The 72,089-nt window shown below is 46.3% G+C and overlaps 1 protein-coding gene across 4 annotated transcripts; it reads left to right on the forward strand.

Annotated features, from left to right (window-relative positions):
• Positions 1-11,163: 11,163 nt before the first annotated feature.
• Positions 11,164-45,883, forward strand: DHPS (deoxyhypusine synthase). Of its 4 annotated transcripts, XM_084844730.1 has the most exons (11): positions 13,734-13,870; positions 15,542-15,772; positions 16,598-16,762; positions 17,155-17,276; positions 17,525-17,621; positions 18,016-18,102; positions 18,507-18,612; positions 18,811-18,914; positions 19,558-19,683; positions 21,082-21,181; positions 45,685-45,883. In XM_084844730.1, exons 1-10 carry the CDS (start codon positions 13,868-13,870, stop codon positions 21,157-21,159), a joined length of 1,119 nt encoding a protein of 372 aa, XP_084700856.1. In that variant the 5' UTR covers positions 13,734-13,867; the 3' UTR covers positions 21,160-21,181; positions 45,685-45,883. The 4 variants fall into 4 exon arrangements, with proteins under 4 accessions (XP_084700859.1, XP_084700856.1, XP_084700857.1 ...); XM_084844733.1 differs by lacking the exons at positions 13,734-13,870; positions 21,082-21,181; positions 45,685-45,883 and adding exons at positions 11,164-11,206; positions 19,858-20,524; XM_084844731.1 differs by lacking the exon at positions 45,685-45,883 and having other exon boundaries at positions 21,082-21,210.
• The last annotated feature ends 26,206 nt before the right edge of the window (positions 45,884-72,089 follow it).

The raw sequence follows: 72,089 nt of genomic DNA on the forward strand, positions 1-72,089 counted from the left end.
AACTGTCAAGTCACCCAAGGGATTAGAGATACAAATCAGAAGGTGTTTAAGGTGACCATTAGGAGGTCACTATCCCTAATCTTCTCAGGTGTAGGGTTTTGTGGGTTGTTGTTTGTTTGGTTTTTGAGGTGCAAAAAAACTTCTCTCCCCCTACTTTTCCTTTCTGCTCTTACATGCCCACTGTTGTAAGCTTGCATACAATTAGGGGTGCACGAAAGTCACTTACCTGGTCTCGCAGCTTTTCGCGGTGGGGGGAAGGCGCTTCGCTGCTCTCCCCGTGAAGTTCAGGCCGGGGGGGGGGAGGCTTCCCGCCTCGCCCGGCCGAAATTCAGGTCGGGGGGGAGGCTTCCCACCTCGCCCGGCCGAAATTCAGGCCGGGGAGGAGGCGCCTCGCCCGGCCGCGAAATTAAAAGTTAAAAAAAAAAAAAAACGCCCCCGTGATAGGCTATGTGACAATTAACTTAGCCTATCACGGCTATATCTGCAAAGTCAGCCGTGATAGGCTATGTAAATCGTCACGTAGCCTATCACGGGTGACTTAAAAAAAAAAAAAAAGCGCGTATGGATAATGGCGGCCCCCATAGTGAGCCGCCATTCGCGTTCCTTATTTGGTCGCTGTAGTCTATGTAATCTTTACGTAGACTACAGCGACCAAATAAGGAACGTGAATGGCGGCTCCCTATGGTGGCCGCCATTATCCGTATGCGCTTTTTTTTTAAGTCACCCGTGATAGGCTACGTGACGATTTACGTAGCCTATCACGGCTGACTTTGCAAATCTAGCCGTGATAGGCTACGTTAATCGTCACGTAGCCTATCACAGGGGCGTTGTTTTTTTTCTTTGATTGCAATGGCGGCAGCGGCAGCCGGTCGAAAGACCGGCTGCCGCTCCCACCCCGGACGAAGACCCGACGAACCACCGGCCGGACCCGCCGTCGGGAGGGACATTCGCCAAAGGTAAGTCCCGTCCCGGGGGGGGGGCGGGGGGCGGGGGGGTGCGGAGAATTTCTCCCCGAAACTTGTTCGGGGGACCGAACATGTTGGCGCTCGGCCCCCCGAAGTTTCGGGGAGAAATTCTCCGCCATCCCTACATACAATGAAATTTTGAAGAGGGGAAGAAAGAGCTCCATGTGAAATAGTGGTATTTCACACAGCATCTGATTTTACGGCCCCAAACTGGAAACTTTGGATTCTGCAGAAGCTTAGTAGCTTCAGTACACCAAAGGATCCAATCAGCCTCCACAAACTTCTTTCTCCTCCTCCACTTCAATTTCTCCTAAATAGCTGTAGGACTCAAATAATCCCAAAGGGAAGGTTAGGACTATGGGGCATCATGATTGAGAAACTGCTGGTGCTTTTAAATAGGTTCTACAGTTTAAAAAAAAAGCTAGAAAAAGCCCTCAGCCACCTCACCTCATAAAGTTAATTTAAGTACATGCAGTCATTACAAACCCTGCACAGCCTTCTAAATTCCTCTGAAGTACTACCTCTCTGAAAGGAGCCACTTGGCTTAGGGAATTCTCTCTACCCCCCACCCCCACGCACATTTCCAATCACCATTCTTCTTTTCTTCTTCCCTGTCCTTCCTTCCTTCCTTCCTTCCTTCCTTCCTTTTTTTCTTTCTTTCTTTCTCTTCTTTATTCCACCCAGAGCATATCTTGGGGAATTCTTAAAAAGAATTCTCTCTGGTGGGCAAGGGAAGTTCTGAACTGTATTTGACTTTATACAAACAGACAATAGGGTAGGGGTGTACGAAACCCCACTTATCTGGCTCCGCTGGGGTCCGCACGTGGGGGGGAGGCGATCTGTTCCCCCCCCCTGGAATCCTGCCCAGCTGGCTCTGCTCTGCGGCTAGTCCACAGAGCCACTGGCCAGGCCAATCCACAGTGGGGCCTCCATCCGCTGCCAGGTTGCTGCAGACGCAAATGGCATCCTGCATAGGGGGATGCCATTTGCATCCCTATGCTAGCCCGTGATAGGCTACGTAAATATTTATGTAGCGTATCATGTGCTAGCATAGGGACACAAATGGCGGCTGCTACGATGGCTGCCATTTGCGGCCAGAGCCGCCGCCAATTTTGCCGCCGTTTCATCCACCTCTGCCGCCGCATCCGCCACCAGGTAGGTCCGTCCCGGGGGGATTCTGTGGGGTGGCAGGGGGGAGGCCGTTCCGCCACGGACTTCGGGGGGCTGGATTCTAAAGAATCCGGCCTCACTGGAGTCTGTGGCGGAATTCTCTGACATCCCTACAAGAGGGTTAGTTTTTCACCTTCTCGCTCAACCCTTTGAGAAAAGTGGGTTCGCATGGTTGCAGAGAAACAAAACTGGGGCTGTTTTGTCAGTTGCCATTATCCAGCAATTGGAAGGGCTGCAGCTCAGTTGTGGAGCACATGCTTGGCATGCAGAAGGTCCCAGGTTCAATCCCCGGCATCTCCAGGTAGGGCTAGGAAAGAATCCTGATGACACCCTGGAGAGCCGCTGCTGCCAGTCAGTGTCAACAGTACTGGGCTAGATGGACTCAGGGTCTGAGTCAGCATAAGGCAGCTTCCTGTGTTCCTATGAACAGAAAGCTTTAATAAAAATAGGAGTTTGGGGTTTATTTTTTAAGTGGAGGGGAGATAAATATTGCTAATTTATGCAATCCTATGTATGCCTACTGAGAAGTAGGGATGGCGGAGAATTCCGCTACGGATTTCAGTGAGGCTGAATGCACTGGCATTCGGCCCCCCAGAACCTGTGGCAGAGCGGCCTGCCCCCCCGCCCCCCTGCAGAATCCCCCCCAGGACAAAAGCTTACCTGGGGCAGATGTTCCGGCGGCAGCAGCGGCGGCGGCGATGGCAGCAGCGGAAGCTGGTCTCTCGGCCGGCTGCTGCAGACTCAAATGACGGCCACCATGTCATTTGCGTAGCTGCCTTTGCTGTGATAGGCTACGTAAATACTTATGTAGCCTATCACGGCAAGCAAAAAGCCAAAAAAACCAAACAGTGTACGCAAATCGCCGGGAATACGGTGGCCGCCATTTGCGATCCCTTTGTTTCGCTGTTTTAGCCTACGTAAATATTTACGTAAGCTATTATGGCAAAAAAAGGGGAACGCAAATAGTGTAGTGGGCGCTATTTGTGTTCCTTTTTTTCCCACCGTAACAGCGAAAAAAAGGGAACGTAAATGGCGGCCGCTGTAGCCACCGCCATTTGCGTACGCAGTTTTTTTTTTCCCGGAAGGCTGCCTAGCGGCTGGAAGTCCGGCTGAGGGTGGCCCCGGCCGGCGGCTGTGCGGAATTTCCACAGAGTGGAGCCAGCCAGATCAGGATTTCGGGGGAGGTGCGGAGCGCCTTCCGCCCATCGCGAATCACCCTGTCAAAAAGGTAAGTGACTTTCGTACATCCCTAATCTTATCCATTTATGTGTGCTACTAAAATTCTCTTCTATGCATTGCTTCTTGTGAGGATATCCAATAGGGATGTTAGAGAATTCCACCACAGATCCCAGGGGGGCCGAATTCCCCCCACCCCTCCACCTTGCGAAAGCCCCGCGAAACGGAGCCTACCTGGCTGTGGCTCCGGTTACGGCTTCAGCTCCGGCGGTGGCGGCGGCTCTGGCGGCTGCCTGGCTGGTGCAGATGCAAATGGCATCCTGAGTAGGGGATGCCATTTGCATCCCTATGGTAGCCTGTGATAGGCTATGCAAATATTTACGTAGCCTATCACGGATAAAACGGGAACGCAAATGGCGTAGGGGACGCTATTTGCGTCCCTGCTTTAGCCGTGATAGGCTACATAAATATTTGCGTAGCCTATCACAGGCTACCATAGGGACACAAATGGCATCCCCTACTCAGGACGCCATTTGCATCCACACCAGCCCGGCAGCAGCTGGAGGCCCAGCTGCGGGTTGGCCCGGCTGGCAGCTCCGCGGCCTGGCCATGGAGTGGAGCCGGCCGGGCAGGATTCCGGGGGAGAGGAACAGATCGCCTCCCCCCCCGTCGAGGATTCTGGGGGGAGGAACGGATTGCCTCCCCCCACCTATGGAAACCGGCGGAGCCAGATAAGCAGGGTTTCGTACACCCCTACTGAGAAGTCCCATTATGTTTAATGAGGATTACCCTCAGGAAAGTGTGCAAAGGATTCCAGCACAAGTTACTTTTGCAGGGAGGTTTCGACATGTTCTTCATGTTTACTGAGGGGTGGCGGAACGGCCTGCCCCCCTGCCCCCCCGTGGATTCCCCCCGGGACGAGGCTTACTTGGGGCAGATGTTCCGGACAGCGGCAGATGTTTCGACCGGCTGCCACGACCGCCATTTGCATCCTGGTCTTTGCTGTAATAGGCTACGTAAGTATTTATGTAGCCTGTCACAGCAAGCCAATAAAACAAAAAACAAAACAAAAAATGGCAGCAGTTACAGCGGCCGCCATATGCGTTCCCTATTTTTTGCCGTTTTAGTCTACGTAAATATTTACATAGGCTATTACGGTGAAACAAAAGTGGAACGCAAGTAGCATAGTGGGCGTGAAATATTTACGTAAGCTATATTAAATATAGATTAAATATAGATTATATATATATATATATATATATATAAAATATATATTAAGTATTTACGTAAGCTATTACATAAGCACTCTCTATTTACGTAAGCACTCTCTATTTAACAACATAAGAAGAGCCGTGCTGCATCAGACCAAGGACCATCTAGTCCAGCATTCTGTTCACACAGTGAACAGCTGCCCATTGGAAACCCACAAGCAGGACATGAGTGCAATAGCACCTTCCCATCCATGTTCCCCTGCTGCTAACATTGGTGAAATGTAAATAAGTTCTAGTAATTCTAAATTAGAATGCATGTATATCCTTCAGAAACTTTGCACGTTTCTTGCCTGGGAGACATCTTTAATGACCTGTGCATTTTCATACAAATTTACCCAAAAATTATTGGGGAAGGGGTGAATGGAAGGGAAAACAAATCACTCCCTCCCCCAAACTGGAGAATTACCCTTCCACATGAACTGCTGCACCTATGCTTCTGAAACTTTGCTGGTAGGGATGTCAGAGAATTTCGCCACGAATCTCGGGGAGGCCGAATGCCAGCGCATTCGGCCCTCCGAAATTGGTGGCGAAATGGTCTGCCCCCCCACCCCGGGAGGGGACTTACCTTGGGCGAATCCTCCTGGCGGCGGCGGCGGCTCTGGTGGCAGTGCGGTGGCGGCAGCTGCGGCGGCCGGTCTTCCGACCAGCTGCTGCCACAGCGATTTCCAGTAAAAAAAACAAAAACAAAACAAAAACGTGATAGGCTACGTACGGATGTACCAAAGTCCCTTACCTTTGACGAAAGTTGATTCACGGTGGGGGGGAGGCGCTCTGTCCCTCCCCCCAAAATTCTGGCCGGGGAGGGAGGCATCCCGTCCCTCCCCCCCAAAATTCTGGCCGGGGGGGAGGCACCCTGTCCCTCCCCTGCGAAATTCTGGCTCGCGGGGAGGTGCCCGTGCCTCCCACCATGAATCCTGTTCTGCTGGGACTGCAAATGGCGGCGACCATAGCCGCTGCCGTTTGCGTCCCTGCTAGGGGTGGACGAAAGTCACTTACCTGTCCTCGAAGATTTCCCGCGGTGGGGGGGAGGCGCTTCGTTGCTCCCCCCGCGAAGTTCAGGCTGGGGGGGGAGGCTTCCCGCCTCGCCCGGCCGAAATTCAGGCCGGGGGGAGGCTTCCCGCCTCGCCCGGCCGAAATTCAGGCCAGGGAGGAGGCGCCTCGCCTCGCCCGGCCGCAAACTAAACAGTTAAAAAAAAAAAAACACGCCCCCGTGATAGGCTGCGTGACGATTAACGTAGCCTATCACAGCTAGATCTGCAAAGTCAGCTGTGATAGGCTACGTAAATCGCCACGTAGCCTATCACGGGTGACTTAAAAAAAAAAAAAGCGCGTACACAAATGGCGGCCCCCATAGGGAGCCGCCATTCGCGTTCCTTATTTGGTCGCTGTAGTCTACGTAAATCTTTACGTAGACTACGGCGACGAAATAAGGAACGGGAATGGCGGCTCCCTATGGGGGCCGCCATTATCCGTACGCGCTTTTTTTTTTTTAAAGTCACCCGTGATAGGCTAAGTGACGATTTACGTAGCCTATCATGGCTGACTTTGCAAATCTAGCCGTGATAGGCTACGTTAATCGCCACGTAGCCTATCACGGGGGCGTTTTTTTTTTCTTTGATTGCAATGGCGGCGGCGGCAGCCGGTCGAAAGATCGGCTGCCGCCCCCGCCCCTGACGAAGACCCGCCGAACCGCCGGCCGGACCCGCCGCCAGGAGGGACATTCGCCAAAGGTAAGTCCCGTCCCGGGGAGGGTGCGGGGGGGCGGAGAATTTCTCCCCGAAACTTGTTCGGGGGGCCAAACACGTTGGCGCTCGGCCCCCCGAAGTTTCGGGGAGAAATTCTCCGCCATCCATAGTCCCTGCAGTCAGCTGTGATAGGCTACGTAAATGTTTACGTGGCCTATCACAGCTGAGTGAAAAAAACAACAACGCGTGTACGCAAATGTGTTCCTTTTGTGTTCCTTATTTTGGCATGTCTAGTCTACGTAAACATTTACGTAGACTACGGCAAAAATAAGGGGAATGCAAATAGCGTAGCATACCGCCAGGGACATTCGCACAAGGTAAGTCCCGTCCCGGGGAGGGCGGGGGGGCAGACCGTTTCGCCACCAATTTTAGGGGGCCGAATGCCAGCGCATTCGTGGCGAAATTCTCTGACATCCCTAAGGCTACGTAAAGATTTACGTAGCCTATCACAGCTAGATTTTAAAAAAATACCGTGATAGGCTACGTAAGTGTTTACGCAGCCTATCACGGCTGAGTAAAAAACAAAAAACAAAAAACTGTGCGTATTATTTTGGCATGTCTAGTCTACGTAAACATTTACGTAGACTACGGCGAAAATAAGGGGAACGCAAATAGCGTAGCGTCTACGTTATTTGCGTTCCCCTTATTTTCGCCATAGTCTATGTAAATGTTTACATAGACTAGACGTGCCAAAATAAGGAACGCAAATGGCAGCACCCATGGGCGCCGCCATTTGCGTACGTGCGGTTTTTTTTGTTTTACTCAGCCGTGATAGGCTACATAAACATTTACATAGCCTATCACAGCTGACTGCAGGGGCGCAAACGGCAGCGGCTACGGCCGCCGCCATTTGCAGCCCGGCTGGCCAGGATTCGAGGGTGGAGGGATGGAGCGCCTCCCCCCCGGCCAGAATTTCGGGGGGGAGGGATGGAGCGCCTCCCCCCCGGCCAGAATTTCGGATTCTGGAAATCAAAATTTCGTTCAAAAACCGCAAATCAAATTACGTTCAAGGTAAGTGACTTTCGTACATCCCTATAACTGGTTTCTTACTTAGGGACAACTGTAGGCTGTCTGTAACTTTCATAACAATGTCAAGGCCACCCTCGCACAAAAACCCTTTTGGCTATAGGGATGTACGAAAGTCACTTACCTTTTCGACGGGGTGATTTGCGGTGGGGGGGAGGTGCTCCGCACCTCCCCCTGAAATCCTAATCCGGCTGGCTCTGCTCTGCAGAGATTCTGTGGAGCCGCCGGCCGGGGGACAGCCTGCAGGAAAAAAAAAAACAGCGTACGCAAATGGCGGCTACAGCAGCTGCCATTTGCGTTCCCTTTTTTTGCTGTTTTAGCCTACGTAAATATTTACGTAAGCTATTACGGCGAAGAAAAGGGGAACGCAAATAGAGTAGTGGGCGCTATTTGCATTCCAATTTTTCCCCGCCGCTTTAGCCTATGTAAATATATAGCGCCCACTATGCTATTTGCGTTCTCCTTTTTTTCGCCGTAATAGCTTATGTAAATACTTACATAGGCTAAAACAGAGAAAAAAAGGCAACGCAGATGGTGGCCGCCGTGGCTGCTGCCATTTGCATACGCTATTGTTGTTGTTGTTTTGGCTTGCCATGATAGGCTAGGTAAATACTTACAGGTAAGTGCTCCGTTTTGTGCACCTTTCGTGGGTTGGGGGGGCAGTAGCTTCGTTCCGCTACGGATTTCGGGGTGCCGAATGCACTGGCATTTGGCCTCACCAAGATCCGTGGCGGAATTCTCTGACATCTAGGGATGGCCGTGAATTTCTCCACAAATCTCGGGGAGGCCGAATGCCAACGCATTCGCCCCCCCGAAATTGTTGGTGAAATTCTTCGCCCCCCTGCCCCCCCCAGGGTGGGACTTACCTCATGCGAATGTCCCTCTCGGTGGCGGGTCCCGGCAGTGGTTCAGCGGCGTTTCGTCGGGGGCAGGGGCGGCAGCCGGTCTTCCGACCGGCTGCCGCCGCCATTACAAAATAAAGTAAAAAAAACACAAAACACCCGTGATAGGCTACGTAACGATTTACGTAGCCTATCACGGCTAGATTTCCAAAGTCAGCCGTGATAGGCTGCGTTAATCGTTACGTAGCCTATCACGGGTGACTTTGAAAAAGAAAAAGAAAAAGCGCGTACGCAAATGGTGGCGCCCATGGGCGCCGCCATTTGCATTCCTTATTTGGGCCCGGGTAGTCTACGTACGATTTACGTAGACTACGGCGAAAATAAGGGCAACGCAAATAGTAGGTGCTTTTTTTTTTTTTTCCAAAGTCACCCGTGATAGGCTACGTAACGATTAACGTAGCCTATCACGGCTGACTTTGGAAATCTAGCCGTGATAGGCTACGTTAATCGTTAGGTAGCCTATCACAGGTGTTTTTTTTTCCCCCCATTCACTTTTTATTTCGCGGCCGGGGAGACGGGGCGCTTCTCCCCAGCCTGAATTTTGGCCGGGCGAGAAGGGGCGGGGCACCTCCCCCCCCCGGCCTGAATTTCGGCCTGAATGAAATTCTTGTAGAAAAGATCCAATTCCGTCAATGAGAGGACAACTAAACAAAGGATGCCTGACAATCTGCTAAACACAGATGGAACGGATTTAAGAAAATTCATCCATGCCTCCCATTTACATTGCCCAAAAGGCATGCAGTTGCAATGTAAATCACTGGCATAGAAAAGGGTTAAAATCCCTACCCACCAGTCTAGGGTCCTGATCCATGTGAAGTCCGATGAGCTTAGTTTTGAGTAAAAAAAGAAAGAAAACCTAGCTATAACTTTACAGTAACATGAAGCTTGACCCTCAGATAATGTAATGTAGAATTTTATTGTTTTGAACTTTTTATTGTTGTACATCGCCCAGAGTGGCTGGGTGACCAGCCAGATGGGCGATTAATAAACTTAATAAAATAAATAAATAAATAAAGTGGGAGGTTTGGGGATGGAATGAACAGATACAGGGAGCAGAAGGATCAGGAACTCACACCACCTTTCTGAAAGCAGAAATGCAGTACAAGGGTCCCAATCCTTGATCTTACTTTCTGTGTGGTAGGGAAAGGACAAGAAAAGATTGTATCCCACACTATATTCGCATGTTACACTGAACATGCATTCACACACTATGTACGCCCATTTCACTTCATGAACCCACACTTTTCCTTGGTCAGCAAAGATGCCGCTTATTGTCGTGTTCCTATATTGCTTTATGAAGCTTCTAGTGTTACTGCTAGAAGAGGTCTCCCTCTCATTGTTTAACCCATCTTGCCAGCTACCAATGTAACTAATTAACAGGCATGGCTCAGCTCATAGGAGTTGAGTTCCTCTAGCAATAGAGTAAGGCTGAGATGTTTCATAAGGCAATACAGGACCAGGACAACATGGGGCATCTTTGCTGGTCCCAGACACTTCATCCTCCTCATGTGGATTTGGCCCTGAAAGACCTAGGAGAAATGTGGATGTATGGAGAGTAAGTTGTAAGCAAGCATAATTCATGACATTGGACAACATCATCACTGATCACCGGGCACGGGGGGCATGTCAGTCAAGGCACCAGACTTCAGCTTCCAATTTCTTGGATTTATGGCCTTGAGCAAACATGAGATAGCTTTAACTCTGGTCCTAAACCAGCAGGATTTTTTTTAAAAAACCACTGAACATAAATTATGCTGGTTTAACAATAGACAAATCTGATGTCAAATGTTACTTGGTAGGGCTAAAAGTTAAAGACACAGGTTGGTAATTTTTTAGGTGGGTTTGATTCTGTCACATTGTTTTAATACACATTAAAGATGGCTTTTAATTCTAATATTGAGTGGTAGCGTTTATTTATGGCTCATTGTATCACTCCCATCTTGTCATGTGTGACTGGTGAATTTGGTTGATTTGGCTCATTTGGAAGTGGCTGTTCCAGGCCATTCCTTTTTGTTCCAGATGTGTTCTGGGCATTCAGGAGTGAATAATATTTTTTCCCCAAGGATTTCTGTCCAAAATATTGTTCTCAGATGTCTCTAACACATGCCATACCAATTGGCATGGTTTTCTTAAAAGAAAAAAAAAGGGGGGCCTGTTCCAGCCCATTCCAGCTTTTACACTATCCCAAAATGTAATGTGTTCATGTGGGGCACATTATTATTATTTATTACATTTCTATACAGCCCCATAGCCGAAGCCCTCTGGGCAATTTACAAAGGTTAAAAAATTGAGGACACTACCCTATGCAGGTTTAGACAGAAAAAAAGTTATACTTTCTGCAGAACTTCTTTCTGTCTAAACCTGCATAGGACTGTGCCCTAAAAGTACAATTTGCAAGAACGACATGGGCACCTTTCAGGATGGCGCAAGTAAGAATAAGTATCGGGACAAATTGCATGTACCACATACATAAAATGGGTACAAAAGCAGCCAGCACAGTCCTCATGACTGACAGGAAGCATAATTTTGAAACTAAGGTGATCCATGCCTGCTCTGTTTCCTTTCCCTCTTTTTAATAGCCGCCCGTTTAGGAGTTCGAACCCGCCGGAACCTGCCGACACGTTCTCTCAGTTCGGCTAGACTTCCGCCCAAACTTGAAGCTCTCTGCCTGCCATTCTCTTAAAGGGAAAGGAGGGAAGAACAGCAGCCTTGGCGGATAGCGCTGCGGGAGTGTCTGTCCTCGTCCCGCCTGGCTGCCTCCCCTGGGCTGAGTTTAACCCCTTCCCTTCTGAAGCCTGGGGAGGGGAGGGCCGAGTCCTGCGTCTCCGCGGTTGCAAGGAACAGACGCGTATTCGATCAGCGCTTGCCTTTCCTCTCCAGCAGAGAGCGAGCGAGCGAGAGAAGCGTTTCTTCTTCTTCCCTCCCTGGGATCAGCAGCGCCTCAGAAGCAGGTAGCCTAGAACAGTTCATTGGCCGACATCGTCAGCGCTGTGAGGTGAAGAGGCCGTCCCCACCACTGTCGGGGGCAATTCACTGCACCCATAACATGCGCCCACCTTCTTCCACACCGGGCTTTTATCCTGCGATTGAGATGGCTCCTTCACGGAAGTTTGCGGGCTCTTTGCACGAGGCAGTGATCATCCCAGGCGCCTCCTGCACTAAATGCCCTTTGTTCCATTTTTAAATAGATCGCAGATCATGAGCTATCAAATTGCCCCCATTGTATTCCGCTTCAGTGTCCTCCGTGAAAAGAGTTAAAGCGGCAAGAGCAGCGAGATCAATGAAAGACGATGGAAGACTCAGATACGGGGAAAAGTGGGGGGGGGGGAGGAGTGCGTGTAAAGGGAATTGTTGTGATCCTGCGTTTAAAGGGGAAGCAGAAAGCCCCGTTTTAAATGCAGGATTTTAGGCTGGTGTAGAGATGCCCTTCCTCTCTGGTTTAAAGTGGTGCCACTTATTCCAAAATGTGAAGGAAGGAAGCAGGGATGCTAAATACATGCAAATTGTACTGTCCTGGCCTTCTTTTTGGGTAAAAGAGAATTGTTCCTGATCATTTGAACAAACAAAGAAGGCCAAGATTGTAGAAGAATGTATTAATTACTGTTAGATATAGGTGTTGTTTAGTAATGTGCCTACCTAGGTTTAAAGGAAGATTTGCAATTGCCTTGTATTTAACAAACATCACCACCTTACACAGTGACATGATTATTGTTTAGAAATATATGTATGTTTCCATTGCATACCTTATGAAATCAAAGTAATACAGTTCACCAGATTTACTGTTGCTGTGGTGCTTTGGGTAACTTGTCCAGAAAGGGGTTCGCTGGTAATTTGCTTCACAGGGTTTTGTGCACAAAGGGTGGAGAAATAGGCTTGCAAAACAGCACATTGTTGTTGTTGTTGTTGTTATTGCATATGTGTCCTTGGTATAGCTGGGACACAAGATGTGGATATGTTTCACTTGGTAGGTGAGGAGAGGCTGATGTTACAGGCATCGCGGAGGTCTCTATCCAGTTCCTCAGTGAAGGACGTAGGAATGGGTGGTGTTGCTTTTACCCACCCAAATATATTGTCTACACATCATATGTCTGGTATCTTAAGCAAAGCATTTACATCTGAAATCCTGTATTTATTTACCTGAAAGTAAGCACCATTGACCCCTTCATGGATCACTGCCTTGTGGCGAACGGGCTTACATAACTCAGTGAAGCCATAAGCTATGCCGTGCAGGGCCACCCAAGACGGACAGGTCATGGTGGAGAGTTCTGACAAAATGTGGTCCACTGGAGAAGGAAATGGCAACCCACTCCAGTATTCTTGCCAAGAAAACCCCATGGAACGTATTACAAGGCTATGGACCTGAGCACACTCCGGGAGAGAGCGCAGGACAGGAAGGCCTGGTGTGCTGTGGTCCATGGGGTCACGAAGAGTCGGACACGACTGAACAACTGAACAACAACAAAACACCATTGAACTCAGTGTATTTTACTGTTCAGTTGACATTTATGGGACTGAAAAATAGAACCTCAGTGGTCAATGGGAGTTTATCGTTTCGCTGCCAGCAACTGAAGAAAGATAACACCAAATTAGATGGCTTTTGTTCTCATTCCCTGCTTGTAGGTGCCCTCCACCTGTTTAGGAACCTCCATGATCAGTGGAGGCCTACCTCCAGAATTTTCCAAAACTTGCTTCTATGGGTTACTAGGGACATTTTTTTTTTTCAGTCAGTCCACCTGAGCCCTACATACATTTATGCAGAACCTGATGAATAATTCTGGTATCTGTACTATATCGTCTCCCCCATATCTTCTCCCCCATTATTTATTTCCCCTACTCTCAAAGGTAGTATTTTAAAAGCCCTTTGTCTTGACCAGATGCTTGGTTAAGGTGCCTTAGAATACAATCCAGTACAGACTTAACATGAGAATAAGTCCTGTTGAATCCGCTGGGGCTTACCTCTCTGTATATCTGTACAGGATTGCAGAGTTAGCTGTAGAAACATGAGCAGATCCCCAGTAAGGACATCCGAAGAGCTGTGGTACTGGCAAACACACGCACGCGCGCGCGCACACACCACAGAAGCTATGAGTGGGTATGCAGAGTGCTTTATTTCATCGATCAGCAACTGAAAATACCCTAAAAAATGAGTACTTTACTGCAACAGGGTGGTTTTTCCTTTGAAGTAATAAGACACTGCAATTTATGCAGAAAATGTCCCCCATGGAAAGCTCTGACGTGCAGCAGTCAGCAACAGGGGGAGTTTGAAGGGTTAATTTTATTTCCCTTCCTTTCGGTCTCACGTTCATCAGGGGCTGGTTGCTGAGCGGAGCCCAGTGCCTCATGGGAAATGGAGTTCTCTTTACGAAGCATGCACTGGTAGCAGCTCCGGAAAACAACTTCGTTTCCCATCAACCCTTTCAGCTCCGCTCGCTCAAGTCGCGGAGGTCTGAAATGCAGACTAGGAATGCCCTATAATTCGCACTCTATGGTATTGCCGGTCGCACGCGCTCGCTCGCTGTATATTAATTATACCGGGAGGAGAACGGAAGCATGAAAGATCACAGTCGGGCCTGGTTAGAACGCTGAGGGAGCAGCTCAATGAAAACGACGTTATGGTAACGTTTCGTTTGGCTCAGAGGAGGGGGGGACGCGTGCTATTTTGACCACGGGGATGCTGCTAACAGGCACACCCTACGGCGACTACTTTCCTTTCTCCCTATCGTTCCCCCCCTTTAATATTTGGAATCGAGCTGGGTATTATGCAGAAAGCGGTGGTGGGATTCTGGACTGTACCGCTGCAGGCTGCAGGCGAGGGGGCAGCGGGGGAGTTCAGACATATAAAACGATAATTTATTTATTTATTTATTTCATTTCTATACCGCCCAATAGCCGAAGCTCTCTGATAAACGCTCACATGCACTGAATCAGACGGTCACCGTAATTTTTTCATGCAGCGGTGCATGTTCCAGGCAATACTTGCGACAGTATTGGCTCCCTTGGGCATCTTAAGGGAGGGCCATGGATTGTGAGCCCAGCCTGCTAAAGGGAGGGAACGGGAGGGATCTGCTTGTTCTTCTTGGTTTGGAGTGAGAGAGGCACCACGGGCAATTCCTTCCCGTGGGATGAAGTTAAAGTCAGAAGCTCCTGGAAACTGGGGCAGTGGTGGTGTGGGGAGGAGCTGGGGCCCGGGCTCCTCTGACATGCCCTGGGCTTTCTGCCTTTTCTCAAGGAGCCATGCCGTCTCGCGCACTACAGATGTAACGTGGGGAAAGACTTTCAGTGAAGGATGAGATGTGGGAATGAGTCTTTCTCGACTTAGGGCATGTCACTTAGGCATAGGGAAACCGTTTTAGGAAGCAACAAACAGATAATAGCCCAGTTTCACCAGTTTTAAGAGAGCTGTATTTCTGCTCCATTAACAATATTATGGTTCCCGGAGGTATCAGAGAGAGAAGGCTTTGCTGGATGCTGTTCACCTCTGGCTTCGTCTACAAACATGTGCAGCAGAACCACGTCTCAGAATAATGAAATGGTAGAATGAGCTGATCACTTCAGGTTGCAGGTGGAGATCACATTAGGAAATGTTCCCGTATTATTATTATTATTATTATTATTATTATTTAAACATCTTGCAAGTATAAAGCCACCACAGAAGGCAAGGGCCTAGAAGAGGATCTTCCCTTGTGGTGTGGTAGTTCTCTATTAACAAGGGGTTCATTATGTAGAAGAACATTCAAAAGTGGTATCTCCCCCCTGTAGTCTGAAGTGGTACAGCCTTTTCTACCAACTCAGGACTGCAGTTGTTGCACAGGGTGCTTTCTGAGCCTTTTTTCTTTTTTCCTTAAAAAACCTGTTATGCACCGCTTCACTGGATATTCTTGATCGTCATTCTACCCATTTAGGGGGCTTGCGCTGATGATGCTTGCTCCTTTCCCAGAAAAATCAAATTATATAATTTTGCAAATTTGGAGAAAGTGTCCATATTATATTGGGAACTGTTTGGAGAGGTGTTGACTAAGTTCTTATGTTAAGTTGGTCTAAGTTCTTCAAGTGGTTCACTGAGAGGAATAGCTAGAAGGAATAGCTGAAACTATTCTTCATTATTGGTAGTGTGGAGATGGGCCCTGCAATTGGGAGATGGTGTAAACAGCAGTTGTCCTATTTGGAAGGCCCATGCTATAAGGTTATAGAAATCTAGGAAGTACTATAGAGCTATGATGCAGTAACAACACTCACATGACAGGAAGTTTTGGAGGTTGTCCTTACTTACAACCTCATTCTTCTAGGCTGCCAGCCACTCCAGTGTCCACCTGATGGAGAATGTGGCAGGTGGCCTACCTGCTGGGGCAGTGGCTGCTGTAATGAAGCCCAGTGAGGAACTACCTGAAGGGAGCCTAACTGTACATGGCTATGACTTTGATCATGGATTGGACTACCATGCATTGCTCCAGTCTTATCTCACCACGGGTTTCCAGGCTACCAGCTTTGGACAGGCTGTGAACGAGATCAATCGCATGGTGAGTAGACAGAATGATTCTTGATGGGGAGAATGCTAGATGGGTAGAACTCTACTGGGGGGAGGGGCAGTAGAAGGGTAGAAAGGAGAGAACATGTGTTCTGTCTCCATCCTCTGGAGGTAGCCTGCTGCTTAATAGTTGGAGACTTCTGTAAGTTCATGGATTTGTGTTCTTATGTATACTACAGCACCTTTTACTCATGCTCTCACACTACCCCATTCACATACTTCGATACCTACCAGTCTTAACATCATTCCAGTATCTCATGCAGCGAGAGAGAACATTCATGCAGACACAGTCTTAACAGTTGGCCAGCACTGCAAAGGTATTGCCTACTCCCTTCTCCGCTGCATCCTTTTCCCAGCAATAGCACACAGCCTTATCTGCTCCTAAGCTTTGCGTGTGGACCGTTTTTTAAACTCACGAGCTGGTGTGATGTTCAGCTGAATTGATGACTAAAAAAGGCCTGAGCCGAATCCAGACCATTTATACTCAATAGCTACAACTGTTTTAAAAGCTGCAGTTTACATGACCTCTCTTTTTTGTGGGAGAGCCGTGGTTTCAAGTTCATCTGATTTGGAGATAAATTGGCAACGCCACTATTTTTCTCCAAATCTACACCTGTGCTTTGTTTCATTTGTTTCTCTATAACCATAGTCAGTGGCCTAAAACATTAGCCAGTTCTTTTTTAAAAATGTATTTTTCATAACTTTAGTTATGAATATTAATTACCTGTATTTTGCCATTTAGGGTGGTGAAGTACTTCATTTTGTGATGTTGACAGTCTTTGCAGCTTGATTCATATAGGTGTGTTCCCCACTGCAGATAGAAGCAAAGCTGACACCACTGGCTGAGGATGAAGGAAACCATGCCGACCTGAATCCCTGTTCCCGCCACCTGACAGGCTGTACGATCTTTTTGGGCTTCACCTCCAACCTGATCAGCTCAGGTGTCCGTGAGACCATCCGCTACCTGGTGCAACACAACATGGTATTGGCCAACCCTCCTTTGTTTTCTCCTTTGACATCTAAGGGAAAAATATTCCTTGAGGGTTATGTGGGTGGGAAAGAGGGGAGTGTGTTGTGGGAAGGAGTCTCCTTGGTACTCTACGGTACGATCTTCCTTATTCCCCTGGCATGTTTGTTGCAGTGAGCATTGTATCTGGCCTTCCAATGTGCATTCAAGGGCTGGAGAGAACACGAATGGAAGCACCTTCTTTTCAGTCACTTTAACTTATGGGAAAGAGATATTGGCCACAGATGCTGTATGACTGAAGATAGGAGACCGCTGGATTAATGCTTTACAGGACCCCAGCCTAGAGAGGATGCTCATGGCTGTAAGCCTTGCCAAGCACTATAGCTTACATTCTTCGGCTTCTGTAGGTGGATGTGTTGGTGACCACAGCAGGTGGTGTGGAAGAAGATCTGATCAAATGCTTGGCACCCACCTATATTGGAGATTTCAGCTTGCGTGGGAAGGAGCTACGGCAGAATGGGATTAACAGGTATCCATCCTGGTGGTGTGGGGGGGGGGGGCAGGGGAGAGGTCTGGCCAGTGTCAGGACACAAGGGTTTGTGGCTTGAGAGAAGGATCATGCTCAGGTTTTTTCCCCCCATTTACATAATCCTCCTGTCATACTGGGCTGTGAGGAGGGAATTGACTGTGCTTCACAGTGTGTGGAGAAAGGGAACAAGGTTGGGGCAAAGTCCATAGCCTGGCTTTGCTCCCCAGCCATGTCCTCCTCTCCTCCAGGATTGGGAATCTGCTGGTGCCCAATGACAATTACTGCAAGTTTGAGGACTGGCTAATGCCAATCCTGGACCAGATGGTGACAGAGCAGGACACGGAGGTGAGATGTTAGGGACGGAACATCTAAGTGCTAGTATTCTCTCTCTCTCCCCCTCCCCCCAGTATGTTAATTGTTAAAGGCGTCTGATAACTGTGAGTCTTTGGGTTCTGTCTTCATATTTGGAAATGGAGAAAAGTGCAGTGTTATAAGAGGATAGCAGAGGGTGAGGCAGCATAGGACCCAGGTCTTACAAGATCTAGTCCTAGCTCTGAGTGTGATTCCAAGGCCATTTCTTCACTCATGTAACTTTTTCCTACAAATGGCTTGAGGTTTCTTGCCTTCCATTTCTATCTATGAAATCTCTCACATTAAGACTGCATAGCTCTGTTCTAATACCTAGCTTCCCCACTTGTCTGAAGAGAGGACGGCATAGGCTAACCATGCTGCCTTTCAGGGTGTGAAGTGGACTCCATCAAAGGTCATTGCTCGGCTTGGCAAGGAAATCAACAATCCTGAATCAGTCTATTATTGGGCACAAAAGGTATGATATGAAAAGTTTCTGTGTTCTGTTCCATATCTCACCTTTTTGTCAAGACAAGCTCTCTGTGTCCTGGATAAAATGCTTTTCATAACAGGAGGCCTTTCTTCCAATTTCTGATCATCTGAGGGCTGTCCTATATGTGTGATATCACAGACAAGTATTTGTTTTGCTGGCTGTACTACCCCATTCATTTTTCACCTGCTAGCCTTAGTCTCTGCCTCCCCCTGCCCACACACACACATAGACACACTCTTAAAGAGATGGCACCACCTTGCACATTTAGTTCTTCTCTGAACAAGACAGTCCCGTCAAGCATGCCTCCCACCCCCTGTCAACCCTCTTGTATCTGTCTATATTTGAAATGCCCAGCTTCCACTCATCATGCTACTTATGTTCCCTGGCAGAACAGCATCCCTGTCCTGAGTCCAGCACTGACTGATGGCTCCTTAGGGGACATGATTTTCTTCCACTCCTATAAGAAGCCGGGCCTTGTGTTGGACATTGTAGAGGGTGAGTCAAGATTTCTGCAACATCAGTCAACCCCTCCATGAGTTCTAGTTTTCTCCTTTTTACTGGCATCTACTTTCATGAGACAAGCAGGTAGTGGAAGCTGTATACTGACAGCCAGAAATTATGGATTTACCACTGAAAAGTATGACTCTATTTGCAGTGCTGTGCTCCTAATCTTGATTCTTGTTCTTCTTGTAGATCTGAGGCTCATCAACACCCAGGCTATCTTTGCCCAGAAGACAGGGATGATCATCTTGGGTGGAGGCCTTGTAAAGCACCACATTGCCAATGCCAATCTGATGGTGAGACAGATAGGTGTGCAGTAGGCATTGACACAGAAGGCAGAATTTGTCTGGGGAGGAAGGTTTCGGGTGGAACACAAATTTATAGAAGAAAAGTGCATGTGCAGAGATGACATGGCACTATTTGTTTACCCGCTTCTTGGTCTTAGGGGCTTAGGAAGCCAATGAATCTGAGTTCATATCTTGGGCAAGCTCTGCCGAGATGCATAAAGTAGGTGAACCTTTAGCCTTGAGTTGTTCAGCCAAAAGGGCATCAGCCCACGAATCGGGAAGCTTCCAATTTAAGTCCTGACAGTTCTTGACATCTAGAGAGAGCCTACCGTGCAATGATATGAGCACATGCTTTGCATGCAGAAATCCCAGACTTAATCTTTGGCATCTCCAGTTAAAAACAACATGGTTAGCCATGCTTGGAAAGACCTCTGCTCGAAGTCTCAGAACTTCTTCCAGAGTAGACAAAACTATCCAAAATGGACCACTTGTCTAAGCAGGTTTAATGCAGTTGTTTTTACATGCTTGTCTGAATGTATATGCTGGGATGATCATCTGTCACATCCAGTCTGCTGTGCTGAGCAGACCTTCAGTTATTACTGGCCAGTTCTGCTCTATATGCCTGATGTCATTAATTCTTTCAACTTCCCAGAGAAATGGTGCTGACTTTTCCGTGTACATCAACACGGCACAGGAGTTTGATGGGTCGGATTCCGGAGCGCGGCCTGATGAGGCGGTGTCCTGGGGGAAGATCCGCATAGATGCCAAGCCTGTCAAGGTGCGTGCAGAGCAAGAGAGGACTGGCAGGTCTTGATACCAGTGGGGTGGATGGGACATGGTTTCCACAAGAGCCACCTGGGAATTTAGTGTTCTCTGGTTTTTCTGGGTATGAATTTTTGAAGCACTTGGGAAGGGGAACTCTAAATCTCTCCTCCTCCTGTTCTCCTGATAGGTTTATGCTGATGCTTCTCTGGTTTTCCCTCTGCTGGTTGCAGAGACCTTTGCACAGAAACCAAATGCCTTTGCTCTGGAGAAGCTCAACGACTAAGCTGGGCACTGCTGCATGAAACATCTTGGCTGTTAGGAACCATCTATGCCCACCCTGCATGACACTGCAATTGCTGGCAATTGCACTGAAACCATTTGGAATACCTGTTTGGGTGAATGCAAGGCATTTTGCCCATTAGGACAAAACCTTTCTCAGTCTCTGTGCTGACAAGAGGCCACGGCTGAGTCTTCTGCTTGAAAGACGGTGTCTGTTATCCCATTGTCCTTGTAGTAGCAACCTATGCTTCTAATGAGCCTGCTGAGAGGATTGGTTTCTTACTGCTTTCTCCTCTAGGACCACCTACACTAAAATATGGTAGCATTGGGGAGCTATGTTGTGTCTTCAGCTCTGCTATGTGCTGTTTCTGTGAAAGTGGAATGATCCCAGGATTCTAGAGATGAACAACTGGCCCAGATCACATACCTCTGTTCATGGCCAATTCCAACACTGCTTCTTTTAATTCTTGTATTTTCTTCTCAGTCCCTTTTATTTATGGGATTTATTTATATGGTGTGTTAGATGTGGAATTGTTGGAGATCCCCAGTGTCCTAATAAACCACTGTGATCTCTAAATGTGTGTGTCTTTTTTGTTTTTGCTAGACTAGGCATGCTTTGTCCAGAACCAGCTGTTGAAGTCCTGCTTTCTATGGGCTTGGGAGGATACTAAGCTCATAGAAAGGAAGATACCATGATCAGCAGTATCAGTACAGGAAGTAACTGGGTCACACTCCCCCTGTCCTTCTCCAGAAGAAGGTCATCCATCAGGGTGAGCAAAGGTGATTCTGTCTCAAAACCAGGCCTGAACCCAGACTGGAATGGATTGAGATAATCAGTTTCATTCAAGAGCACCTGCAGCTGAGCACCACTCTTGAGCACCTTACTCAGGGAGAGGGTAGTTGTGACAGATGATAGTTGGCATAGATCTCTAGGAGAGTGTTTTCCAGGAGTGGTCACACCACCTCCTCCTTCAAGGCTGTGGGGACCATACCATCACGTAATGATGTGTTCACCTCTCCACCGATCCATTTGGTCAGTCCCCCAGGGTTAGCTTGAATAAGCCATGAAGGAGAAGGGTCAAGAGAGATGTGGTGGGTCGTACAGATGCAAATATCTTGTCCACATCCTCAGGCTCCAAAAACTGAAACTGATCCCGCAAAACAGTGTAGCACGGTGCACTGGACACCTCAAGAGATACTGCCTCAGTAGCAACATTCAAGTCAACATGAAGGTGAGCAGTTCTATCCAAGTGTCTTGCAAACTCATCACAGAGGGCCTTCAAGGCTTCCAGCATATGTGTTAAAGATGTATGGTGCTCAGGTTCTGGAAAGAACCTGAGCAGCAGAGCTTTGAATCATTCACTCATTATTCATTACATTTATACTCCACCTTCCGTCCATTCTGGAAATTAAGGTGGCTACATGTGGTTCCCAGGTGGTCTCCCCTCCAAGCACTGACTAGGCCCAGCCAGACATGCTTAGCTTCAGCAAGGTGGCTGCCTCATGTACCTTCTGACTATGACCTAGGACCACTGTACTTGCACTTGTATGAGAACTGACTTTATTGTGTAATATATGTTTCATGAGCTTTCAGTACACAAACATGAAGGAGATGTGTATCCCAACTGCTCAAAACACAACAAACAATGAATTGGGATGCACCACAAATTAGTGCAATTAGAAACTAAAGAAAACTTTTTGTTGGAATCTTTTTACTAAAATGGTTTACTAGAAAAACACAGATTAAAATGATCAATACAGCCATAATATGAAATAATATAAAATGAACAAGCATGTTTCGACACAGGTCTTCCTCAGTGGTCAAAGTACAAAAAAAATTTATACACACATTAAAGCAAACACTTAAGAGAAATAAACCTGTGAATATAAATAACATTGTTGGTTAGGAAGATAAAGTTACCAAATGGAATGAGTATTTTTGTTCAGAAAGACTGAAGTTCTTATCAGAACCAAAATGCTAAAGCAATAATAAAGCTAAAAAACGCCCCCCTACAATGGACTTCTCAAATCTTCAAAGCTAGGAGGGTTCCTAAACAAAAAATACCAGCATATATTTAAAAGATTGCAAGTCCCCAAATCGTAGTTTTAAGGAAGGCATAAAATAAAAATACATGAATTTTCAGCAGTAAAAATAATATAAACAATATTTATAATTCCTGCTTTCAATGGCAGTGTTTACTGACAGTGGAATTTGGAAACCTCATTCCCTTTGTTTTATATATCTCTCTCTAGAATAGCACCAGATGTTTGAAATAATGGGTGCTGACTCAGGCTTTATAAAGACCATATTCCCATTTAAAGGGCCCAACAACAGTCTCTGAAAAAAGATCTCACAGGTAAAGCTAAAGCGAAAAAAGAAATACATTCATTATATTTAAATAGTACTACACTACTCATAATCGCCCACCAACTACTTACATTCACAATATATACATGAGACAAATTATTGTTGTTGTTCAGTCGTTAAGTTGTGTCCGACTCTTCGTGACCCCATGGACCATAGCACGCCAGGCCTTCCTGTCCACCACTCTCTCCCAGAGTGTGCTCAAGTTCATATTCATTGCCTCGGTGATGCTATCTAGCCATCTCATCCTCTGCCGTCCCTTTCTGCTTTTGCCTTCAATCTTTACCAGCATCAAGGTCTTTTCCAGGGAGTTTTCTCTTCGCATTATGTGGCCAAAATATTTGAGCTTCAGCTTCAGTATCTGTCCTTCCAAGGAGCACTCAGGGTTGATTTCCTTTAGGATTGACTGATTTGACCTCCTTGCAGGCCAGGGGACTTGTAAGATTCTTCTCCAGCACCACAGTTCGAAAGCATCAATTCTTCGGCGCTCAGCCTTCCTTGTAGTCCAGCTCTCACAGCCATACGTTGCTACTGGGAAAACCATAGCTTTGATTATACAAACCTTTGTCAGCAAGGTGATGTCTCTGCTTCTTACTATGCTGTCTAGGTTTGCCATAGCTTTCCTCCCAAGGAGCAAGCGTCTTTTAATTTCATGGCTACAGTCACCGTCTGCGGTGCTCTTGGAGCCCAAGAAAATAAAATCTGTCACTGCTTCCATTTCTTCCCCTTCTATATGCCAGGAAGTGATGGGACCAGATGCCATGATCTTCGTTTTTTTAATGTTGAGTTTCAAACCAGCTTTTGCACTCTCCACTTTCACCCTCAACAAGAGGCTGTTTAGATCCTCTTCGCTTTCTGCCATTAGGATGGTATCATCTGCGTATCTGAGGATGCTGATAATTCTCCCGGCAATCTTAATTCCGACCTGTGATTCATCCAACCCGGTGTTTCTCATGATGTACTCTGCATATAAGTTAAATAAGCAGGGCGAGAATACACAGCCTTGTTGTACTCCTTTCCCAATTTTGAACCAATCGGTTGTTCCATGTCTGGTTCTTACTGTTGCTTCTTGACCCTCGTACAGGTTTCTCAGGAGACAGGTAAGGTGGTCTGGTTCTCCCATCTCTTTAAGAATTTGCCACAGTTTGTTGTGATCCACACAATCAAAGACTTTAGCGTAGTCGATGAAGCAGAAATAGACGCTTTTCTGCAAATCTCTTGCTTTCTCCATGATCCAGCAAATGTTGGCGATTTGATCTCTAGTTCCTCTGCCTCTTCGAAACTCAGCTTGTACTTCCGGTAGTTCTCGGTTCACATACTGTTGAAGCCTACCTTGTAGGATTTTGAGCATAACCTTGCTGGCGTGTGAAATGAGTGCAATTGTACGGTAGTTTGAGCAATCTTTGGCGTTGCCCTTCTTTGGAATTGGAATGTAGACTGACCTTTTCCAGTCTTGTGGCCACTGTTGAGTGTTCGAAATTTGTTGGCATATTGAGTGCAGCACTTTAACAGCATCATCTTTTAGGATTTTAAATAGCTCAGCTGGAATACTGTCATCTCCGCTAGCTTTGTTGTTACTAATGCTTCCTAAGGCCCACTTGACTTCACTCTCTAGGATGTCCGGCTCAAGTTCAGTGACCGCACTATTATGGCTATCAGGGACATTCAGATCTTTCCTGTATAGTTCTTCTGTGTATTCTTTCCACCTCTTCTTAATCTCATTTGCTTCTGGTAGGTCCCTGCCTTCTTTGTCCTTTATCATGCCCATCTTTGCACAAAACGTTCCCTTGATATCTCCGATTTTCTTGAAAAGATCTCTAGTCTTTCCCATTCTTTTGTTTTCCTCGATTTCTTTGCATTGTTCATTTAAGAAGGCCTTCTTGTCTCTCCTTGCAATTCTCTGGAACTCTGCATTCAGTTGGATATATCTTCCCCTTTCTCCCTTGCTTTTCGCTTCCCTTCTTTCCTCAGTGACTTGTAAAGCCTCATCAGACAGCCACTTTGCTTCCTTGCATTTCTTTTTCTTTGGGATGGATTGAGTTGCTGCCTCCTGAACAATGTTACGGACCTCCGTCCATAGTTCCTCAGGCACTCTGTCTATCAGATCTAATCCCTTAAATCTATTCATCACCTCCACTGTATATTCATAAGGGATATAATTTAGGTCATACCTGAATGGTTTAGTGGTTTTCCCTACCTTCTTCAATTTAAGCTGAAATTTTGCAACAAAAAGCTCATGATCTGAGCCACAGTCAGCTCGAGGTCTTGTTTTTACTGACTGTATAGAGCTTCTCCATCTTTGGCTGCAAAGGACATAATCAATCTGATTTCGATATTGACCATCTGGTGATGTCCATGTGTAGAGTCGCCTCTTGTGCTGTTGGAAAAGAGTGTTTGCTATGATCAGCGTGTTCTCTTGGCAAAACTCTATTAGCCTTTGTCCTGCTTCATTTTGTACACCAAGGCCATGCTTGCCTGTTATCATGGTGATTTCTTGACTTCCTACTTTGGCATTCCAATCCCCTATGATGAAAAGGACATCTTTTTTTGGTGTTAGTTCAAGAAGATGTTGTAGGTCTTCATAGAACCGATCAACCTCCACTTCTTCAGCATCAGTGGTTGGGGCATAGACTTGGATTACTGTGATGTTGAATGGTTTGCCTTGGATTCGTACTGAGATCATTCTATCATTTTTGAGATTGCACCCCAGTACTATTTTCCCCACCCTTTTATTGACTATGAGTGCTACTCCATTTCTTCTAAGGGATTCTTGCCCACAGTAGTAGATATAATGGTCACCTGAATTAAACTCACCCATGCTTGTCCATTTTAGTTCGCTGATTCCCAAGATGTCGATGTTCAATCTTGCCCTCTCATGTTTGACCACCTCCAGCTTACCTTGATTCATTGATCTGACATTCCAGGTTCCTAAACAATATTGTTCTTTACAGCATCAGACTTTCTTTTCACCACCAGACACATCCACAGCTGAGTGTCCTTTCGGCTTTGGCCCAGCCGCTTCACTCTTTCTGGCGCTACTTGGAAATACCCTCTGCTCTTCCCCAGTAGTATATGGGACACCTTCTGACCTGAGGGGCTCATCTTCCGGTGTCGTATCTTTTAGCCTTATTAGGGATGTACGAAAGTCATTTACCTTTCCGCGGATTATGTTGATGGTGGGGGGGGAGGCATTCCGTCTCTCCCCCGGGAATCCTTGATGGGGGGGAGGCGATCTGTTCCTCCCCCCCCGGAATCCTCCACGGCCGGCTGTGCTCCACGGCAGCTCCGCGGAGCAGCTGGCCAGGCCCAGCCAGGCCAGAGCTGTCCGCAGCCGGATTTCCAGCCGCGGTGGGCTCTGGAGGGGAGGAAACCCCGTGTACGCAAATGGCGGTGGCTGTGGCCGCCGCCATTTACGTTCCTTATTTTTGGCCATCTTAATCTACGTAAATATTTACGTAGACTATGACGGCGAAAATAAAGGGGAACGCAAATAGCGTAGCGGGCGCTATTTGCGTCCCTTTTTGATTCACCGTTTTAGCCTATGTAAATATTTAAAAATATTTTTAAATCAATTTAAATTTTAAATTGATTTTGAAATGAATCAAAAAGGGATGCTGTTTGCGTTCCCCTTTATTTTCGCCGTCATAGTCTACGTAAATATTTACGTAGACTAAGACAGCCAAAAATAAGGAACGCAAATGGCGGCGGCTGTAGCCACCGCCATTTGTGTATGTGAGTGTTTTTTTTAAAACCCAGCCATGATAGGCTACGTAAATCTTTATGTAGCCTATCACGTTGTTGTTGTTTTTTAAACACAGCCATGATAGGCTATGTAAATCTTTACGTAGCCTATCACGTTTTTTTTTTTTTTTTTACAAGACTTCAAATGGCAGCGGTGGCAGCCGTTCGGAAGACCAGCCACCGCCAGAGCCACCGCTGCCCGGAATATCCACCCCAGGTAAGTCTTGTCCCGGGGGGGATCTGCAGGGGGGCGGGGGGGTGGCAGGCTGTTCCGCCACGGAGTTCGGGGGACCGAATGCACTGGCATTTGGCCTCACTGAGATCTGTGGCGGAATTCTCTGACATTCCTGCTTGTGATATGTTCCATGGGGTTTTCTTGGCAGGAATACTGGAGTGGGTTGCCATTTCCTTCTCCAGTGGACCACATTTTGTCAGAAGTCTCTGTCATGACCTGTCCATCTTGGGTGGCCCTGCACGGCATAGTTTATGGCTTCACTGAGTTATGCAAGCCCCTTCACCACAACAAGGCAGTGATCCATGAAGAGGGGGACAAATTATATAGCTTCACTAATACAGCACAATCGCTACTATAGCTGGCTTTTAACCCAAAACTGTCCAATCCACCTCTTCATTGAGGCCAGTGGGGCTTTTGGTCCTTAAAGTATATATCCGAAAGAGTTCTCTCTGCAGTAAGAGAGCAGGAATTATAAATATATTATTATTATTATTTTTACTGCTAAAAATTCATGTATTTTTATTTTATGTTTTCCTTAAAACTACAATTTGGGGACTTGCAATCTTTTAATTGTGTGCTGGTATTTTTTGTTTAGGAACCCTCCTAGCCTTGAAGATTTGAGAGGTCCACTGTAGGAGGGCGTTTTTTAGCTTTATTATTGCTTTAGTATTTTGGTTCTGATAAGAACTTCAGTTATAAACCAATGGGTATGTTCTTGCTGAATAAAAATATTCATTCCATTTGGTAACCTTATCTTCCTAACCAACATTTTTATTTATATTTACAGGTTTATTTATCTCTGTTAAATAATTTATTGTGTGTATAAATTTTTTTTTGTAGTTTGACCACTGAGGAAGACCTGGGTCGAAACATGTTTGTTCATTTTCTATTATTTCATATTGTGGTTGTATTGATCATTTTGATCTGTGTTCTTTGGTCATTTTATATTATTTCATATTGTAGTTGTACTGATCATGTTAATTTGTGTTTTTCTAGTAAACAATTTTAGTAAAAAGATTCCAACAAAAACTTTTCTTTAGAGTTTCTAATTGTACTAATTTGTGGTTCATCCCAATTAATTGTTTGTTGTGTTCATGAACTTTCAGTGGCAATGCAGCTTGAATTTACATGAAGCAGGGGAAAAAATTAAATGACGGTGCAATTCTGTGCATGTTTAGACAAGACATAAGGGGAATATTTATTAAAGGTGGATCCTAGATTGGAAGTACTACTTAAATTTGAAAGAGATGAATTGCATTACTGTTGGGACTTGAGTCTCAAAAAACATTTGCAGCTGGACATTAATGCAAGGTGGTTTAGTTGTAGAGCTTTGCTTCTACAAGGTCCCAGCTAAATTCTCAGTGTCTCATTTAAAGGTTTTGAGGTGGCAGCCCTGCCCAAGAACTTGGAGTGCCAGTGCTAGACCAAGCAGACAACACAGAGCTAGATGAGCCAGTGGTCTAAATTGGAATGAAGCAGCACAGAATCATAGTAGGGTTGGAAGGGGCCTATAAGACCATTGAGTCCAATTTCCTGCTCAATGCAGGAATCTAAGTCAAAGCATCCCTGACAGATGGCTGTCCAGATTCATCTTGAATGCCTCCAGTGTGGGAGAGCCCACCACCTCCCTAGGTAATTGGTTCCATTGTCGTATTGCTCTAATGGTTCATTCTGTTTGTTTCCCATACTCCGGGCATTAGTATATAGACATTGAAGACCATGTGCTTTATAGTCTGGCTTTCTTGCTACATGTTTTTGAAGACTCTTATTGGGCACTGTTAGACCTGTTGTTGTGTCCGTTGTGGTGCATGAGCTTTTGTCCATTGTTTCCCCAAACTTTACATCTCCCTCCCCCGTAGGATTCAGTTTAAAGCCCTCCTGATGAAGTTCTTCATGCTGTGGCCAAACACATTCTTCCCAGCCCTTGTGAGATGCAACCTGTCCCTTGCCTGTCCATCTTCCAGGAAGTATAGCCCGTTGTCCCAGAATCCCATGAGACAGCATACCTGGCGAGTCCATGTGTCTTCGCGACATACTTGGGTTTCAGTCCCACACAGCAAGGAGTCTCCCGCAACTACTACTCTCCTCTTCTTGTCGTTGTAGGCCTTGGTTTCATTGCCTCTACTCGACCTTTAGCCTCTTGCTCGCTCTCATGCAGGGTCCCCTGTAATTCTTCCTCTTCAGGCTGTCCTCCAGTCTCATCCTCAAGTACATGAAAACAGTTCCATACTTGCACTGTTTCCACTGGTGCAGAGTGGCTTCTAGGTATTCTGCTTCTGCCACCCCTTTCCAGGGAGTATCCTCTACTTCATATGGTATAAAGTGTGTTGAATGGGATTCAGATCATGTTACAATTTCACAATTATTTTTTGTTGCACGGGGCTATGAGAACCTTTTTTGCGGTTTGCATATTTGAACTGCAAACATAAATCAGATGTGCATCCAAATGTATATCAGTGTGCAGATACAGTCTATCTGCACTTCATTGCTTTCACTGGAAAGTGCAGCCACACATCTAGATGTGGGTGGAGGAAGATACACATTTGAAAGCACATCCTAGCATGTATTGCATTGAAAGAAGTGTGGTGTGTATAGGCCACTTCTGCATTCTGTGCTTTTGGATGCACATTGGATTCCCTCATAATCCCTTTAAACTGGAAGGGGTGAACAACAAGGGACTCAAGCAGGCCAATGCACTCTAACTGCTCCCCACCTTTTCTAGTTCTATGGCTCCTGGAGGTCCGTGAGCAGTGCACAGACCTCATTGGGCTGTTTTGGGGGGACAAGGGACTTAAGTTTTGTACCTCTGCATAGCTTGACATCACCCAGGTATGCCAATACCTCCTTTTCTCTGGTCCCATTTTGGCTCCCATTCTGTCGGCAATCAACCACCTGGTTTTGCTATTAGAGGGAATGCTGATTCCATACAAGACAAATGTGTTCCCAACTGCTTTCTTTTTAACTTGCCCTCCAATGCAAGAATTTATCTTAGTCTATCATCTGTCAATATTTTAAATAGGATTCCTTGTTGATGTGTTGACTTTTTACTCCAGAATGCTATTGTTGCCTTGGGCAGGACAAGATTTTAGTTGCTTATTGCCTTTAGTTTGTGTACAAGAAAAGAACTATGAATGTTAATAAGAAAAAATGCCACAGAATTTTTGCCATTTATTCTGAAACTGGTTAAATGTCCATTACATTTCATCGCAGAGTTGGGGAAGGTTAGGGGTATCCAGTCCCCCCCCCCAAGTTACAGCTACTTGGTTGGAAATGCATTGCCCTCCTTCTTCCTCCCAAACATAGATCCTGAGTAGAACAGGAAGGGGATGTTGAAGTAATACCTTTGACACACTGCCTCCCACAAGCCAGTATGTTTCATAGCAGCTCAGAACATGACAAAAAGATATCATTGGGAACTGGCTCACTCAGATTAGCAATTTATGAGAGATCTGACATTCTGGTTAGCACAACACTATTACATACAACAGTCACTTTTCTACACTTTGGGGGATATTTCATTTCATTTTCATTTCATTCATTTCATTTCTATACCGCCCAATAGCCGAAGCTCTCTGGGCGGTTCACACAAACCCTGCTGCCGCTCACACGTAAAACTGGCAACCAAATTTAGCGTTGTCGAGCACGCTCTGCGGGTGTAAGTAAAAGAGCTCGTCGAGCATGGGGGGCACCCAGCGTGTGGTGTGGAACAGAGACTCACCGACCTGCCAGCCGGGGATGTCCTTCATGATCTTGGCCTCCTCGTCGAGATTTTGATGCAAGATGCGTAGCATCCTGCGGTCATCCTCAGCCATAAGAAGGGGAAAGATGGCCACTCGCGTCTCCAGGTCCTCGATGTTCAGGCGCCGCCTCTCTCGGTTCCATGTCACAAGGGAATAATAGCCATATTTTCAACCAATGGGTTCTGATCGCTGACCTGTCTTTCTATTTCTTATCTTTTCTGGGACAACATATTCTTAAAAACCCATTCTTTCAATACCTGCTTTCTTTACTAACAAACCCTAGGTCCCTCTCAAACTCACATCTCAAAATCAGAGAGCAATTCTAAGCTTGTAAGCTTTGGGGACACTTCCTACTGTGAGGGAGATTTGCATTAATTTGTAGTTTTGTATCCTAAAACTCAGATGTTTAGAACAGAGAAAGACTGCTAGTCCACTTTTGGCTGAAAGATCTTATGAAGTCTCAATAGCTATGAGAGAAATGTCAGCTTTCTAAAATCTCCGTGACACAACTACTAAGGGAGTAAATGTGATGACCCTCATTTATCTATGGGCCTGGCTTTCAATGGGCTAGAATACACTTTCTTCCTTTGAATATTTAGGGAAAAATTAGAGGTTAAAGTGGAGACAAATGATGTATTGTAAATAAAAGCATGTGCCTGTCTCTCTGTACATTAGCTCTCATTCCTAGCCTTGTATTTGATAGATTATAATTTGTAACACACATGCATTCCCCCCCCCCCTCGGCCTTCCCTAGCTCTCTAGCACTGATTGCAGACCACTTGTGGTGCCAAGCCCTTCCATTTGAATTACTCATACTGTGCCTATATAGAGCTAAAATGGCTTGGCTAGAAGTTTTTTGGCTTGCTTGTTCTGTTTTTTAAAGATGAGGAGCTACATCCCAGTCAAAAATAGTATTGCAACATTTAACATTCATGGAATTACCATTGTAAATTTCAATATTATGCCTTCAGCTGCTTTTTCATTTTGTAATCAAATTATGCCCTGGCCTGTTCAGTTTGCCATTTCTTTTCCCTTCCACCCACCCCCTCCTTTTTATTTAGAATAAGACTTGTTTTAAATTTAGTTTAAGGTGTAATTTGAGCCTAGGCTACAGTTGAGAATTTGGTTTCAATTCCAGGGCTAAGTGGTGGAATATGTGAATATGATAAAGAAAAGTATTAGCTAAATGGCACATTGATTTTATACATGCATACTACAAGTAGCTATATAATAGTACCAAAATCTAGTGGATCTGTTATCGACTGCACTCAGGTACCTTCTACAAATGTTGTTTCCTTATGAATCCTAGTTGTTCAGGAAGAACAAACCAGGATCTTGGCTTCAGGTGTCATGATGAACCTATTACTTTCAGCTAGGGATGTTAGAGAATTCTGCCACAGACTCCAGTGAGGCCGGATTCTTTAGAATCTGCCCCCCCGGAGTCCGTGGTGGAACGGAGCAGTCCCCCCACCACCTCACAAAATTTTCCTGGGATGGAGCCTACCTTTGTCGGCTGTCCATTGCCCCACGAACGGCTGCCCCGGTCTGCGGCCGCCATTTCCATTCCACTTTAGCCGTGATAGGCTATGTAAATATTTACGTAGCCTATCACGGCAAAAGGCAGGGACGCAAATGGTGTAGTGGCCGCCATTTGCGTTCCTGCCTTTTGCTGTGATAGGCTACAAAAATATATACGTAGCCTATCACGGCTACCGCAGGGACGCAGATGGTGGCTGCAGTTAGGGATGTCAGAGAATTCTGCCACGGACTCCAGTGAGGCCAGATTCTTTACAAGTCTGTGGCGGAATGGCCTCCCCCCCCCCCGCCATCCCGCGGAAACCCCCCAGGACGGAGCGTACCTGGTGGCGGATATGGAAGCGGATGAAGCGGTGGCCCCAGCAGCAGATGAAGCGGCGGATGAAGCAGCAGCAGTGGCTCCTGCGCAGGACAACATTTGTGTCTGCAGCAGCCCGGCAGCGGGTGGAGGCCCCGCTGCAGATTGGCCCGGCTCCGGCTGGCCGGGCAGGATTCCGGGGGGGAGGATCAGATTGCCTCCCCCCCTGTCAAGGATTCCGGGGAGAGGAACGGATCGCCTCCCCCCACCCGCAGATCCCAGCAGAGCCAGGTAAGTGGGGTTTCATACACCCCTAGCCGCAGCCCAGCAGCGGACGGAGGTCCGGCTGCGTGCAGCCCTGGCCAGCAGCTCACAGGTTCCCCGCAGAGCGGAGCTGGCCGGGGAGGATTCCGGGGGGGAGGGACAGATTGCCTCCCCCCCCAGTGGACGGCCCCAGCAGAACGGGATAAGTCATCCGTACACCCCTACTTTCAGCGTAGTATTACCCACTCACGTAAAGTTGGGAGGAAATGGGCTGCATACACAAGCCTGCTGCTTGTTCTCAGTAAGCCAGGAATCCCGGCTTATATTATATATGATTGTGGCCCATGTGAAAACCAGATAAAAGTACCGTCTTCTCCACCACCAGGAAGATGATGTACCATATGGATACAATTTATCCCTTGTCTCTTGCAATTTTCTCCAGCAGAGACTGTGTGTGAAAGGGCATTGGCATGCCTAGTTCTAGCCATGTATTATCTGTATGTGATCAGGAAGTGGTACATTCCTCCACCACCATGTGAAGGTTACAGAATCAACAGAATGTCAGAACCAGATGCAGTATGTCAGGATGAGTTGTTTCTGTGTTCCATTCCATAGCTGTCCAAGATTTCAGCATCCCCTTTGATTCTGCTGTTTTTGAATTCTGGCAGGATTTCCAGATTTTGAAATGTTGGGAAAGACCTGACACATACAACTGAAAGTGGAAGGAATAATAATTTTTAAAAAAACCACACATGCAAAAATGTCACTATTTCCATTAAAAAAATATTCTGAAAACAACATTGCAAAATTATACTTTCACTATTGTGGAAATGTACATTTGGTGGTGGTATTTTTTTAAATGAGAGTGCATTTTAGCAGGAGATAATTCATTTTTCCCCATTTTTGTTTGTCATGTGTTTATTGCAAAAAGTCAGAGTCTATAAATCAAGATTTCCCTTTAGATAAGTGGCAGCCTTTCTTGTACTTGCATCAGTTAGCTTTTATGATAGAAATGGCAGGAGTATGGGCCCTTTTCAAATTGGGATATTTCTATTTTTTATCATGAAATTTTAGTTTATTTTGAAATAGTTAACAAAACAAAGTCAATAAAAAGAATAACATACCTTATAATAAATCAAGACCACAAAAGAAACAAAGGAATTTACTAATTATAATGCTTAGCCTTTAACTGAATGTTATGAAACATCTGTAGTAAGACGGCCTAAGTAGGAACTCAGTACCCAAAGGAAGCGTAAAAATAGAATGTATACAGCATATAAAAGGAGTGTGTGAGAGTGTGTGTTATTTTGTATGTATTAGTAAAAAAAAAAAAAAGAGAAAGATAGGCAACTGTACTTGGTTGAAATTTGATCAAAAGTTTGAAGGGCTTCAACATAGGAAATAAATGGAAACCACAGTGCTGTAATATCTTTCTTAAAGTTAGACTCTTTGCTTGCTGCACTTGCTGAGTCAGTTTATACATAGTCATAGTCATTGTCTTCCAAATTTGATCAACCCACTGCTCTTTAATTGGTTGCTTTGGAGACTTCCACTTAGACACTATAGATGACTTTGCAGGTGTATTAGGGATGTACGAAAGTCACTTACCGTTTCACGGATCTGCTTTGCGGTGGGGGGGGAGGCGCTCCATCCCTCCCCCCAGAATCCTGCCGGGCCAGCTCCGCTCCGCGGGGATTCTGCAGAGCCACTGGCCGGCTCCGCCAGCAGCCGGACATCCGGATGCTGGGCAGCAGGGACGCAAATGGTGGCAGCTGTAGCCGCCGCCATTTGCGTCCCTGTACTTAACCGTGATAGGCTATGTAAATATTTACGTAGCCTATCACAGCAAAGTAAAAAAAAAATGCATACGCAAATGGCGGCGGCTATGGCGGCCATTTGCGTTCACTATTTTTCTCCATTCTAGCCTACATAAATATTTACATAGGCTAGAATGGCTAAAAATAGCGAACGCAAATATAAAAAAAATAGCAAACGCCACCATTTGTGTACACTGCGCCCAGCCGCGGCCAGCCAGGAGACCAGCCGCCCCCACCACCGCCGCCGCCACCCAGCCCCCCCACCGCCCCCGCACCCACCGCCGCCGCAACTGCCGCTGCCACACCTGCCACCCCCACCACCGCACCCGCCTCCACCGCACCTTCCGCCGCCGCCGCCCCCGCCGCCGCCGCCCCTGCCGCCACCGCACCTTCCGCTGCTGCTGCCGCCGCCGTACCTCCTGCCGCCGCACCTGCTGCCGCCGCAACTTCCACCGCCCCCACCGCCGCTGCCGCACCACCACACCCGCCGCCGCAGCTGTCGCCGCATCCGCCCCAGGTAAGTGCCATCCCAGGGGGGTTCCGCGTGGCGGGCGGGGGGCAGGAGGCCATTCCGTCACGGATTTCGGGGGGCTGAATGCCAGTGCATTTGGCCTCACTGGAATCCGTGGCGGAATTCTCCACCATCCCTAAGGTGTATACAATTGTTTAAGAAGGTCCTTATCCAGGAATCCAGGATCATTAGGTTCAAAAGCCCACTGACAGGCATCCCTTTCTTCTCATCCATGTGGGAACAAATGATACCACCAAGCGGAGCTACAAAGAATTCACATCAGACTTTGAAGCTTTGGGAAGGAAACTCAAGAACTTTGGGGCCCAGATAGTTTTCTCATCCATACTTCCAGTAGTTAGAAGAGGGATAGAAAGGGAATGAAAAATACTCCAGGTGAATAACTGGCTATGAAGGTGGTGCTGACGAGAGAGATTTGGATTCTGAGACCATGGGCTGTACTTCCTGGAGATGGGCGGTTGGCAAGAGACGGGTTGCACCTCACAAAGGATGGGAAGAATGTGTTTGGCCACAGCATGAAGAACTTCATCAGGAGGGCTTTAAACTAAATCCTACGGGGAAGGGAGATGGGGGTAACAATGGACGTAGGCTCATGCACTGCAATGGAGGGAACAGCTCTAATAGTGCCCAATAATAGTCTTCAGACACATGTAGGAAGGAAGCCAGACTACTAGGGATGTATGAAAGTCACTTACCTTTTTGCGGATTCTGTTCATGGGGGGGGAGGCATTCCGTCCCTCCCCCTGGAATCCTCGACGGCCAGCTGTGCTCCGCGGTGGCTCGGTGGAGCAGCCGGCCAGGCCCAGGCCAGGGCCATCCGCAGCTGGATTTCCGGCCATGGAGGGCTCTGGGTAAAAAGACAAACAAACGCGTACGCAGATAGGGATGTACGAAAGTCATTTACCTTTTTGAAGGGTGACATTCGTGGGGGGGGAAGCGCTCCGTCCCTCCCCCCGAAATTCTGGCCGGGGGGAGAGGCTAGGGATGCACGAAAGTCACTTACCTGGTCTCGCAGCTTGCTTGGCGGTGGGGGGGAGGCACTTCGCTGCTCCCCCCAAAGTTCAGGCCGGGGGGGGAGGCCTCCCTCCTCGCCCGGCCGAAATTCAGGCCGGGGGGGGAGGCTTCCTGCCTCGCCCGGCCAAAATTCAGGCCGGGGAGAAGAGCCCTGTCTCCCCGGCCGCGAACTTCAAAAGAAAAAAAAAACGCCCCTGTGATAGGCTACGTAACGATTAACGTAGCCTATCATGGCTAGATCTGCAAAGTCAGCCGTGATAGGCTACGTAAACATTTACGTAGCCTATCACGGTGTTTTTTAAAAATTCTAGCCGTGATAGGCTACGTAAATCTTTACGTAGCCTATCACTTTTTTTTTTTTTAACTGGAAATGGCGGCGGTGGCAGCCGGTCGGAAGACCGGCCGCCACAGCTGCCGCCGCCGAACCACCGCCGGAGCCGCCGCTGCCAGGAAGATCCGCCCAAGGTAAGTTCCGTCCCGGAAGGGCGGGGGGGCAGACCGTTCTGCCACTGATTTCGGGGGGCCGAATGCGCTAGCATTCAGCCTCCCTGAGATCTGTGGCGGAATTCTATGACATCCCTATACGCAAATGGCGGCGGCTACAGCCGCCGCCATTTGCGTTCCTTATTTTTCACCGTCTTATTAAATACGTCAATATTTACGTAGACTAAGACGACCAAAAATAAGGAACGTAAATGGCGGCGGCCATAGCCATCGCCATTTGTGTATGCTTTTTTTTTTTTAACCCAGCCGTGATAGGCTACATAAGTCTTTACGTAGCCTATCACTGCTATGTAAAAAAAAAAGAAAAAAAAGACAAGACTGTAAATGGCAGCGGTGGCCGGTGGGAAGACCAGCCGCCGCTGGAGCCGCCACCAGCCTGAACATCCGCCCAAGGTAAGTCTCATCCCGGGGGGGATCCGTGGGGGGCGTGGGGGTGGCAGGCCATTCCGCCATGGATTTCGGGGGGCCAAATGCACTGGCATTCGGCCTCACCGAGATCCGTGGCGGAATTCTCTGACATCCCTATATGAAGCACATCATAGTGCCTAATGCCCAGAGTATGGAAAAACAAACAGAATGAACTTGAACTCTTAATACAAGAGGGAAATTAGGACTTGATAGGTATAACTGAGACTTGGTGGGATGACTCTCATGACTGGAATACAGCAATTGAAGGATAGAACTTGTTCAAAATAACAGGAGGAACAGAAAGGGAGGTGGAGTTGCACTGTATGTGAAAAATACATATCTCTGCACAGAAATACAGGACGAGGAGCTTAGTAGCCCCATCGAGAGCATCTGGATCAAAAGAAATGGAGCAAAGAATAAAAGGAACCTGATGGTCGGAGTCTACTACCGGCCACCCAATCAAGGAGAAGATGAGGATTAAACTTTTGAAAAGCAAATAGCCAATGTTTTAAGGAAGCATGATGTAGTAGTAATGGGGGACTTCCCCGATATTTGTTGGGAGACACATTCTGCAAATCATGGCCCCTCCAGGAAATTCCTGACTTGTGTGGTGGATAACTTCCTCCTACAAAAAGTAGGGGAAGGAACTAGAGGATCGGCTATCCTTGACTTGATCCTAACCAACAGAGATGACTTAGTGGATAAAGTAGCAGTTACAGGAACTCTGGGGGAAAGCGACCATGTTGTACTTGAGTTCTTGGTTCTAAGGGAAGCAAAAGCTGAGTGTAGTCAAACGCATACCTTGGATTTTAGGAAAGCTGATTTTAATAAACTCAGAACAATGATCATTAAGGTCCCATGGCAAGCGACATTAATGAGAAAAGGAGTCTAAGATGGGTGGGAGCTTTTAAAAAAGGAAATTCTCAAGGCACAATTACAAACAATTCCAATAAGAAGAAAAGGTGGAAGACAACAAAAGAAGCCAATGTGGCTTCACAAAAAGCTTAGAGATGACCTGAAAACAAAAAAGGACACAAATAGGAAGTGGAAAGAAGGCCAAGTAACAAAGGATGAGTACAGGCAGGTAGGTAGCACAGAATTGCAGGGATGGCATCAGGAAGGCTAAAGTAGGGATGTACGAAAGGGACTTACCTTTTCCCGCAGCTTTTCTCGTGGTGGGGGGGAGGCGCTTCTCCCCCCAAAGTTCATGTGAGCGGGAGGTGTCTTCCCGCCTCGCCCAGCTGAAATTCAGGCCGGGGGGGAGGCTTCCCACCTCGCCCCCGGCCGAAATTCAGGCCGGGGAGAAGCGCCCCGTCTCCCTGGCCGCGAACTTCAACAGAAAAGTAAAAAACAAAACAAAAATGCCCCGTGATAGGCTACGTGACGATTAACGTAGCCTATCACGGCTAGATCTGCAAAGTCAGCCGTGATAGGCTACGTTAATCGTCACGTAGCCTATCACGGGTGACTTAAAAAAAAAAAAAAGCGCATACGCAAATGGCGGCCCCCATAGGGAGCCGCCATTCGCGTTCCTTATTTGGTCGCTGTAGTCTACGTAAAGATTTAAATCCGTTTTTTTAAAGATTTACGTAGACTACGGCGAAAATAAGGGCAATGCAAATAGCATTGCCCTTATTTTCGCCATAGTCTACATAATCTTTACGTAGACTACAGCGACCAAATAAGGAACGTGAATGGCAGCTCCCTATGGGGGCCGCCATTAGCCATACATGCTTTTTTTTTTTTTCAAAGTCACCCGTGATAGGCTACGTGATGATTTATGTAGCCTATCACGGCTGACTTTGCAAATCTAGCCATGATAGGCTATGTTAATCGTCACGTAGCCTATCACGGGGGCGTTTTTTTTTTTCTTTTCTTGGAATGGTGGTGGCGGCAGCCGGTCGAAAGACCGGCTGCCGCCCCCGCCCCTGTTGAAACCCTGCCGAACCACTGCTGCGACCCACCATCGGGAGCAACATTCAGGAAAGGTAAGTCCCATCCCGGGGGCGGGGGGCAGAGAATTTCTCCCCTAAACTACTTCAGGTGTCCGAATACATTGGCACTCGGCCCCCCGAAGTTTCGGCGAGAAATTCTCTGACACCCCTAGGCTAAAGGTGAGAACGAGCTGAGGTTAGCGAGAGATGCTAAAAGCAACAAAAAGGCTTTCTTCAGCTACATGCACAGTAAAAGGCAGAGGAAAGAAATGGTTGTTCATCTATTAAATAAGGATGGCAAAATGATAACAGATGACAAAGAAAAGAGGTACTCAGTTCCTACTGTGGCTCAGTCTTCTCCCAAAGGAGGGTCTATGACCCCCCCTGGCAAAGGCGAAGTACAGGCTGAAAGGGCAGGTTTGCAGCTTGAGATCGATAGGCATATGGTCAAGGAACACTAAGTACTTTGAATGAGTTCAAATCTCCAGGGCCAGATGAGCTGCTTCCTAGAGTAATAAAGGAACTGGCAGAAGAACTCTCAGAACCGCTGTCTATTCTCTTTGAGAAATCATGGAGGACGGGTGAAGTGCCAAATGACTGGAGAAGAGCTAATGTTGTCCCTATCTTCAAAAAGGGTAAAAAGGAGGAACCTGGGAACTACAGACCAGTCAGTCTGACATCAGTCCCTGGGAACATTCTGGAGCAGATGATAAAGCAATACATCTGTAAGCACCTTGAAAACAATGCAGTGATTACTCAAAGCCAGCATGGATTTGTCAAGAACAAATCCTGCCAGACAAATCTCATCTAATTTGCTGTAGACATAATATACCTTGACTTCAGCAAAGCTTTCGACAAAGTGCCCCATGATATCCTGATGAGCAAACTAGCTCAAAGTGGGCTAGATGAAACAACGATCCGGTGGATCCACAGTTGGCTACAGAATCGGACTCAAAGAGTGCTTATCAATGGGACCTTCTCAAACTGGTGAGAGGTAATGAGTGGGGTACCGCAGGGCTCAGTCCTGGGCCCAGTGCTCTTCAACATTTTTATTAATGACTTGGAGGAGAAGGTGCAGGGAATGCTGATCAAATTTGCAGATGACACAAAATTGGGCAGGATAGCTAATACTCTGGAAGACAGAAACAAAATTCAAAGTGATCTTGATAGACTGGAGTGCTGGGCAGAAAACAATAGAATGACATTTAATAGGGATAAATGCCACGTTCTGCACCTAGGAAAAAGAAACCAAATGCACAGTTACAAGACGGGGGATACATGGCTCAACAACACTACAAGAGAGAAGGATCTTGGAATTGTTGTAGATCACAAGCTGAATATGAGCCAACCATGTGATGTGGCTGAAAAAAGGCAAATGCTACTTTGGGCTGCATTAATAGAAGCATAGCTTCCAAATCCCAGGAAGTACTAGTTCCCCTCTACTCAGCACTGGTTAGGCCTCATCTGGAGTACTGTGTCCAGTTCTGGGCACCACACTTGAAGAAGGATGCAGACAAACTGGGGAGGGTTCAGAGGAGGGCAACAAAGATGATCAGGGGACTGGAAACAAAGCCCTGTGAAGAGAGACTGAAAGAACTGGGCATGCTTATCCTTGAGAAGAGAAGACTGAGGGGAGATTTGATAGCGCTGTTCAAGTACTTGAAAGGTTGTCCCAGAGAGGAAGGCCAGGATCTCTTCTCGATCATCCCAGAGTGCCAGACACGGAATAATGGGCTCAAGTTACAGGAAGCCAGATTCCGGCTGAACATCAGGAAAAACTTCCTGACTGTTAAAGCAATACGACAATGGAACCAATTACCTGGGGAGGTAGTGGGCTCTCCCACACTGGAGGTGTTCAAGACAAGGCTGGACAGCCATCTGTCAGGGATGCTCTGACTTGGATTCCTGCACTGAGCAGACGGTTGGACTCGATGGCCTTGTAGGCCCCTTCCAACCCTACTATTCTATGATTCTATGATTCCCACCAAAGATGGAAGTATGAACCAATCTGACCACACCCCTTCCAACAATATTGACTATAATTTGGATGTTTAGGTGAAGCCATGCAGGAATAATTTACCACCTACTGAGAACTTTGTATTGTGTTTCCTTTATATTAGTGTTCAGTCGGGATATTTCTCTCACACAGACAGAAACTTTCATTAAGGGCCATGAATTTTGAGCTTTGCTCACGTGCCTACTGTGAACACTAACACATGAATACTGACACGCTACACAGCTCCACCTCCCTTAATAAGAAAGTTTCTGGCAATATTTTGCAAGGTACGTTTGGCAAGGCAGCATGAATGCAGTGTTGGTCTGTCAGTATCTTTTGTATCTTGCTCAGTTCTCCGGTTGTCTCTTCTATTACATTCATGTTTAAAATATTTGACTACTATTTGATTGTATTTGATTAATATTTGTTTGACTGGTGAAATGGCCAAATGCCAAACCTAGCTGAAAATGGCAGGTATGTTGGAGACCATGATTGTGGCAGAATTAAGAAGAAAAGCAAGTGGCGAAGAGGTGAGGAAGCTCTTATGGGGTGAGGGGTAAAGGCAGAAACAACTCAGTGGCCAGGTGTCTTACTTTGCAGAGGACAATCCTCTATTTTGGAGAGTTGGCAGAGGACAGTCCTCTGTTTGAAGAGGTGTCTGGTATAAAGTCAATGAATCCTAAGAAGGAGGGCAGAGCAGGAACCTTGAAGCTGCCCATCAATAGTTAGCTAGTGAACAGCAGATTGAGCAGGCACCCAGGTTACCTAGTCGGTCTTCTCCACTATGGTGAGATGACATTTTATTTAAATGACAGTTATTATTGCTAAATTTGCATCCATCCATACATAGAAATTTGCTTATGCTAATTGGTGTCCTCTATTGTCCTCTTTTTTGGTGATGCATTCCTTCCTCTTTTTCTTTTGCAGATGCATAAGTGGCTGCCTTGTTCCTTAGGAAGTGGTTTTTAACCATTTTAAACCCAGGCCCACTTTAATTACCGATAACTCTAGTTTTAATTTAATTACCATACTTCTTGCTTCCAAACTTTTTGTTCTTTCTCCTTTTCCCAATAGATGGTCCAGAGCAATCCATCTTTGGTAAGGTCATAGCCTGCTTGGGGACTGTAGCCCCACCAACAGAAGACCGATGCCCTAAAGTTATTCCCAACAAGTGACTGCCATCACTTTGGTCATACGGTTTTTATTAGTGCATATAGGATCTCAAGTCTGATGCTGTCAGAGAAACAGAGGGTGGGGGGACACATATTTTACCAGTGACAAGCAGGAGCGACAGTATTACTGAAATTGCAGTGATGAATACTACATTGAAAATTGATAATCATTAATAATTGACTCTTAACACGTGAACTTCTACTCATACAGTAGGAGCACCTTAGAGAATATTCCTCATCTCTTCATGCATTCTTATATCTTCCACCAAAGCCTCATCTACTTCATTTTTTAAGTTGCTCTACACTACATTAACCGTATTCCCTTGCTTCCTCTTCATAGTTGTAGGAGATAATTTCCTGTTCTTCATAACCTTCTAAGCTGTCCTACTCTCTACTTACACGTTTGTGTCAGCAATTATACTCTCATATGCCCTCATTAATGCACTGAACCTTGTCTTCATTTCTTTATCCCTTGCTTCATTCTGCAGTCTGGTTCTGTTATAAGTATATTTCTATTGTTCATTAGCATATATGATCCTCTCACTCCCTCAAAGATGGTACAGGGGTGTGTGTGTGTGTGTGTGTGTGTGTATGTGAATTCATTCCCTGGCTCTCTTGAAAAAAGGAAATCAGAACCCACTTGAACTTTTCTGCTTGAAGTCTTTGTCTTTGAAACAACAGTGCTGTTAAACTTGGGGGCTTGCTTCATAATAGTTCTAGAAACTAGAAAGAAAGAAAAAACCACCTCCTTTAAAAATTCTAAACACATGTATTTACTTTTATCTCTCAAATGGCTATCATAGCATTGCTTTGTCACTACTGAAATGCAACATGAATAATGCATCTCTCAAACCACAGAAACCTTCCATTGTGGAAATAAATTATTCCAAATAAGACACCTGTTAGCCAAGTATATGTTGGTAGGCTTGAAAAGAAAAATAACTAAAGGAAATTAAATGACCTGTCTACAGGAGGGTAGGCAAGATAGTTCAAACTGGCTCTCCTATTTTAAAATTTATGAACCAGTGAAGTTGTGGCTCTCACCCTCATACATGAGCTTCTGCTCATAGCTGATAGAGTCCAGGAATTTTACTTGCAGAAACACGCGCGCGTGTGCGCGCGCGCGCGCACACACACACACACAGTATTATGAATCACCAACAAAGAGGAAATGCATCAACAAAAAAGAGGATAGCCATTTGCATAAAACTGGCACATACTAATTCATATGTATAGATGCAAATTTAGAAATAATCATTATAATTTAAAGAGAAATACAGTACATCTCACATAGTTTGGAACAGAGCTGTGTGCAAATGTCCTCTCAAAATTATCCAGCCTATGGACAGAGAAATAGGGAGGACAATTTCACCAAATTTCTCCAAGCAGAGGAGAAATTCTCCAATAGTAGGGATGTACGAAAATCACTTACCTTTCAGGGATTATGCTGATGGTGGGGGGGGGAGGCGCTCCGTCCCTCCCCCCGGAATCATGGATGGGGGGGAGGCGCTTCGTTCCTCCTTCCCCCCGGAATCCTGGCCGGCCGGCTGTGCTCCGCAGTGATTCTGCGGAGCTGCCGGCCAGCTCCGCCAGCAGCCGGACATCCAGCCGCTGACTAGCAGGGACGCAAATGGCGGCGGCTGTAGCCGCCACTGTTTGTGTCCCTGCAGCCAGCCATGATAGGCTACGTAAATGTTTACGTAGCCTATCATGGCTGATTTAAAAACAAAACAAAACGCGCGTATGCAAATGGCGGCGGCCATGGCCGCCGCCATTTGCGTTCCTTATTTTGGCACGTCTTAGTCTACATAAACATTTACGTAGACTAAGACGGTGAAAATAAGGGGAACGCAAATAGCGTAGTGTCTACGCTATTTGCGTTCCCCTTATTTTTGCCGTCTTAGTCTACGTAAATGTTTACGTAGACTAAGATGTGCCAAAATAAGGAACGCAAATGGCGGCGGCCATGGCTGCCGCCATTTGTGTACGTGCGTTGTTGTTGTTGTTTTTTAAGTGAGCCGTAGTAGGCTACGTAAACATTTACGTAGCCTATCACGGTGTTTTTTAAAAATCTAGCCGTGATAGGCTATGTAAATCTTTACGTAGCCTATCACTTTTTGTTTTTTGTTTTTAACCTGGAAATGGCGGTGGCGGCAGCTGGTCGGAAGACCGGCCGCCACAGCAGCTGCCACCGCACCGCCGCCAGAGCCGCCGCCCGAGCTGCCTCCACCAGGAAGATCCGCCCAAGGTAAGTCCCGTCCTGGGGGGGCGGGGGGGCGGGCCCTTCCGCCACCGATTTCGGGGGGCTGAATGCGCTGGCATTTGGCCTCCCCGAGATCCGTGGCCGAACGTTCGTACATCCCTATCCAATAGTTTCTCACAGACAGGGCTCACTATTTGCAGGAGTTGTAGCACAGGTTCTCTTTTTTCCCCAAGGGTTTTGGTTTATTGCACTACTCCTGCAAGTGGCAACAGCATAAACTATGTTAAGGCTTCCACTTTTCTGAGGCAGAATTTTGAATTTCTTTTGGTTTTTGAGCTGATCTAATCACTGTGAGGTGGCCGAGGGTTCTGTGTGTTTTTTCTCTCTCTACTATCATCTTTCCATTGCTCTGCAGCCTCCCAGGGCAACTGCCATTCCTGAACTGAAAAAGCCCCATGGGAGGAATTACCTCATGATATCTTCCTCATCATGGCTTTAATTGAAATACAGGAAGCTCAGGAGGCTACAGGCTGCCACAGAGATTATTGTGCAATGATTCTCTGTACACTCCATGGCCACCTCATAAGTAAAGTAAGCACAAGAACCCCAAACCCAACCCATGAGAATTTCTCAGAAATTTCTTCTCATTTGAATTTCTTTTCGAAAGTAATTTCTATCAAATTGAATGAGAACGGTAAAAAAATGTGGGAGAAATTTTCAGCACAGCACTAGTATGAACGACTGTGGCCAGGTCACCAGGGGATCTGCCTGTTCAGTGTCTTGTTCAGGTTGATGGACAACTGTTCTTATGGTTCTTTATCTTTAAACCAGAATTGGACAGGACAGCCCGTTAAATAGAGGACCGTACTCTGTAAAAGGGGACACCTGGCCACACTACAACACGGTACTACCTTTCTGGGATGACTTTTTGCCATTCAATCATATGATTTCCCCACTTGCATTCTGAAATGATATACACCCAGAACCAGCTGGAAGTTTGTCTCCTCACCACTCAGATCTCTTTCAAAGACATCAAACGCCACTTAAAAGCAACAACGACCCTGACATAGGTTAGCTTCTATCACTGAGGAAACTCTCCCTGTTGGAAAACTATAGAAACATGTTTCAACCCAAGACTCTTTATCCCAGCCGGATCAGTCTGTTTAAGATCAGCCGTTGCACTTCTCTTGCATAAGCTGTTCCCTTCAGAGACACAGTTGGTGCCAACATGGAAGTAAGCTTTCTCGGCGCAGCACCCCCCATATGTGGAGCTCCCTACCCAGGCGGGGGGGTTAGGTTGCCTTCCTTTATATCTGTGTTCCGCCAGCAAGTGAAGATATTTCTTTATAAACAAGCATTTGACTCTACTGTTCTTGTTTTTGCTTTTGCTGCCACTTTAGTTTGTTTTAAATATGTTTTAATTATTGTTTTTGTGCTTTTTATACCTTGAAAGCTGCTTTGAGCAACTCCTTTTCTGGAGGGGAAAAGTGGGGTATGCATTAAAAAAAAAAAAAATCCCCCACAGAAGCCTGAGCAATTGAAGAGACAAAGAAGGTCCTCCTTCCATTCTTCTTAATACCCCCTGGTTAAGAACACATTCAAAATACACATGTGGGGATCCATATTTTCTATTTAACAAAAACAAAAATGCCAGTAACATTGTTATAACAAGCCTCATCAAGACAACATGTTACCTTTATACCCCACCTTTCCTCCAAGGAGCCCAAGGCAGTGTATATGAACCTCCTCCTGTCCATTGTATGCTCGCAACAACCCTGTGAGTTATGTTAAGCTGAGAGTCAGTGACAGGCCCAAAGTCACAGAGTGAATCCTGAATCCTAGTCCAACATTCTAGCCACTACACCGCACAGGCTCTCCAGTATAGCCTTTTAACACTATAGTTTGATTTTTTAATGCCCTTTCTGAAAATTTGGGCAATTCTGACAAAATTAAACATATTTTGTTCCCTTTTACTTCAGTGGAAGAGAACTTACTTCCATCCAGCAAGGGAAGAAAGATTACTAGTACTGAATTACAATACCGGGTGACAGCTGATTACTTCAGAAAGGCATATGATTACAGACATTTTGAAACTAACATTTCTTGAATCTATTTAATGTACCACAGTGTTTTCATGGTATCAAATTGCTTGTACAGTGAATTAAACAAGGGGTTTGCAAATTTTAGTTCTCCAAGATTTTAGATTTGCACTCTGTTTTCTTTGTACTTTTGCTACTATCTCTTTTACTCCAAAATATTCTTCAATGTATAAATCAGGTCTATGTCTAACAGTCTGATGCTATACTTTCCGGTGGCACTCTACAGCAAAAGGCAGACTCTAAGGCTGAACTAAACAGTTTCTTCACCCTTTCCACCCTCTCCTTGCCCAAGCAAGGCTGTTGTTTTTTGTAGCAGTCACATAACTTCAATAATATCTTCAGCATTATTCAGGCATTCCCATTGTGTGTTTAGCCACATGCATCATCGCACTTGTCGCCCTCTACACATGGAAGGTAACTTTGTGAAGAGGAGAGCTTCCTGTATCTGTGGAGACTCTGTCTCCACATGATCTGGAACACTGTGTTTTCCAGCCTATAGCCTACAGAACTCGAATCTGTCACAGTCACCTATCTTGTACCATATCGCAGCAAAGGTAAGAGACATCTAGTTTTTATGCATCATCTTTCCTCCAAGGAGTTCAATGTATCATACATTGTTCTCTCTCATTATATCTTGACAACAACCCTGTGAAGTAGGTCAGACTGAGAAATAATAGATGAGTGGGTTTTTGAACCTGCAAGAAGAAAAAGATTAAAACTAATCTTCCACAATGCAAATTAATCCCACCACCACCCAAAACCTAAATGTTTTGCTAGAGAATTCTTTTGCACATGCAAAGCACTTTTATGTATCATTTTATACAACTGAGTGACTTCTCACCATTTTAACCATCAATCAAATATGTGACATGACAAATCAGACTAACTGCCAGTTGTGTGTGAGGACAACTGCATGATTAATTAGCACATTTAATTAAACTCTTTTGCAGCAAGGTGGTTAAAATTAAAACTGAATGACAAAATGGAAACCTACCTAAGAAAGGCTAAATATTGTGAAGTTTGTCTTGTCATGCCTTTTTTGCTCTGGGGTTTGTTTAACAAATACCTAAGGAGGCTTCTTTAATGGGCACTGATAGCAAGAAGATCCTTGAGTAATAAGCATCACTGGCTTTTTATACTAACATCCCACCTGTTTGGGATACGGCTTGTACCTGGCACTGGAGATGGCAAACAACTTCTGCTTTTGCAGCTGACTCATCAGAAAAGCCACTTGGAGGCTCCATGGGGGGGAACAGGGCTGATGCTGATTTTTTTGTTCTTTTAAGTCTATGTGCATTTTCCCATTTCCCTGATTTTATATTTATGGACACACACGTGTGTGTGTGTGTGTGTGTGTGTGTAAATAAACAGCTATTACAGAACTCTCCCCTTCATGGATCACTGCCTTGTTGTGGCGAAGGGGCTTGCGTAACTCAGTGAAGCCATAAGCTATGCCGTGCAGGGCCACCCAAGACAGACAGGTCATGGCAGAGACTTCTGACAAAATGTGGTCCACTGGAGAAGGAAATGGCAACCCACTCCAGTATTCTTGCCAAGAAAACCCTATGGAACGTATCACAAGGCTAAAAGATATGACGCCAGAAGATGAGACCCTCAGGTCGGAAGGTGTCCAATATACTACTGGGGAAGAGCAGAGGCAATTTCCAAGTAGCGCCAGAAAGAGTGAAGCGGCTGGGCCAAAGCCGAAAGGACACTCAGCTGTGGATGTGTCTGGTGGTGAAAAGAAAGTCCAATGCTGTAAAGAACAATATTGTTTAGGAACCTGGAATGTAAGATCAATGAATCAAGGTAAGTTGGAGGTGGTCAAACATGAGATGGCAAGATTGAATATCGACATCTTGGGAATCAGCGAACTAAAATGGACAGGCATGGGTAATTTAATTCAGGTGACTATTATATTTACTTCTGTGGGCTAGGGATGGCGGAGAATTTCTCCACGAATCTCGGGGAGGCCGAATGCCAATGCATTCGGCCCCCCGAAATTGGCGGTGAAATTCTACACCCTCCCCCTGGGATGGGACTTACCTCCCTCGAATGTCCCTCTCGGCAGTGGATCCCGGTGGCGGTTCAGCGGCAGTTTGGCGGGGGCGGGGCAGCGGCCGGTCTTCCGACCGGCTGCCGCCACCGCCATTACAAAGTGAATGTAAAACACACACACACACACGTGATAGGCTACGTAACGATTTACGTAGCCTATCATGGCTAGATTTCCAAAGCCAGCCGTGATAGGCTACGTAAATCGTTACGTAGCCTATCATGGGTGACTTTGGGGGGGGGAAAAAAGCGCGTATGGAAATGGCGGTGCCCATGGGCGCCACCATTTGCGTTCCTTATTTGGGCCCGGGTAGTCTACGTAAACATTTACGTAGACCATGGCAAAAATAAGGGCAACGCAAATAGCGTAAATGTTTACGTAGACTACACGTGCCAAAATAAGGAACGCAAATTGCGGTGCCCTTGGGCGCAGCCATTTGCGTACGTGCTTTTTTTTTTTTTTAAGTCAGCCGTGATAGGCTACATAAACATTTACATAGCCTATCACAGCTGACTGTAGGGATGCAAACGGTGGCGGCTACGGCTGCCGCCATTTGCGTCCCGGCAGATGACAATGTTTCACGGCTGGAGGGACGGGGCGCCTCGCCCCGGCCAGAATTTCGGTGGGGCGGGATGGGGCGCCTCCCCCCCAGCCAGAATATCGGGGGGAGGGACGGAACGCCTCCCCCCCACCACGAAGCAAGCTTCGAGATCAGGTAAGTGACTTTCATCCATCCCTAGTTAGAGAATTCTGCCATGGACTCCATTGAGGTCAGATTCTAAAGAATCCCCCAGAGGCCGTGGCAGAACGGAGCAATCCCCCCCGCCACCCTACGAAATTTCCCCGGGACGGACCCTACCTTTTGTCAGCCATCTGATCTGTCTACTGCTCTGGTCTGTGGCCGCCGTTTCCCTCCCTACTTTAGCCATGATAGGCTACGTAAGTATTTACGTAGCCTATCACGGCAAAGAGCAGAGACGCAAATAGCGTCTGCTACGCCATTTGCATCCCTGCTCTTTTCGTGATAGGCTATGTATATATTTACATAGCTTATCACGAAAACAGCAGGGATGCAAATGGCGGCAGCTACGGTGGCCGCCATTTGCGGCCGCAGCCCAGCAGTGGACGGAGGTCCAACTGCAGGTGGCTCCAGCTGGCGGCTCCACGGATTTGCCATGGAGCCGGCCAGGTTGGATTCCGGGGGAGGAACAGATCGCCTCCCCCCTACTGTGGACGCCCCGGACCGGGATGGTGTGAGTAATCCGTACACCCCTACTGTTTAGTTTGTTGACTGGAGGTGATCATGCATCAGCATGACAAAACCTTCAGACACCTTCTTCTGGCCTTCCCCTCATTAGTCTGTTCAGTTCTTCCCTTCTTTGCCCATTGTTTCCTTCTTTCCCAAGCCTTCCTGTTTTTTCTGCCTATCTTTCCTTAAATATCCCTTTCCTACATGCCACTTTTGCCCTTATCCCAACAAATCCTCTCCCCCACCCCCACCCTGTCCATGCACACACCTTTTTTTCCAGCTCCAGGATCCTAGATCCCAGCTCACTACATTCTCTGATCACTTCCTGGTCCCTCAGTCTCTAATGTCCATTTGGCTGCTCAGCCTGAGGCATCAATGCTGAACATTTTCACCCACTTGTAGTTGAAACCACTTGAAGTTCTAGGAGTATTTTGAAAACAAAGGGCAGGTGGGGGGCTGCTGCTGCAGCAAGGGCTAAATGGAGAACTAAATGTGACCGTTATATACAGTACATTATAAATCACCGCTCTGAGTCTGGCTTAACCTTAACTCAAAATTGAAAGTCTTCCTCTTCAGTATTATGACTAGATCAACAAAGACATTTTTACATGTTTGCAGTTATTGAATTCACAAGACGTGTTATCATCTTTCAGGAACTTACCAACACCCCCCCCACCCTGCCAAGCCCACCACCACCACCGCCTGAATAGCAGTACAAGCAGCCGAAACCTGATATACATATTACAATCTCTCTAATACCCTGTCAATAAACAAGGCTCTGAGATCCCTCAGAGGAGAAGCCAGGCTGGGCTTGTCTAGCTGACCTACCTTGTTGTAGGTGGGACAGGCAATGGAAAAGCTGTAGGATCCTGTGGATCTTGGCCTCTCCTCCTCCCTCCCCGCCTACTTACACCCCCTTTTCTCCCCAAGTTCTTCTGACATCTCTAGGGAAGGGGAATGGTCAATCTTGCAGCCTGCTGACACCTGTAGACACAGCCCCTGCCATGGGGCACCAGTACAGACCCCTGAAGGAGGAGACTGCTCACTCCATTCCCCTGGGGGGTGATTCCTCACACCTGGGGGGAGGCAGCAGCCATTTTATTTATTTATTCATTCATTCATTTTCTATCTATCTATCTATCTATCTATCTATTTCTATACTGCACAATAGCCTAAGCTCTCTCCATCCCTTGGACTACTCCCTCCAGCTTCAAACTTTATCAACTGGAAAGCTACAGAATGTGTTGGTTTGGAAGTCTGTCACCTAGTGACCAAAGATAATACTGCAGGCTTCAAACCTGTGGACACATTTAAGTTAATTGCAATTCATTAGTGTGCTTTAAAAACCAAATAACCCCAAGGTGAACATACTTAAGGTCTAATTAGTATGCATGCCAAATTTCAGCATCTGGGTTTTGGAGTCTTGGAGCTATGGCACTGACAGACAGACAAACAAATGCACAGCCTCTTTCCTTATTATAGAAGATAATGAAAAATCATAATAAATTTCTGATGTCATCAAGATTTTGCAGCTTCTTTGTGACAGTCAATGTAGTCAGTCTGGTTAGCCAGTCACAGCCCTCACCCCCCCACAACCCTTACTGCATATAAGATGTGGGAATTGCTTCTCATTTGAGAGATTGAGATAAGTAATTAAACATTCCTCCCAGTCTTCTGCTGCCTCACATATTTCTAAAGTAATGCTGTAGTAAAATGGTTGGACTAGTTGTTCTAATAGAAACTAATTCTCTGAAGTTGCACTGCTTTGAACAAAAAACAAAAAACTAGGCAGAACTAATCATGTATGCCTTTTTGCTTCTATTTGGTGTTGGCTTTACAAATAAACACATTCATAAAAACCCTTGGTTGTTAAAAAAGCTAAGAAATAATACCACCACAAAAAGAAGAGAGGTTAACAAGATGGCTAGTAACAGCAGGAACATAAAAATACCACGCAGAAGGAGACACAACAATGCTAAGCAGGCTTATTAGCACAATAATCAGTCTCTTTTAAATATATATGGAATTTTAAGGAGGCAATTTTCTATCACTTATCTCTACATTGCATACTTATCATTTACATCTTTCTGAATAAAATGATCAGCATGAATTATGGAGATCCTTGATTGTGTCATCAAGCACTCTTGTACCTTGATAATAGCCATTTGTTGCTTTGCTCTTTGGAAGGCAACCCTATGCAGAATTTTCTCAGCCAAGTTTGCAATTTGTAAAGGGAAGAAATAATAGAGGCTGATCTATAAAGTACAAGGGCTGGATCCAGACTACATTGAGCAGAGGTCTGCTCATGGGCAGCTCCCATGGGTGGAAGTAGGGGGGGGGGAACAATGTCTGCCAATTCCTTCTTCCTGCAGTCTGAAAAGCTCCTCTGTAGGGTTGGGGAACCCTACAGAACAGTATGAAAACAGGTGGGAAATTGCCTCCCACTTCCTTCAGCAGGAGCTTGCACTGGAGGAGGCCCCCTTTTGTGAATGGAAGGAGCTTTTCCATTCATGTCTACATCCAACTCAAAGTTTTGGAAATTTTTAATAATGTGAGGAGTTTAGAGCATGGATACAACTACTATATTCAACCCCCGCAGCAAAATCTCTGTAAATCCAAACCCAACATGTCCAGTTTCACTCTTTGGAGCAGGGATGGGAACATGTGGCCCTCCAGAACTATGAGAAATTCATTTCAGTTTGTTTTTGATCAGGATATAATCAGTTTGCACCTCCAGGACCGAACACAGATGTGAGCGCAATCTATGGTTAAAGTCCATATATTTCTGAGCTTGCAATGTAATTTATGGACCCTCCTCCTCCGAAATGTGTTGGACAGCATGCTTACATTTGAAAAATGTGCATGAAAAAATGTATATTTTTGAAAAATGCACACAAACATGCTTTAGTCAATATGAGAAGAATACATACGTTTCAAAAATGTATACATTTGAAAATACACACATATTTTCATGTGGAAAAAAAAAAGATTGCAATCTGATACAGACCCAACAGAGCTTTGAGGTTGCATTTGGAGAGCTTTGATGAGCTCAGGTTTTGCTTATATGCACATCTCTATTCCTATCATTCTTGACCATTGGCTATACCGGCTAGGGCTGATGGGAGTAGTAATCCAGTGACATCTGGGGGCCCACACATTTCCCACCCCTGATTTGGAGGGACAAGACAAGGTTGTCCATTATCACCATTTTTATCTGCCTTAATTTTAGAATATTTGGCCATAACTATTAGAGACAGTCAATCCATAAAATGGATTAGGGTAGAACAAAATCAGTTTAAAATAATATTATATGCTGATGATATTTTGCTTTCTCTAGAATCACCACCAAATTCTCTTTACTCATTTAGAGCAGAGAATTGATTTATATGTTCTACGCTATCTAGTTATAGGCAAATAAAGATCAATCAGAGTTACTTGACTGAAACTTCACTGTAGCAATACAAACTCAAAACAATCCATGAATTGGTTGGGTATGCTCAGTTAATCTAATTAGACAGTAATTTGAATATATATATATTCAAATATATATATTTGAATATATATATATATATATATATATATATATATATATACAACTTCATATATATATATATATGAAGTTGTATAAAGAGTAAAGGAAGATTCATATAGATGGAGTCAGTTGAAATCCTCCTAATTCACTAGGATTCCTTCAATCAACGTGGCTATATTGCCACCATTTTTTCTTTTGGTTCTTCGTCCCCCCATCTACCCCACTGCACATTGATTTGTGTAAGATTTAGGAGAAAATGTTAAGGGACTTTATGCGGGCTGGAAAATACCATGGAGTAAAATTATTCACACTGCAGAAACCTTCCTAAAAGCAAGTCTTGCAACCCCAATTTATCATGGTACTATGAGGTTGCACAGATTTATTGGTTTTCAACTATGGGGCTCTCAAGAGAAAGCTGATATTTGTTTTGGTTCGAACAGGTATCGATCTCAATAGCCACATAAGTTAACGTGGGTGGACAAAAATAAATGGATAATATTGAGAATGAAATTAACAGTATAACGGTTTTTAATTTCCTGGGATAAATATAAGAACAAACTTAGTCCTAATCTATCTTCACTAGCCTCAGACATTATAATCAGCAGGTTGGATTGAGAGTTGTTTAAGCTTATCGTAGACCCATTGAAATCAGAGTTAAATACACATAATTTATTTTCAGCTGGAAATTATTTTGATATAGGAAGCACAATCCTATACATGTTTACTCAGAAGTAACTCCCACTGTGTTCAATGTTACATACTTCCAGGTGTGCACATGGTTTCAGTCTTAAGCAGAACACACACATATGCACACACACTTGGATTCAGAAACATATTGAGACTTTTTGTCATATTTCTTCCATTGTGGGATGCATGTCTTGGCAAATTTCTGCTGTTCACTTATTACAGAAAGTATTTTGAAAAGGCAGGGTTATTTAATTGCCATCATACTTCTCTGTAGGGATGTACAGAAATCACTTACCTGTTCACGGATTATGCTGATGGTGGGGGGGAGGCACTCCGTCCCTCCCCCTGGAATCCTGGACGGGGCAGGAGGCGCTCCGTTCCCCCCCCCCAGAATCCTCCTTGGCCGGCTCAGCAGCCGGCCAGGCCCAGCCAGGCCAGAGCCGTCTGCAGCCAGATTTCCGGCCGCGGAGGGCTCTGGGAAGAAAAAAACAAACAAACTGCGTACGCAAATGGTGGCGGCTACGGCTGCTGCCATTTGCGTTCCTTATTTTTGACGTCTTAATCTACGTAAATATTTATGTAGACTAAGACGGCGAAAATAAGGGGAATGCAAATAGCGTAGAGGACGCTATTTGCATTCCCCTTATTTTCGCCGTCTTAGTCTACGTAATTATTTGCGTAGACTAAGATGGCCCAAAATAAGGAACGCAGATGGCGGCGGCCGTAGCCGCCGCCATTTGCGTATGCCTTTTTTTTTTTTTTACCCAGACGTTTTAGGCTATGTAAAAACTTACGTAGCCTATCACATGGATGTAAAACAAAAACAAAAACCTGCAAATGGCGGTGGTGGCAGCTGCCGCGAAGACCAGCCACTGCAGCCGCCACCGCCGAAGCTGCTGCCGGAGCCACCACTGCCCGGAAGATCCGCCCCAGGTAAGTCTCATCCCAGGGGGATCCACAGGGGGGGGTGGCGGGGGGTGGCAGGCCATTCCGCCACAGATTTTGGGGGGCCGAATGCACTGGCATTCGGCCTTCCCGAGATCCGTAGTGGAATTCTCTGCCATCCCTACTTCTCTGTTAATAAAATACTAGTTCTGTGACAAATGGGTTCATGCTCCCCACCCATTCACTTCTGCTGAAATCCTTATAATGCTGATGGAGGACCTGAAATATATTCAGGTTAGCACCGGGTAACAAATGCTACCATTTCATATTAGTGCAAACTCCTATTGGCACTAACAACTACATTCTTGACATAGATGGTCTCCATTCCTCATCAAAAATGCATGTTTTTTTGAGTGATTCCTGGGCAGAACATTGATTTGGCATCCAGGACATTATGTTCTGTATAGGTACTCCAGAAGATGTGCATGCCTCTTTATGAACAAAAAAGTGAGGTCTTCAGACAAATCCACTAAGGGCACAATCCTACACAGATAGGCAGCCGCCTCCAAACTCGGAGGCGACCGCCTATCCAATGCAGGGCAGGAGAAGCACGGAGGGGATCATTCCCTCCACACTTCTCCTGCCCTGCATTTTTGGCTAGACAGCCGATTTCAGCTGTCTAGCTGAGGGAGGGTGGAGTGGGGGAAGAGGCTGCTGGATTACACAAAGGATGTGTCATACCAGCATTTCTGCCCTCCCTGCCCCAGCATGCCCTCCAGAATGCCCCATTTTGGCTGCTCCATGCTCCTCTTGTGAGCGCAGAGCATGGGGCAGCACAGAAGCAGGGGGAAGGCAGCGCGGCAGGGGGGGAAGGCAGTGTGGCAGAGGGGGAAGTTTTGTTCCCTAGGAACCAGATATCCTATGGCCATCTAGCCACTGACTAGTAGCCATATAATTGCTCCCTAAATAAATAAATAAACAGTGAATACGTAAACCCTTATAGAAAGTGAGGGACAGAAGGACAGGGAGTTCCATGGTTCAAATACTACCAAATTAAATTTCAGATATATGTCTCTCAATGGAAAGCCAGTGTAGTATAGCAGTTACAGTGTTAGACTAGGACCAGGAAGAATCAGGTTGAAATCCCCATTCAGCTGTGAAGCTTGCTGGGTGGCCTTGGGCCACAGTGGTACAGCATGGGGCCAGTGTCTAGGGTCCTGCACCCCAGAGGGCCCCCAAATCACCACTTAGATCAGCAGGTGATAAGGGCATCAGGGCAGCAGAAACAGAGAGGGTTACAACAGCTGGGACTGTTTAGCTTGGAAAAAAGCATGGTAAGGGGAGACATGATAGAGGACTACAAAATTATGCATGGTGTGTGTGGAGAATGTGGCCAGGGTGACATTTTTCTCCCTCTCTCAAAATGCTAGAACCCGGGGTCATCCTATGAAGCTGATTGGTGGGAGATTCAGGACAGATAAAAAGATGTACTTCTCCACACAGCGCATAGTTAAACTATGGAATTTGCTACCACAGGCTGCAGTGATGGCCACCAATTTGGATGGCTTTACAAGAGGGTTGGACAAATTCCTGGAGGAGAAAGTTATCAATGGCTACTAGTCCTGATGGCTATGTGCTACCTCCAGTACCGGAGGCAGTAAGCCTATGTAAACCAGTTGCTGGGGAACATGGGTGGGAGGGTGCTGTTGTGTTCACACCCTGCTTGAGCATTCCTGGTCAACAGGTGGTTGGTGTCAGGAGCGCCCTAGCTGCCTCTTGCAGTCCCCACCAATAGCCAACTCAGGACACAGACGATGAGGATTCTTTCCAAGGCTTTATTTCTTTATTACTTTATGACTCTTTCAGATACTAATCCCTAGCAACTAAGCAAGGAACAGCACTGGGGAAAGATAGCAGAGTAGCCTAAGCTCCAGGTAAGGCAGTTGGTCCCCATTTGAAGGGGAACCACAGGAAGACTCTGAACTTATGGGCTAGGTAGAGATCCTCCCTCTTTCCCTTGGGTCCTCGGGACCTGACCGTTGTTTGAGCGCCAAGTGAGCAGAGTGCCTCCTCTCAGCGCTCTTCATCTGTCGCTGCTTCCTGCGTCTGCGCCGAGCATCCAGCAAGCCCCCCTCCAGCGCTCTCTCGGTGCCAGGGTCACTATCTATCCCAGGAATGCTGGCAGGAGGAATCTCTGCCAGCTGCTGTGCTTGTGAGAGATGAGCGAGCTCCTCTCCCACGGATTGCTGTTCTTCCTCAGAATCAGAACTGCTCTGGGGCTCTATGGGCTCAGTTTCCACCCTGACAGTTGGCCACTGTGTGAACAGAATGCTGGACCAGATGGACCCTGGGTCTGATCCAGCATGGTTCTTATGTTCTTAAACACCATTTTATTCCTTTAGTCATGAAGCGGGGATGCTCCAAGTGAGTTTAAAATGCAACCTGCACATGGACTGGCTTGTGATGAGGCTGACCTTATTCTCACCCTGCTGAGCACCCCTGTCAACATGGCTTGCCTTTTGCAGGAATGCAAGACTGTGCAGCCTCCCTTAGTCCTTGTTTCAGTTCACTGAACATGGCTGGTAGTGAATCTATGACAAGTGTGCCTTTCGGTCAAGTCCCACACAGCACAGCTGTGACATTATGAGAAATGTTCCCGCTATTCCAGCTACCCAGAAGGGTGGAGTTCTTAGAAGCAGTAGTACTGGTAATGATGCTAGCATCAACATTGAGCAGGGGAGTAGGAAAAGCTGCAGTAATCCTAACAGATGATACTGCTCCTTTTTATCTCTGTGTTACAGTCAGGACAATAACATTAAAACTAGACATCGTCAGCCACAGATTTGGATGGCTATTTCAATTCTATGTATGCCTCTGCACCTCAAGGCAAAGTGTTGCCCTCCTATCTGCTCAGTTTCCCTCCTCTTGCAAAATCCTTCCCCCTAGCTTCCTCTTCTTCCCCTCATTCCAGTATCAGAGGCATATGCCTCTCAATAGCAGTGGCTAGGAAACATGAGTAGGCGGGTGCTGGTGCACTCATGTCCTGTTTGTGGGTTTCCCATTGGCATCTGGTTGGTCTGTGTGTGAACAGAATGCTGGACTAGGTAGGCCTTTGGTCTGAGCCAGAACAACTCTTATATCCTTACATTCCTCTTGACTATGTTCTCTCGAAAGTGTCAGTCCTCTTATTTATGTATTTATTATAATATCCTAAGACCTCCTGCTTCCCTTGTCCTTCTCAGACTCCTGGTTCTTGCTTTCCTAGCTTTTGGAGGGTGCAGTCTATGGGGATAGTCGAACTTGTGGCGGCCAACTATCCAATGCAGGTTGGGCAGAGCATGGATGGGATCCTCTCCTTCGCGCTCCAGCTGCCCTGCTTTTGCAGCTAGATGGCCGATTTTGGCTGTCTAACCAGGGCGTGTTGGAGTGGGGGGGGGGGAGGCCGGATAGCATATAGGAAGCATTGTAACAGCACTTCCACAGTCTCCTCCCCACCCCCAGGAACACCTTTTCTTCACCCGCTCTGCTCTGCTCTTATGAGTGCAGAGCTGGGGATGAACTACGCTGCCTACAAGGTAGCGGGGGGAGAGTCAGGTTTCTGGGAGCTGACCTCATACTGTTGGCTTTGAGCCCAGTTCCCAGAAACTGAAAAATCCCATGGCCATCTAGATGCTGTCTAGCAGCCATAGGATTGTGCCCTTAGTCTTCTACCTTCATTTCCTAGTTTCTTCTGCACATTCTCCTTCTCTCTCTGGGGTGGGCTGGGGAACTTCTTTCATCCCGAGGATCGTCTTCAGTTTGGAGAAGCTCTTGTGGGCCACATTCCAGTGGTGCATGGGGCAAAAGGCAAAGGAATCAGGGCCAAAGGGAAAAGGGCTATGGCCAAAATTCAGAAATACCAACATATTGTAGTTTAAAGCTCCTACTTCTGCTAACTTAGACTCAGGAGAGGCATTTCAACCTTTTAGAATGGGAAGCAACTGGCACACAAAAGCCAGGAAGCCACCAAATGACCCGTGGTTGGGGGGAAGGGGGTAGGGCCAGGGGTGCGTGTGGCCACCTGAGGAACTGCAGAGGGCTGGATCAGGATGCCAGGAGGACCAGATTTGGCCCCCAGGCCTGAGGTTCTCCACCCCGGCTCTAGGATCTAAGCAGCTGAGCCAGTGGCAGCCAGAGTTCCTTCTGCCCCCCCCCCCCCGCCGACAGTACAACAGCTTAGTCAAACACTGCCAGAGGCTTCCCCTTCCACACCACCAATATATACCATAATATATAAATGACTATATATTGTAGATGTGAAAATGCAAATGAAATGTTCAGAGCTTTAATTTATGAGACAAAGACCAGTTATTGTATATTTTGGATCACACATATTGATACAGGAGTTAATTGTTTGTTAGTTTGTTAGATAAAGCAGGCTTCTGTGTTATGATTATGTACCAATTCGCTTATATAACAACAACAACAAAACCTGAGTGGTGTCCATCCAAATGAGGGGATAAGGTGTCCTGTTCTAAATGGAGTCCTGGCTCTTGCTAAGCAAATACAAGGATGTATACAATAGAATAGTCAATTTAGCAGGCAAATGGTCAAGCACAGTTTTACCAAACACCTTTGGTTCTTTTCCCCCCAGAGTGAGGTCTGAGGTGCAGCCAAGGTCAAAAGCGGAATAATGGAATAATGGACACGGAATAATGGGCTCAAGTTACAGGAAACCAGATTCCGGCTGAACATCAGGAAAAACTTCCTGACTGTTACAGCAATACGACAATGGAACCAATTACCTAGGGAGGTGGTGGGCTCTCCCACACTGGAGGCGTTCAAGACAAGGCGGGTCAGCCATCTGTCAGGGATGCTCTGACTTGGATTCCTGCATTGAGCAGGGGGTTGGACTCGATGGCCTTGTAGGCCCCTTCCAACCCTACTATTCTATGATTCTATGATCTATGATTCTATGAAAAGCCACAAAACACAGTCCAAAAGCAGAGCCAGGTAGAAGTCCAGAGGTCAGTAGCACAGAGATCTAACCACAGCAAAGTCAGGGAGAAAAATACAGAGACTAGAGCTGAAGTTACTGTAGCCCCATCACCACCACCCAGTGCTCAGCTGCATCACATTATAGGCTTGTTAGATGTCCTCTTCATGAGGAAAGCCCAATTCATGAGTAGCCCTCTTCAGTAAGCAAGCACTCCTTCACTTGGCCACCATCCTATCATGGATCTCAAGGCACTGGCATTCTCGGGGACTAGAGCCAGATCTACACCTTTTGTCATATCATTACAATTCCTTCATGGTAACACTATATCCCGCTTGTGCATTTTTACCTCGTAGGGCACACAATGACATTTTTTGCAGTATATTGGGTAATGTAGAATAAAAATCAGGAGATATCAAAACAAATGTGGTATATTGAAAGTGTAATGTGTCCCAACAGTTATCAGTGCACTTCAATACCACTATAAAGCAGTAGTGTAGATCTAGGCTAGGTGTTGGCCCAGTATCCCCCTCTGCCTCAGAAGCTGAGCTCTCCACAAGTGATTTATTGCATGTGCATGATTGGCCATTCATGGAAGTTTGTGGGTCCCCTACACGACGTCGTTAACCTCCAGGTCATCTCCCGCACCTTTCCCCATGTATCCCACTTTCAAAAGATCGGAAATACACTGGAATTAAAACAACAATATTGCCAGTGTGTAATGGTGGTGTAGTGCTATGAGTCGGGCATGACATGACGATATTTCATTGAAAATATAGAAAGCCTTGGTAAGGCTGAAAGGGCATTTTCAGTTCCATGATGCATGTTCATCGTCTAAAGGAGCCCATCCTAATCACGCCATGGAAACGAAAGCAGAAAGCCCCATGAGGGCTGTGGGATTTTTCCATAATGTAGAGAAGCCCTCTGCCTCTCAGCAAACATATCTTGACCCAGACCATCTTGAGTAGTGCCAAGGTCTGGCTCCTCCTCTGACGACGACTCTAGCAGTGGCATAACACCCGGGACTGGGATTGTCAATAATAACAATAAACAACCCGCAGTTGCACATTGTGTTGATCAAATATTTCTTTTAAAATGTTTAAACAGGCTTTAAAAGTGAAACATTTTAGCATAAGATACCAACTTCAGTTACAAATGAGAGAATACTGCAATACGACTTATAAACTGAGCCATAACCAATCAGGAAGAGACCAGAAACAAGCCTCAGAGGAGAACAATAATTAACAATCAGCACCCATGTTAAACAACTAATCAAGCTGTATTAATAAACATCAGGGCTTAGTTTGTCTCATCCTTCACACTGATCTCAGGTTTCATTTGATCAGTATACATTGTCTCCTTAATCTTTCTCCTTTGGAGGCTGTGTTCAACTGCTGCTGGTCTACCAACATGGTTCTCCCTCATATGAAGAGACCACCATCTAGCACAGGTTTCATTATGCTGAATAAGCTGCGTTTGTATTGCCCCAGTAGCACTGAAGCAATGTCTGGTGAAGTCTTGGCTAAATGACAGAGGAACCTCTCCTCTTCTGACAGTTGCCACCCATAAGTTGAGGGTGACAAACATGAAGGACAGGGCCAGGCTGGAGTGCTCCTTCTCCTCACACATTTGACCTGTGTGGGTTCAGAATGCCTAAACAGGGCTAATGACTTCACAGTAATACTGACTGATCCACCATCAAACCACCAAGTATATATATGTATGTATGTATTTATGTATCTATTTAAAATAATAAGAAGTGGAACCTTAAATGCATGTTTGGGCTAAAGGTGTTCCCCAGGTTTGAAAAGGTTGAAGACTACTCAGCTAGCTAGGCCAGCTCTTGGCCAGCGTAACAAAACTGCAAAAAAAAAAAAAAACCATAATAAAAAAGTTGATTCTGAGAAATGGGTTGTTTAACCCCTGGACAACCTAGACTTCTGGGGTTCAGACAACCTAGGAATTGGCTGTGACATGCAAACTGAGTCAATGAGTCTGCAGCCATAGTACCTGATCCACCATCAAACCACCACCATACCAAATACATAATAAAACAATTAAGAAGTGGGACTTGAAATGCACATTTGGACTAAAGGTGGGTTCCAGGTCTGAAAATGTTGAAGACTACTGAGCTAGCTAGCCCAGCTCTTGGCTAGTTTACCTAAACTGTAAAAGAGGGAGAGAGAGGGAGAGAGGTAAAAAAAAGTTGTTTCTGAGAAAGGGAAAGGGGAACAGAAACCAAGCAAAAATATTTTAGTGAAGTGTGTACCATTTAAGGGAAGAAAGGGGTCATTCTGCCAACCACAAATCTGGGACTTAGGTCCATCACTCTGCCACTGATAGCCATCCAACTCCAAGGTAGTGGTGAAGCTGGAACTAGCCACAGCATATCCAACTAGCAAATACCATATCCATATTGCCTAAATAACACATCTGTTAAGGACATGGCCTGCCTTAACAGATGTAATTTCACGGCATTTTGGAGCCTGCGTGAACATGGAAAGCCCTTAATACAACATGCTAAATGGAAAGGGGGTTCTCTTCTCCTCCTCCTCCTCTTTAATAATATGTTGTGGGCAAGCATTTCTTCCCAGGAGCTATGTAAGGTAGTTATTGTCACAAATATTTGTATATTCACAAAGCATTTTGTAACCTATGCTAACAAAAGCTAAAGCAAGCACAATGATGCTTTTAGCAGTCAGGAACACTTATTTATTCTTTATCTAACTGTTACTGTTTCATTCTGAAAGTTAGAGGAAACCCACTATGCATAAATAAAGCTGATAGCATTCAGTATTTAAAGGGGCTTAAAGATGCCCAGCAGGCACTAATTACAACAACAACAAAACATCAATATAGAATGTCCACATAGTGCTTGTATTTTGATTATAGAAGTACATGTCTATCTGAATTATGATAGATTATAAATGGGAGCTAAAAGATGCATAATGAAAAATCATCACACTGGGAAGACTAAGATAAAACAAGGTCAATAAAATCAATGCCATTGTGTAAAGGAAGCCATTTAAACACTGAAGATTGGAAGAGCGTGCTAATGCAAACAGATTTAATCCACTGAAAGTCCAAACAAGTCTACTGAAAATAAATAAGAGATTTCATTTGCATCAACCTCAGATTCTTCCAAAAGCTGCTGGGTAAAAGGACTGGACCATTTAAAGAAAGTTTAAAAATCCTACAAAATATTTTAAAAGTAAAAAATAAAATGTCCTAAACTGTTTCTAAACTGGCTAGCATTCCATTAAACTCACTAGACTTTGCTCTAAACAGCTGACCCACAGCACACTTAATTTAAATGGAATTGTCTGGATTCAAATCTCTGGAGGGTGCAATCCTATGGGGATAGGCGGCCACCTCCGAACTTGGAGGTGACCGCCTATCCAGTCCAGAGTAGGAGAAGCATGGAGGGGATGATCCCCTCCGCACTTCAGCTGCCCTGCATTTGCAGCTAAACAGCCGATTTCAGCTGTTTAGCCATGGGAAGGTGGAGCGGGCGAAGTAGCTGCCGGATGACACATAGGATGTGTCGTACTGGCATTTCCGCCATCCCTGACCCAGAATGCCCCCCAGAATGCCCCATTTTATCTGCTCCGCACTGCTCTTCTGAGTGTGGAGTATGGGGCTGTTCCAAGCTGCCTGCTGGGCAGCGCAGGAGTGGGGGAAGGTCGGTTCTCAGGGAACTGACCTATCCTGTGGCCATCTAGCTGCTGACTAGCACCATAGGATTACTCCCCAAAACATAAAGACTGTTAGCTTAAATTAGCCAAACAATCTCCATAGGTAACTCTGGGATTAGGGATGCATGAAAATCACTTACCTTTTCAAAGGGTGACATTCGCGGTGGGGGGGAGGTGCTCCGTCCCTCCCCCTGAAATTCTCTCCGGCTGGCTCCGCTCCATGGAGATTCTGCAGAGCCGCTGGTCAGGGCCGTCCACAGCTGGACATCCAGCTTCTGGGCAGCCTGCAGGGACGCAAATGGCGGCTGCTGTAGCTGCTGCTATTTGCGTTCCTGTATTTTGCCGTGATAGGCTACGTAAATATTTACGTAGCCTATCACGGCAAAACAAAAACAAAAAACAACAGCGAACGCAAATGGCAGCGGCTACAGTGGCCGCCATTTGCGTTCCCTTTTCTTTTTGCCGTGATAGGTTACATAAATATTTACATAGCCTATTACGGCAGAAAAAAAGGGAACGCAAATGGCAGCCACTACACCATTTGCGCCCCTCTTTTGCCGTAATAGCCTACATAAATATTTACATAGGCTATCACAGCAAAAAAAAAGGAACACAAGTGGCATCCCTGTATTAGCCGTGATAGGCTATGTAAGTTTTTACATAGCCTATCACGGCTATAGCGATGAAGCGAATGGCAGCTGCGGACGCGGCCACCATTCACAAGTCAGCGTGAACAGCAACAGGTAGGTGTCCCGTTTCGCACGCCTTTCGTGGGGTGGGGGGGTGGGGGGGCTTCATTCCGCCACGGATTTTGGGGGGCCAAATGCACTGGCATTCAGCCTCACCGAGATCTGTGGCGGAATTCTCTGACATCCCTATCTGGGATATAGTTCTGTTAAAGCAGGGCTGGGCAACTTGTGGCCCTCAAGATGTTTCTCCAGAGTAGATATGTGTAGGATTACACTGTTAACTTTTGAATGGATTGTGCCCATATTTACCAGCAGAAAAGTTCACAGAGACAAATAATCTTTTTACAGACGCACATGATTATATCTTGTTGTTTGTCTATTCTTTGCTGGTTTTCAATCACTGTTGATCGTTGTTGTTTTTTCCCTATGGAAGTAAAATACGCTAGGTCATAAATGTGTCCAGTGGGTTATTAGCCTGTGATGCTGCCATGGCAACTATGTATGAATGAAAAGCTTCCCAGCTAGCTGAAGCCTGAAGTACACTAAATGCCATTCCAAATGTTTTGCCCATTACAAAGTTGCAGCTAAGATGTTGGCGCCTGCTTAGGAAGCACCATTTTGTAAAGGACAGAAATGAAGCTGTGGCAGCCAAGCAGTCAGAGTCCAAATTAATAAAGTGTACTAGCCTTAACAATAGATACCATCAATGCAAAACCATTTTATCATTTAGGAGAGGATGACAGTATAATTAGCCATTGTCCTCAGTGGAAGCTAATAATTGTTTTTGTACATTATAAGCAGCTATTCATTAAGCTAAGGCATGAGAAATGGTATCATGCTATTTATCATTTGCAAGCCACAGCCTTTGCAAATCACCTCCCCTTTGTCTGCTGTCCCCTCCAATGACCCATTGAATAGAGTATCTCCCCACAATAGGTCTCCCATTCCCTGCTGTTAATAGTCCTCCTTCCTAAATAGGAATCACCATGCTGGGGGGCGGGGGGACTGACTTACATTCCCAGCCACTGAAAGCCACTGCTGATCAGGAGTTCATACATAGCCTCCCTTGCTTTTCAAATGAGGCCCTCCAATCAGATTCACTGCAGCAGCAGTTGGGCCTATCTATATAAGGAGGCATGTTTGTGAGAGAGCCAGCTCTCTGAGCGTGAGGAGCCCCAGTGACAAAGCGTCAGCAAACAAGTGAGTTAAGCAAGTGTGCAAGGAAGCCAAACAGTCAACTCTTTTCTCCCTATTCCATACTCACAGTAAGTAACTGTAAATAAATAACTATAATTTCCCCACCTTCTTGTAGAAAACAACTTAATTTTCCAGGGAAAACAACCCCCTCCCCCCAGAAAAAATAGTTATGAAGATAGAAAGCTAGCAGGGGTGTTGGGGCTATCCAGTGTATTGCACTGAGTGCCACATGTACAACTATCTACCTGCTGGATGGAAGTTGTGGGTGTGTGCTCAGTGTAATGTGCTTCTGGCTGTCAGGGAATAATTGCATTCCCTTGAGGCCAAGGTTGCTGACCTGGGGAAACTAAGAGAAGCAGAGAGGATGCTGGATAAGATCTTCTGGGACCTATTAGCTGTGTCCCACTTCCAGGGTGACAGCTTCTTTGCTGTCATGGAGAATACAGGTCTTGGGGAAGGAGGGCGTCATTCTGAGAAAAAGGGAAATGATCCCTTAGAAGGGACCCATTCCTCAGAAGATGAACAAATATCCTCTCATGCCAAGGATTGCCTCTGGAGGGAGGGGGGCTTGTAGTAGTGGGAGATTCGATCATTAGACACAAAGACAGCTGGGTTTGTGTTGGGCGTGTAGATCGCATGGTGAATTGCCTGCCTATCACGTGCCATCTAGATCACCTAGTAGATAGTGCCAGGGTGGAGTCAGTGGCCGTGGTCCATGTTGGTACCAATGATGTGGGGAAATGTAGTCGTGAAGTACTGTAAACCAGATTTAGGTTGCTAGGTAGGAGGTTAAAGTCAGGATTACCAAGGTGGCTTTCTCTGAAATGCTACCTGTTCCACGTGCAGGGCCAGCTAGACAGGAGAAGCTGAGGAGTCTTGATGCGTGGATGAGACAGTGGTGCAGGGAGGAGGGGTTCAGATTTGTTAGGCATTGGGGAATGTTTCGGGACAAGCCAGGCCTGTACAAGAGGGATGGACTCCACTTGAAGCAAAATGGAACCGGACTGCTGACACTAAACATAAAAAGGGTGGCAGAGCAGCTTTTAAACTAAACCCTGGGGGAAAGCTGACAGCAGCTGGGAAGCATCCAGTTTGGGCTAAATCATCCCACGGGGATGAAGATGAAAATGTTTTTGATTGCCCAAATGTAGAAGGGGAGGAAATAGGCCAGGAGTAAATGGTAGAATATAATAGCCAATCAAAGGGGCCAACGTCCCATAGCAAATGATACTAGGGATGTCAGAGAATTCTGCCATGGACTCCAGTGAGGGCGGATTCTTTAGAATCCAGCCCCCTGGAGTCCGTGGCAGAACGGCCTCTCCCTCGCCTCCCCCCAGAATCCCCCCGGGGCCGGACCTACCTGGTGGCGGATGCGGCAGCAGCGGCAGCAGCAGCGGCAGCAGATGAAGCGGTGGCAGTGAAGGATCCGGGCCCTGCTGGGCTGCTGCGGCCGCAAATGGCGGCTGTCGTAGCAGCTGCCATTTGCGTCCCTACGCTTGCCTGTGATAGGCTATGTATATATTTATGTAGCCTATCATGGCCAAAGCAGGGACGCAAATGGCATCCCCTACGCCATTTGCGTCCCCGCTTTAGCCGTGATAGGCTACGTAAATATTTACATAGCCTATCACGGGCTAGCATAGGAATGCAAATGGCGTCCCCTATGCAGGACGCCATTTGCGTCCACAGCAGCCCGACAGCAGGTGGAGGCCCTGCTGCGGATCGGCCCAGCTGGCGGCTCTGCAGACTGGCTGCGGAGCAGAGCCTGCCGGGCAGGATTCAGGGGTGGGGAGGAACGGATCGGCTTTCCCCACCTGTGGACACCAGTGGAGCCAGGTAAGTGGGGTTTCGTACATCCCTAGCACATACCAGAATCATCTGGGGAAGGATATCATGTATGGCTGTTTTGATGCAAATGCTAGAAGCCTCTGAGCCAAAATGGGAGCGTTGGAGTGCTTGGTTTTAAAGGAAAACCTGAATATAGCAGGGAATACAGAAACCTGGTGAAGTGGAGAGAACCGGTGGGATATGGTCATCTCTGGATATAAACTCTGTAGGAAGGACAGGGATGGGTGTACTAGGGGAGATGTTGCCCTGTACGTCCAAGAGGGCATAGTGTCAAGCAGACTAGAACATCTTAAAGGAGTAGGCTCTTCCACAGAAGCACAGTGGGTGACAATACCAGGCTACAAAACTAATTTAGTGCTAGGAACGTGCTATCGTCCCCCAGACTAGAATGCTCAGAGTGATCTTGAGATGGAAAATGAAATCCGGGAGGCCTCCAAACAAGGAAGTGTTGCAAAAATGGGTGACTTCAATTATCCCCTCTTTGACTGGAAAAATTAATGTTCCAGCCATGACAAAGAGGTTAAATTTATTGATGCCCTAAATGATTGTTAGGGCTGTACGAAACTCACTTACCTTTGCTCTGTCCCTCCCCGCGAAATCCTCAACAGGGGGGAGGCGATCCGGTCCTCCCCCCAGAATCCTCGATGGCTGGCTCCGCTCCGTGGCCAGGCCGCGGAGCAGCTGGCCATGATCATCCGCAGCCGGATTTCCGTCTATGGACGGCCTGGTGCAGATGTAAATGGCGACCGCCGTAGCGGCTGCCATTTGCGTCCAGCCAGAAACATGATAGGCTACGTAAGAATTTACGTAGCCTATCATGGCTAACCTGGGGGGGGGGAAATGCAGCATATGCAAATGGTGGCGGCTACACCAGCTGCCATTTGCATTCCCTATTTTTCGCCGACTTATCTCACGTAAATATTTACATAAGATAAAACGGCGAGAAAAAAGGGGAACGCAAATAGCGTAGTGGACGCTATTTGCGTTCCTTTTTTTTCACCATTTTATCTTACGTAAATATTTACGTAAGATAAATTGGCAAAAATAGGGAACACAAATGGCGGCCGCCGTAGCTGCCACCTACGGGTGTACGAAACCCCGCTTACCTGGCTCCACCAGGTTCTGCTGGGGGGGAGGTGCTCCGCGCCTCCCCCTGGAATCCTGGCCAACTGGCTCTGCTCTGCAGGGATTCCGTGGAGCCGCCGGCCGGCTCCACCAGCAGCCGGACATCCGGCCGCTGGCTAGCAGGGACGCAAATGGCGGCTGCTGTGGCCGCCGCCGTTTGCATCCCTGTATTCAGCCGTGATAGGCTACATAAAGACTTACGTAGCCTATCACATCTGGGTTAAAAAAACAAAACGAAACACGTACGCAAATGGCGGCAGCTATGGAGCACCATTTGCGTTCCTTATTTTTGGCCTTCTTAGTCTAAGTAAATATTTACATAGACTAAGACGGCAAAAATAAGGGGGAACGCAAATAGCGTAGTGGGCGCTATTTGCGTTCCCCTTTATTTTTGCTGTTTTAGTCTACGTAAATATTTACGTAGACTAAGACGGCCAAAAATAAGGAATGCAAACGGCGGCGGCCATAGCCGCCGCCATTTGTGTACGCGTTTGTTTGTTTTTAAACCCAGACGTGATAGTCTACCTAAGTCTTTACGTAGCCTATCACAAATGGGGGGGGGGGAAGACTGCAAATGGCAGTGGCGGCAGCCGTTCGGAATACCAGCCGCCGCCACCACCACTACCGAAGCCTCTGCTGAAGCCGCCGCCGTTTGGAACATCCGCGTCAGGTAAGTCTTGTCCCAGGGGGATCCACGAGGGGGTGGCAGGCCATTCCACCATGGATTTTGGGGGTTCATTCATGCATTCCAGTGCATTCGGCCTCACCAAGATCCGTGGAGGAATTCTCTGACATCCCTACTGCCGCCATTTGTGTACGCTGCATGTTTTGTTTTGTTTTTTTCAGGTCAGCTGTGATAGGCTATGTAATTCTTATGTAGCCTATCACAGTCCAGGGATGGCAATGGTGGCGGCAGCAGCCCTGCTGCGGCCGGCCAGAAGACCAGCCGCCACCACTGCCGGAGCCGCCGCCGGAGCCACCGCCACCGCATCCACCCCAGGTAAGTGCCATCCCAGGAGGATTCCATGGGGGGGCCGGGGGCAGGAGGCCGTTCCACGGTTCCACCACGGATTATGAGGGGCCGGATTCTAAAGAATTCGGCCTCACTAGAATCCGTGGCGGAATTCTCCGCCATCCCTAATGATTCTGCCCTAGAACAGATGGTCATGGAACCAACCGGAGGGGAGGCAACCTTGGATTTAATCCTATGTGGTGTCATCCAGGACCTAGTACGAGATGTAAATGTTGTTGAACCTATTGCTATCAGATTTTATATATATATATCAGTGGAAAATTGCCCAGGAAGTCCAAGACAATCACATTTGACTTCAAAAGAGGAAACTTCTCTAAAATGAGGGAATTGGTGAAAAGGAAGTTAAAAGGGGGAGTCAGAAGGATTAAATCCCTTTAGAATGCTTGGAGGTTACTCAAAACCACAATAATAGAAGCCCAGCTAAAATGTATACCACAGGTCAGGAAAGGTAGCACAAAGTCCAAGAGGTTGCCAGCATGGTTAACAAGCACTGTTAAGGAAGCTATTAGAGAAAAGAGAGCTTCCTTCAGAAAATGGAAGTCTTGCCCAAGTGAGGAAAACAAAAGGGAGCACCACCATGCACAAAGGTGATGCAAGCAGACAATAAGAGATGCAAAATATTATTTTGAAGAGTATATCACTAACAACATCAAGGCCAACAATTAGGGATGGCGGAGAATTCTGCCACGGATCTAGGTGAGGCCGAATGCCAGCGCAATCGGCCCCCCGAAACGCATGGCGGATCGTAGCCCCCCACCCCACGAAAGGCGTGCGAAACGGAGCACTCACTTGCTGCCGTTCGTGCTGCTCTGCTAATGGTGGCCGCATCTGCGGCCGCCATTCACTTCACCATTCGCTTCTCCATTTTAGCCCTGATAGGCTACGTAAATACTTACGTAGCCTATCACGGCTAACGCAGGGATGCCATTTGCATCCCTGCAGAGGCTGTGATAGGCTACGTAAGTATTTACATAGCCTATCATGGCAAGAAAAAAAAAGGAACGCAAATGGCAGAGGCTACGGTGGCCGCCATTTGCATTCCCTTTTTCTCCGTGATAGGCTACGTAAGCCTATATATTTACGTAGCCTATATATTTGTTTATATATACGTAAGCCTATATATTTACATATATATTTACGTAGCCTATCACGGTGAAAAAGGGAACGCAGATGGTGGTGGCTACGGCGGCTGCCATTTGCGTCCCTGCGCAGCCCAGCAGCGGCCGGATGTCACTGCGGGCTGCCCCAGCCGGTGGCTCTGCCTCCCCCCACCCACGGATGTATGAAACGAACCAGGTAAGTTGTTTCGTACATCCCTAAAACAGTAAAGAGTTCTTTAAATATATCAGAAGCAGAAAACCAGCTAGGGAGGCAGTTGGACCACTGGATGACAACAGAATTAAAAGAGTACTGAAGGAGGACAAGGAGATTGCAGAGAAGCTGAATGAATCCTTTTCATCTGTCTTCACTGAAGAAGATACAGGACAGATACCTGTGCCAGAACTGATGTTTTCAGGAAGGGAGTCTGAGGAACTGAGGGAAATAGTGGTGACAAAAGATGAAGTTCTCAACCTTATTGATAAATTGAAGGCAAATAAATCATGGAGCCCAGATGGTAGCCATCCTAGAGTTCTCAAAGAACTCACATATGAAATTGCTGCTCTTCTAACCAAAATATGCAACCTGTCCCTAAGATCAGCCTCTATACCAGAGGACAGGAAGATGGCCAATGTCACACCAATTTTCAAAAAGGGATCCTGGGGGGAGGGGGGATCTAGGAAATTCAGGCCGCTTAGCTTAACGTCTGTTCTGGGTAAATTGGTTGAAGGCATTACTAAAGATAAAATTAGTAAGCATATAGAAGGATAAGCCCTGCTGAAAGAGAATCAACAAGACTTCTGCAAAGATAAGTCCTGTCTCACTAACCTTTTAGAGTTATTTGAGAGTGTCAATAAACATGCAGACAGGGGTGATCCGGTAGACATTGTTTACTTGGATTTCCAAAAGGCTTTTTACAAAGTCCCTCACCAAAGACTCCTGAGCAAACTTAGTAGTCACGGAGTAAGAGGGGAGGTCCTCTTATGGATCAGTAACTGGTTGAAGAACAGCAAGCAGAGAGTAGGAATAAATGGTAAATTCTCCCAATGGAGGGAAGTAAATAGTGGGGCCCCACAGGGATCTGTATTAGGACCAATACTTTTCAACCTGTTCATAAATATCTAGAATTAGGAGTGGGTAGTGAAGTGGCCAAGTTTGCCAATGACAACAAATTATTTAGGGTTGTTAAAACAAAAAGGGATTGTGAAGAACTCCAAAAGGATCTCTCCAAAGAGAATGGGCACCTAAATGGCAAATGTGGTTCATTGTAAGTAAGTGTAAAGTGATACACATTGCAGCAAAAAATTCCAACTTCAAGTATAGCCTCATGGGATCTAAGCTAGAGGTGACTGACCAGGAAAGAGGTCTTGGGGTTGTGGTGGACAGCTCAATGAAAATGTCAACCCAGTGCGTGGCTACTGTAAAAAAGGCAAACTCCATGTTAGGCATAATTAGAAAGGGAACTGAGAATAAAACTGCCAATATCATACTGCCCCTCTCCTAATCTATGGTGCAAATACTGTGTACAGTTCTGGTCACCACACCTAAAAAGGGATACTATAGAGCTGGAAAAAGTGCAGAAAAGGGCAACTAAAATGATCAAGAGGCTGGAGCATTTCCCCTATGAGAGAAGGTTACAACAGCTGGGGTTATTTAGCTTGGAGAAAAAGAGGGTAAGAGGAGACATGATAGAAGTCTACAGAATTATGCATGGTGGGGAGAATGTGGATAGGGACTTAGGGAGGCATTTTAATCTCTTTCTCAAAATACTAGAACCTCGGCTCATCCTATGAAGCTGATTGGTGGGAGATTCAGGACAGATAAAAGGAAGTACTTCTTCACACAGCACATAGTTAAACTATGGAACTCACTACCAGAGGACGTAGTGATGGCCACCAATTTGGATGGCTTTAAAAGGGGGTTGGACAAATTCCTGGATGTAAAGGCTATCAGTGGCTGCTAGTCTTGATGGATCTGTGCTGCCTCCAGTACCAGAGGCAGTGAGCCTATGTACACCAGTTGCTGGGGAACATGGTGAGGAGGGTGCTGTTGTGCTCATGCCCTGCTTGTGGGTTCCTGGTCGACAGCTGGTTGGCCACTGTGTGAACAGAATACTGGATTAGACGGGTCCATGGTCTGCTCCAGCAGAGCTCTTCTGATGTCCTTATGTATGTGTAGGATTTGAAATAAGCTTAGAACTTTGCATCCCAGTCATG

This window comes from Heloderma suspectum, chromosome 3, assembly GCF_057233095.1.
Source record: "Heloderma suspectum isolate Gila_16-S chromosome 3, 16-S_ref, whole genome shotgun sequence".
In the NCBI taxonomy this organism is placed as follows: Eukaryota; Metazoa; Chordata; class Lepidosauria; order Squamata; family Helodermatidae; genus Heloderma; species Heloderma suspectum.

Bases quoted from the DNA above. Each gene is read 5' to 3' on its own strand.
- DHPS (XM_084844729.1), top strand. The intron at 17,622-18,015 runs GTGAGATGTTAG...GCTGCCTTTCAG, and splicing joins TGACAGAGCAGGACACGGAG to GGTGTGAAGTGGACTCCATC. The intron at 18,915-19,557 runs GTGAGACAGATA...TCAACTTCCCAG, and splicing joins TTGCCAATGCCAATCTGATG to AGAAATGGTGCTGACTTTTC.